Below are 52626 nucleotides of genomic sequence, written 5' to 3'. Positions count from 1 at the left end.
CCTAGCCCAATGGTTCTGGAGAAGATTTTTAAAAGATGCCATTAATTTTTCATTAATTCATAATTATCTCAACTTGGAAGAGGGCTTGGCCCTTCATTTGAACAAACTTGAATTCCCCTACACTCAATAATACGTTGTGTCAAGTTTGGTTGACATTGGCCCAGTGGTTCTGGAGAAGAAGATGAAAATGTGAAAAGTTTACGACAACAACAATGACAGACAATTGTCAAATTTTGATCAGAAAAGCTCACTTGAGCCTTTGGCTCAGATGAGTTAAAAATCATCGAACTGCGCGCGCTTTGAATATTGTCAGATTTCAATTATCTGTTTTAATTTGAGCATACATGTTTTCCGTCAAATTCTGTGTATTTTAAAATTTTTGTTAAAAGAAGTTGACGAATAAGTTTACATGTAGTCCTCTTGAAAAAAGTTTTCACGTATCACGGATGGGGCTATTTACTTTCAAAAGTAATTAAATTACAATTACTGTAATAAATTAATTTACAATTACTTTGAAAACAAGAGGCACGTGGGCCTTATAAGTCACCTGAGCATCATGAAACAACTTTCCAAGCATTGAAGTTGGTTACTGTTTTTAAACCAGAGGGCATGACATTCACAAATTTGAAAGAGGCACTAGTGCTAATCATAACTATACACTTAGCATGCTTAGTTAGGTAACTTAATACCCAAATGCAGAGAAGGGGAACAAAAATGCATTTCAACTAATCAGTAATATTCAGCCAAGTCATTATTACGCATTAGTGCCCAACCCAACAGGAAACACAATTTTTGAAAAGGCACCCTTAATACCACGGAGCAGATTTCAAAGCATTTATCCATTTTAGTATATAACTAGTGCCCCCCCCCTACAGTACCCCTGACCCAGGGGCCTTGCAATTTACAAATCTGCAAGGACCGTTGATCATTATAGCTATATAGGTAGTTCATCTGCTTCGTACCCAGGAGCAGAGGAGATTTTCGAAGAATTAATGCATTACAATATCTAATTTACATAGCTCTGCACAAACATTAGAACCCCTGACCCTGGGGTCATTAAATTCACAATTTTAGAAGAGGAACCCTTCATCATCATCATAACTATTTAGTTTGTTTATATTACCCATCAGCAAAGACGATTTTTCCAAATAATGCATTTTCACTGTATAATCAATACGGCCCCGCCCTTCCACTAGAAACCCTGACCCTAGGGCCATGAAATTCACAATTTAAGAAGAGGCACCCTTCTTCATAATTACATTTATGTAGTTTGATTGATTAATACCCAGTAGTAAAGAAGATTTAAAAAAAAAATCATGCAATTTCACTATATTATCAATAGGGCCCCATCCCAACACCAGAACCCTTGATCCTAGAGTCAAGAAAATCACAAATTTAGAAGAGGCCCCCTTCTTATCATAAATATTTAGTTTGTTTAATACCAAGCAGCAGAGTAGAAGATTTTTTCAAAGAAATAATGCATTTTCACTAAATAATCAATAGGGCCCGCCTTAACACCAGAACCCTTGACCCTAGAACCATGAAATTCACAATTTTAGAAGAGGCACCCTTCTTCATCGTAACTATATGTAGTTTTATTGTTTAATACCCAGTAGCAAAGAAGATTTTTAAAAAGTCCATGCATTTTCACTATACTATCAAAAGGGCCCCGTTCCAACACCAGAACCCCTGATCCTTGGGTCATGAAATTCACAAATTTAGAAGAGGCGCCCTGCTTATCATAACTATGTATTTAGTTTGTTTTTTCAAAGAAATAATGCATTTTCACTATATTATCATTAGGGCCCCGCCATAACAAGAGAACCTCTGACCCTAGGGCCATGAATCTCACAATTTTAGAAGAGGCACACTTCATCATCATAACTATGTAGTTTGTTTAATATCCAGCTGCAGAGATGATTTTAAGAGAACTCTTGCATTTTCACGATATAATCAATAGGGCCCAGAATCCCTGACCCAGGGGCCATGAAATTCACAATTTTGGAATAGGCAGCCTTGTTCAATATAACTATGCTACATTCTTTAACACCCAGAAGCAGATTTTCAAAAAAATAATGCTTTTTTCACTATATAATGTATACAGCCCCGCTCTAGCACTAGAACCCCTGATCCTTGGGCCATGAATTTCGCAATTTTGGTAGAAGACTTAATGCTCATTACATTCATGCCAACAGTTCAGGCGTCAAGAAGACTTTTTTAAGATTACATTAATTTAAGTGGTTTTCGCCCCACCCCTCAGGCCCCAGGGGGGCTGGACTGAGAAATTCACAAATTTTGTTCCCCTTCACCCAAATGCTAAATGCCAAATGCTAAAATTGGCAGAAACTGGTTCAGCGGTTTCAGAGAAGAAGCTGAAAATGTTCAAATGCTAACACACGACGACGGACGAAAACGGAATAGGTCACCTAAGCAAAGTTTCTGCTGGAATTCCATCTCCAGTGATCCCGTTATTAATGAATGACCCCGTTCCAGTTGATTCTGTTGTGCATTCCAAACCTGAGCTCAGTAGTTAGAGCGTTTGCTCCGCGATTGGAAGGTCGTGGGTTTGAATCTTGACCGCTACTAACCCATCGTCTCCAGCCACGGTCTGGAGTCCGCATATATAGCTTTCTCCTACAATGGGAGAGGATCGTACACTTTGGCCGTGGTTTGCAACGATGCTACTGACCCAAGTCGATACAAAATGGGTAGTATCTTCGCTATGCGCTCCGGACTCCGACTTAAAGTGACTTTATCTCGACATTTACATACATCGAAGACGTGCACGTGTTTTCAACTAATAATAATTTCCAATTAAACGTTGACACGATATATCCCAGTGAACTTAAGGTACATGTACTACAGATTTGACACATCTGTGTGATATTTGGATATATAACTAGAAAAACGTAAATGATAAGGTAACAATAAAGCTTTATGGTACATGTAAACTTGATGAACTGAACTTGTAAAGCCATATACCAATATCACCTGCATATTTTACATCTCTAAAGTGATTCAATACACAAGAACATGCATTACGTATGAACAATTTATAATGAAAGGTTAACTTTATTTTTAAAAAAAGATAATGACAAACAAGCTGGTGAACCAAGAATATCAACAGTCTCATTTAATGTGTTCGGTAGTCGATTGATTGACAGAATGTTGCTTAACGAGAATTTTTTTGCTCGTATGTAGACTCCACCACTGGCCGGTGGAGAGCTACAAATTTTGTCCTATGCTTGGCACTCGGGGCCATTGAGCAGTGAGGGATCTTTTTCGTGCCGACACCTACTCAGTACTGTGACACGGGACCTCGGTTTATAAGGTCTCATCCGAGGGACCGGTCTCTAGTCCCACTGTGGGATTCGAACCTGCGATGTAAGGATCGACTCCTTACCTTGCAACTCTAAAGCAGACGCTCCAACCAACCACTGCGCCACGCGGGCGACGTTCGATGATCGAGACGATGGCATTGTTAACAAATTAGTTATAACTTATGGTAAAGCCTATAAGGCCTTTTGCAAGAAGCAAGATTTAGTTTAAAATACTCAGAATATTCGTTCATTCTAACATCTTACAAGTTTGACTCTGTCCGATTTTTTAAAAATAGTTACATGTATTAAAACTGAAAAAAAAATAGTAAAGCGCACGTTCATCTGTAACAGTTCATTACACTGAACAATGACTAAGTGACCGGCTCTATTTATAGGGGCCTGCAGATGTAGCGAAAGCTAGAACAAATATGGCGGGCAATTGTTAAAAGAAGTTGTTGTGCATCCACCATACCCTCCATATATTGTTTTGATAATTTTGATTAATAAATTGTTTATGCTCCAGTGTGATTTTCATTGTACAACTGTATCTTCATTAAACAGAAAATTAAGGCAATGATGTGTAGTCCAGATGTACCTAATGTCCTATAATCTATTGCTCCGTTGAAGAGGCTTGGAAGAGCAGGTTGAACTTTTCCGCTTTTTGATCCTTAAGAAATACAACTTGTTGCGACCATGTGGTTCAACTATACTGAAAGGAAAAAGAAAAGCAGGGAAGCATAATATTCGAAAAAAAATTGACCACATGACCGAAAATTGGTCAGATGAGAAATTAAGTTGCTATGCACCAAAATCAGTGTACAGAATTACTCAACCGTAAAATGTATGACGTCACGTAGAGAAAATGCTAAAAAGCCCAAAACACGTGCAATTTGATGACGACGAGTTTGCCAACAAATCTTGTTGCACTTTTTGATGCACCAGAGGTATACACATTTTTTTTCAATATTTAGAGACGATATGAATTTCTTGCAATCTTGGTACAGTTTACGGAAGTTTCATGGGGTCTGGTTTTCGAACATTGCGTAATTAATGAAAAAGGCAACAACGGGTAACTAAGCAGTTTCTTGTAAATTTCCCCCATAAAATTTATCACCCGTTGTCTGAGAGGGCCTGGTATAATTTTCAATCAACCGTGACGATGACGTTAACGCGAAACAGAGTCATGTTGCGAGCGGGTTATTCGTCCTGCCATCTGTAAAATATCCACCTTCCTAGCACAAAAACCGTCTTTTACACAGAAGACTACTATAATAATTACATTTAAACGAAAAATTAAAGAAAACAATTCCGCAATTTGGTTTTTTGAGCCGGTCAACCTACTGTTGTGTTCCTCTCACTGGCGCATGCACGCGTCGTATGACTAATTTTTTGGCGTGGTTACACATGCCCAATATAGCCAGGGTTTGAAAGATAAACACTGACGAATTCCATGCAAAGGAGAAATTAGGCTCATGACAGATGTTTTTACGTTTTTGGGGTATCGTCATATGAGCTTCAATAACTCATGAATTAATAGACAAAATCAAAGGAGATTTTGGTTATATCTTTTTCAAAGATGATTTTAAAAGTTAGATAGGAATACTGAAAAAAACCAGAAGTCTCTGTCGAGACTGAAGCTCTACTGGCTCGTACTTATAGCAAAGGAAGAGAAAACTACTTAAGTAGTTGGGAATTGAAACTTTACAACAGCAATTAATAGAATAATGATCCTTGATTAAGTCTCTTTATGTTTTTAGTGTAGTCTACTTGCATGCCACATGATATCATAGTCAGACTTTAACTGTAGGAGGAGTAGCATTTTGAGAGTATAACAGAAATTTCTATTTTTAGTAACCACGGTAAGACCGTTCATTGAAATCAAAAACCGATACACAGAATTATGTATCTTTGTGTAGTCTATGTGTATGCCAAGTTATATTGAAAGCAGACCAAAACTGTAGGAGTAGCATTTTAAAAAAATTGTTTACAGACAGACAGACGGACGGATGCCGGACGCATTACTATCGCATAAGCTCTTCTGGTCTCTGACCAAAAGAGCTAAAAATTAAAGGAAAAATAAATTTAATTCACCGTATAAGTTTACCCTGCGTTTCTATTTCATTTCAGTATATTAATCCGGCCAATATAGACGGAAAGCTTTTAGGTTAAAATCTGTTGAATTTCACAGAGAAAACAAAAAAGATACGAGATACCTATTTTGACCATGATATAGGCGTTTCTCTAGAAGTTCTCTAGAACTGACTTGCCCGCATTTCATGATCAAGTGGAAAACATGATTTAATACGCAAGTTTCGAGATTATCTCTCCTGGTGCGCTCTTTTGTTAAGGAAGGGAGTTTCGTTGACGCGTAAACAGGCAAGTGGGACAGTTATTTATATTGGACACATTGCATCATCAATATACTGGTTTATCATACATGTAACTGCATGATTGTCAGGATGTACTTTTCAACTTGAAAATAACAGAATAAATGTAATGACGTCATATTTTTTTTACGAAAAAAGCATAACAAAAGAAAATATTAATCGAATTACGACTTTTCAGACGAGGACAGAGATATGGATTTCAATGAAATGCACATATAGGCCTATCTCGTCATTGAACTCGGCAATCTAAATGATACGCTGATTCTTTGCCTTACTATAGCTTGAAGGAGCCCACAAACTTTTTAGATAAGGCTTTACAGTGAAGGAAATCTTTTAATTGTTTTTATCAAGACTACGACTATGAATTTTTCAAAGCCAAAAACATCGTTCATTTATTTACGCACGTTTGTATACACAGCAACCTGTCTCACTTCCATGCTGATTTGGATACTCTTTGCGCCTCTATCGTAGGGGGTTACAATCTCGAAACTTCGCGTATTGGACTTGTTTAGCTGTGACACACTTGCATGATTGGATTAACTTGTAATTTACCAGTGACTTTGTGTTTCTGTTTACGTGAAATTCAAGAGTGTGATACTTTATACTACGGCATTATCAAGTGTTACTTGTTTAGTTAGTAGCTCCCAGTAATTACACAATGATACTTGTTTTACTATGCATGGATAATATAAATAGAACAAGCAAATTCAAAGAATTGTGGTCCCCCGCTTTCGGTTTCTTTGTGGATGAGATGTTATTTTTTATGACATATTGTGTCTAATATAAACATCCTATCATGTCATTTATTTAGAAATTATCATTGAAGTTAATTTTTCTGGAAGGATGAAAACCCTAATCCTGAACGTTAAAAAGTTATGGCCAAAGTAAAAAAAAGTTTTTTTAAAAGTAGGTCAACTCCAAGGTCAAGATCAAAAGGTCAAATTTATTTTTATTCAATGAAAGGTTTTCTCACAAGGATTACATATGTGATATGAAAGCCCTAGCCCTTACTGTTCAAAAGTTATGGTCAATGTTAAAGTTTTTTCATAAGTACGTAAATATTTAAGGTCAAGGTCAAAAGGTCAAAGTTGTTGATATCCAATGAAAGGACTTGCCACAAAGAATACATATATGAAATATAAAAGTCCTAGTATCAACCGTTAAAAAGTTGTGACCAAAGTTAAAGTTTTTTAAAAAAGTAGTTAAAACTCCAATGTCAAGGTCAAAGGGTCAAAGTTGTTGGTATCCAATGAAAGGTTTTCTCACAAGTATTACATATGTGAAGTACGAAAGCCTTAGTCCTCACTGTTCAAAAGATATGGTCAAGATTAAAGTTTTTTCATAAGTACGTATATCTCCAAGGTCAAGGTCAAAGGGTCAAGGTTGTTTGTATCCAATGAAATGTCTTGCCACAAGAAATACATATGTGAGATATAAAAGTCCTAGTATCTACTGTTAAAAAGTTGTGACCAAGGTTAAAGTTCTTTAAAAGTAGTTAAAACTCCGGGGTCAAGGTCAAAGGGTCAAAGTTATTGGTATCCAATGAAAGGTCTTTTCACAAGTATTACATATGTGAAATACGAAAGCCTTAGTCCTCACCGTTCAAAAGATATGGTCAAGGTTAAAGTTTTTCCATAAGTACGTAAATCTCCAAGGTCAAGGTCAAAAGGTCAAGGTTGTTGGTATCCGATGAAATGTCTTGCCACAAGGAAAACATATGTGAGATATAAATGTCCTAGTATCTACTGTTAAAAAGTTGTGACCAAAGTTAAAGTTTTTAAAAAGTAGTTAAAACTCCAGGGTCAAGGTCAAAGTAATTAGTATCCAATGAAAGGTCTTTTCACAAGTATTACATATGTGAAATACGAAAGCCTTAGTCCTCACCGTTCAAAAGATATGGTCAAGGTTAAAGTTTTTTAATAAGTACGTAAATCTCCAAGGTCAAGATCAGAAGGTCAAGGTTGTTGTTATCCAATGAAAGGTCTTGCCACAAACAATATATTTGTGAAATATGAAAGTCCTAGTACCTACTATTCAAAAGTTATGGCCAAAGTAAAAGTTTGGAATTTTTGTGTAAAAGTGGGTCAAACTCCAAGGTCAAGGTCAAAAGGTCAAATTTGGTGGTACCCAAAGAAAGGTCTTGTCTCAAGGAATACACATGTGAAATATGAAAGTCATAGCTCCACTAAATCAAAAGTTATTGGCAAGGTTAAAGTTTTTGTGACGGACAGACTGACAGACGGACAGACTGACAGACTGACGGACAGACGAATGAGATTTAATGTCCCCTCGCTTTCGCGAAAGCGGGGGACAAAAATAGGTATTACAGTTTTTAAAAAACCCTAGTAATAAATACAGTTTTTGCAGTGCAAACTTCTTAAGTGGAATCAGGTGCCATGGAGGAGTGAGGATCGATTCCCTCCCGATCGGGTACATCCGCCTTGTGCTGTTTGTCATGATCGGGAAATAAAAATATGTCATTTCAATGTTTTTGTTCCCGGTTATTTGTTTACAGTTTGTTTAAGTCCCTTTCGAGAATATTTTACCCATATGGAGACGCCACCAATTTCCGGTGGAGAGCTGCAAATTTTTGTTATATACTCTTACAGCCATTCAGCAGAGAAAAATCCTTTTCTTGCCAACTTCTACTTCGACATGGGACCTCGATTTTTTACAGTGTCATCAAAGGGACCGTTCTCCACGTTCCACACTGGGAACATTCATTGTGAAAATAATGGCATAACAATTGGTATGAAACATGAGTCAGCATTTGTCTAACTCATTGAACTGACCATTGAACTTATGAAGGATATGGAGATAACGAACAGTATTCAATCAAGTCCATAAAACAATACAAAATAAGAGCAGAGCTAACACGGACCTCCGAAACATCAGAGGTGGGATCAGGTGCCATGGAGGAGTAAGCATCCCCTGCCGACCGGTCACACTCGCCGTGTGCTCTTTGTCATGATCAGGTAATAACGGAAAAATCCGTCGCCAATTCAGTGTATTAATGATGAACTAACAATTAGTATGAACAACGTTAGTCAGCATTTGACTCAATGATAAATTGTTTTTGCTGACACGGTCATTGTATCGACCACAGAATTTACGAAATGATGACTTTAAACGGGACGGCTGATATTCTTGTTTCATCAACTTGCTTGTCAAGAATTTATCTCGTTTTAGAAATTGTTCATACGTAGAGCAAGCTCTTGCGTATCGAATCAACTGAGATATATACACTCCGTATGCAGGTGACGAAGGTATATTGCTGCATAAGTAAGGGAAGTTGACGATAGAAAAGTTAAATTCATCACGTTTATCATATAGCTTGGTTGTTAGATTACCATTAATGTCTTTTTCAAGTAAAATATCCAAGTATGAAACAGATGTGTCAGACTCTGTGGTATCTTTTATCTTTATCTCAAGCTCACCAGGATATATCGTATCGACGTAGGAATGGAAATCACCATTGTTAATTGACAATACACCGTCGATATATCTAAATGTCTAGTTGAAGGCCACAGCCAGTGTTTTCTTCTTTTCACGCTTAAGATTTCGCACAAATTCTGCTTCATATGAATACAAAAATAGGTCTGCTAATAACGGAGCGCATTTGGGAATTCCATTAGATTGTTGGCAGACCGTATTCAAAAACCACATAGATATTGTCAATCAGAAACTCAAGCATCTTTTTGATGTCAACTTCAGAGTTGTGTGTGCAATCAGAATGTGTTTTCACAAAATAATTTTGCAAATGACCAATGACCAGGTAAGTAAATTTACGAGTTCCATTTTTATTGAAAAAGCAGCTTTTAATGATATCAAAACGCCTGGACTTTAATTTAATGGTTGTGTATAAAGTTGAAAAGTCGTAAGTTTTTAAGCTGTTCATTTTGGTAAAATCGTGTGATTTCAAATTGCCCAAAAGTTCTTTGGAATTTTTGAGTATCCACATAAGGTTTCACACATTCTCTCTGTTTTCCCACGTGTAAACCCATAACTGCTTCCTCTGATATCATCCTCACACTCAAACTATATCTGTTTCTTCTCACATTTCTTACATTCTTTATATATACATTCCTTTGTGACAGGACTACATGGACTACTTGATGATAATTTGTGTTCTTTTAAACGATCCATCATATATTGCGTATTTGCATGCAGCTTGCAATAGCACGTATCTCTTTGGTCACATTTTGGATCAACAATCCAAAACGATTTCAATTGGCAGAATAAAGCATATGAACATTTCGCAGTTGTATATGTAGTGTAAAATGCTTTATGCAAATTTTGCAATGTGTTGTTTAAAATCCTCTTCTGCTTTTTGAATTTCTTTTTTGTAATAGTGTCATTTTTGCCTGGTAAAAGTCTTGTGTTCTCGTGTCTATAGGAATACTCTGAATTTTGCGTATATTTTTCTTCCAATGTCACGGTGTATAGACATACCGGGTCCTTTTCGTTGTAACGGATCTTTTAAGAGAAATTAACGGATACTTTCTGCTTCCAAAATAACAATGAAGTCCTCGACAAAAAGAGGACTCGTGTAGACAGAGGAAACGATTAAGTCTGTTAAATTATGTTTCTACTGAACAATAGGATGTTAATCTTCAACAGAAACATATTTATTGCGATGTATCCGTTGCTTTAGCTCAATTAACGTTTTAATTTGATCAAACTTGCCTTCACATGAACTCATTCGGCTTTAAGTAGAGAACGTACATTAAACTGGTGGTATCAAGACATAGATAAACGTAGATATTTTCTTGTAAATACAACAAACCTAACAATGCGTATGAAACATATGGAGATAACGAACAGTATTCAAGATCACAAATCCATAAAACACTACTACCAAAACATCAGAGGTGGGATCAGGTGTCATGAATCATAAAACAATGCGGAAATTCCAATAAAAAAGACACCCTCCTTTTCTTTAAGGCAACGACCCCCCCCCCCCCCCCCCCCCCGCATTTTGACATACGGACTTTCTGGCACCTGGTCTTTTCAGTTTTATTTCTTAAAGAAAAAATGAAGTTTGAATATACTAAAATTTTCTTTACAGTGAAAAGACGTTCGTAATGCTCCCAGAAAAAGAAAGAAAGGGAAGAGGAAAGGAAAAAAAATTCTCTTTAGCCAAACTTACGAGCAGACAGTCAAAGATTTCCAAGAATTGATACCAAGCATAGTTAATAGATTACAGAAAGATGGATTCCTGGCAGATTTTATAGGTCTACTAAGGCTTATCATAGATAGAAAATTGTCCTTCCAAAATAATTTCATTTCTACTTACGTTAGAGGTGGCAAAATGGTATTATCTTGAGTCTCCTCACCAGATGTTTAATTCGGAGGAGACAAAAATGTTTTGGAAAGTTTTATATCGTGTTTTCCACGACAAGGCACTAAGTTTTATGTCAGGAAAATCACATGACTCAGATGTAGGCCAAAAAGAGACAGCTATTAAGTATGGCTCCATGTATAAATCATGCAGAGGGTGATACATGGGGTGTTTCAGAATTTATTCAAACTTTGCATGTTGGTAGAGTATGCTGAGATACTCCAAACAAATTAATAATTTTTTTAAAACTCTGCCATTGGTATCCATGGCAACCAATAAACTGTTTTTGTCAAAAAATGGCTGAAATTTCCTCTAAAAACAGGCAAAATTATCAATATTAAAGATTAAATAAAAAGAAAACTAAACAATATAACACATTTATGTTTATTTTTTATTAAAATACAGCATAAGTAGTTACTTTTCATAACTAGTCAAAATATTTTTATTACCAGCAATGTGTTCTAATTTTAAGCTGAAAAGGGGAGATAATCCATATTGGCAAAAACTGTAAAATATCCATTTTTGAGGATTTTTTTTGAGGATTTTTATCTATCAAAAATTTCTAAAAACCCCACAGCTAAACTAAAAGGCCATGACAGTTTCATAGACACTATATTCCATAGCAAATAAAATAATCAAAACATTTTTATGCAATGATTATTAATTCCCCAAAATAACTGAGGATTTTTGTACAAAAAGTGGTAATTTCACCTTTTTTGTCACAGTCCAATATATACCATATATGTTTGCATGTAAAAAAGTAAAGAGCATTTCAAAACCATTTTTTTTTTATTTCCAATTCTAAATACAATTAAATTATTTACTTTTCATAATTAATCTAAATATTAATAATTTTAAGCTGAAGAGGGGAGATAATCCATGTTGACAAAAACCGAAAAATTATCAATTTTAAAAAGATTTTCAGCTAAAGCCAGCTAAATGATAAAAAGCCAAACAAAAAGGCTGTGCTTGTTTCATAGACACTATACCTTATGGCAAATAAAATAATAAAACATTTTTGTGATTATTAATTTCCATGTTCAATATAATTTTCTCAAAGTCCAAAAAACATTTTGCACTGGTGTAGAGGGATGTATGCATGCTCTGTTATGGTACATGTAATAGTTTCCATGTTCAATTTGGTCCCATTAGTCATTGTTTAATAACTAAAGTCTTGTATTATCTAAATCTAAACGTTAACACTCATATTGTCTATTACAGAACTAAAGCCAGAGTTTTACATTTAGTCATTACATTCAGCGAATGAATGAGTATCTGAAGAAAATTGTTGAGAGTTTTCAGAAGATGAGAGATGTCAGTGGGACTCCTAGGCATAAACCAAGTCAGCTAAATCATACTACAACAATATATAACGACAAAATTGATTGCTTTTAATATCCCAAAGAACATCAAAGAAATAGTGAAGAGTCTTACAGTATCTGATGAAAATTCAAGTCTTGCCCAGTATTATACCTGAGGGAAGTTTTGACCACTTATCCTGAAGTGATCTATGCATATAAAACTTCAGAAACATGACTCCACTATGCACTACTTCCAGTATGCTTCAAATCATTGTCCCCCGCTTGAAAAGTGGGGGATATTAATTTGGGTTTGTCCGTCCGTCCGTCCGTCTTTCTGTCTGTCTGTAACGCTTTCGTTTCCACACGATATCTCGAGAACCCTTTGAGCTTTTGCAATGAAATTTAGCGTAGCAACTCCCTATGGACTAAAGAAGACCCCTATTGATTTTGAGGTCAAAAGGTCAAAGGTCAAGGTCATAAATAAGCAAATTCTGTCTGTTAAAACACTTTCGTTTCCACACGATATCTCTAGAACCATTTGAGCTATTGCAATGAAATTTTACATAAGAACTCCCTGTGGCCTAAAGAAGACCCCTATTGATTTTGAGGTCAAAAGGTCAAAGTTCAAGGTCGTAAATTTTATACATTCTGTCTGTGTGTAACACTATCATTTCCGGGCGATATTTCAAGAAGATTTTGAGCTTATGCAATGTAATTTTATACCAAAACTCCCTAGGACGTCTCTCGCCCCTCTCAAAGTGCCCCGCCCCGTTTGTTTTATTAGTATTTATAGTATTACATGTCGCTATTTTTAGCGCAGGGGCATGAGGAGAGTTATTGCGTATAAAACAGGTTCTCGGCGGACTTTATGTTCTTATTGCATCTATTATAACTGTTTAATAAAGGCTAAATAAATCAAACACCATGGATTGTGTAAAATTTTGAGAATACCGAACATGAAAACATGAATATATACATGTATGTGACTTCAGTTCTGCATATGCTTCCCTCCGCGAAAAGCGACTCCGTGGTCTAGTGGTTATGTCTCTCGCTTCAAATGTGAGATGTCCCGGGATCGAATCTCGGTCGAACCTTTCTTTTTTTTTTTTTTAAATACTTTTTTTTTTTACTAAATGATAGTATTCAGCATGTGAAATGAAAAATTTATGAGGTTATAAAATCATCATTACAGTGTGATAAATATTCCATATAAAAAAATCTTCTATACACATAATAAAGAATAAGCAATCAAATCTTTATATGCATATTGACATACATGTATTTTATTTCCTTCAGTATACATGTATACATTTAATAATTCTACAAATTCAGTCAGGGGGAGCCGACTTTTTCCCTAAGCGGGGGACACGAATTCTCTGAATTAGCTTGTTTTTAAAAGCTTTTAATAAAGTACATTCTTAAATAAAATATGCATGTAAATGTAATAAGTGCATAAACAGTAATCGCATCTTTGTCACACATTTATATCAGTTGCAATTGTTGAATTTTACATATTTGACAGAAAAATTAAAGAAATCTATGTCAAAACTGACAATTATTATTTTTACGACTAAAGGATAACGCTTAATCGGATGACAGAAAAATTCACTGATAAGAGCATAGACCTTAAGCTTTGGGTCTTTGATGAGTGAAAAAAACTACAAATTGAGTATTGTACAGCTATGATTCTTGTGTAATAATTCACTTTCATTTAAGTATGTCATTGATCTACTTTTCCTGCTATTGGCTCCTTTGTATTTCACAGAAAATATCTCAATTGATCACACTATGACCAATATTTGCCCCTCCTCCCTTTCCCCCATTAATTTTGCAGATATATAGAATACTTTAAAACATAGCTACTGAATGCTTTTGTCCCCTCAGTAAATGACCATTTGACTTTTTTTTTGCTTTCAAGAATTTTTGGGCAATTTTCATTGAGAATGTATGGCTGTGCCCCCCCCCCTCCACCGAAATTGCATCCTACAGGCCTGTAATCAATTTGAAAATCTGAATGATAAGAACTCTTAGACTAATTATTTATAGCCTCATTGTACTTTCCTTGTCCACATTCTGCTGGTATTCCCCATTTCAAAAAGTGAGTTATCTCCCCTCGAAATCGGAACTCTTCTACACCAGCATAACTTCCGCGGACTATGCATTACGATAATCCAACAAAATAGTGATCAATTTACACACTGCATTTAAAAATTTTAAAAGAAGGAAACGGTTTGCAAATTTTTTTTTAGATAATTAGCGATTTTATATAGGATCTGTTAGCCCCCCCTTTTTTTTTTCTAGAAAGCCATTCGAATAAGCCAGGCACGTAGCATCGTCTTTAAAAGTGGGGGGGGGGGGCAGCCAGAGAATTTTTATTTTACTTACCTGGAAAAGCTGACAAGCAAAAAAAAAAAACCTTGCCCAAAGACGAAAAAAGCTACTTATTTCAGTACCAATTCCTTGGCATACAATACTATTTCCCTTATATAACTTTACCGTAGTGTAAACTGGGGGGGGACCTGTCTTTCAATGAACATTTTCAATAGTAAAAGTAATGTTGGGAATAAAAGTGGGGTAGGGGCTAGGCCCCCCGCCCCCCCCCCCCCGCCCCCTGTTGCTACGTGCCTGTTAGCTGGTAAACAACTTCATCAGAAATTTGCAATTTTATGTTACGTTATTGTCATTTTTTCTTAAAATCTTATAATCTACGGGATACATCTTATTTATGTCTAAAAAAGGATAATTTACAAAATACCTGTAAGTTTGTAATAAGCGTTGTGGTGAAACCGGGAAGATGAATTTAGCTGGAACTCAGAACTGACCATAAGAATGTTTCAAATCAACTTTCACGCGAATTTGATTGACAGGTGATGCACGAGGGTTTCATGCGTACAGAGAACGAATATGTAAATGGATTGAACAGTTGAACAGGTCGAGGAAACTATTTTCTGTGACGTCGGAATAAATTTGCATGTTAAGTGAGGAACCAACGTGACTTGCAATCGACCAATCGGATCAATGAGTTGTATTATGGTTTACTACAAAAATACTACACGTGTGTTTCTAAAAGGCCAATTTTTTAAATCGCGCTCGGAAAAACGTGATGCAATTTTCTAAGCATTTTACACACTTAATACAATATGAACATCATTATCAATTAATTCCATGCTCACATTTATATACAAATGATTAACAATGTTAAAAATTAGGGTTTTCTCATCTCCATTGTACAAGTTCGTTTGTTGACAGCTTTCCTCGTGCATGCTGTGCTGTCAGTGAAAAGTCAATTTCACGTGACTATTCCTTGGTCCAAAAACAATCAACTCTGAGGTGTGCTCACGTATTGTCAATGTTTCCAACGTATACAACTTCGAAATATATGCTACTCACGTTCTATGATCAATGTGCATGAGGGTTTATATAACAGGTAAATAAATAATAAAAAAAAAGTGCAATTTAAGATTTTTTTTTTTTTTTGGTTTATACAACGCAACTTTTAATTTCTAGTAACAAATAACTGAGCAACAACTAAGTTAACCAGTTACATGGCAAATTAACGAATATCGAGTTTTAAAAAACTTGCGTTTTATTTACTTGTGAAGACTTTGTGAGCGGTATTTCAAAGTACTATTTAACAAGGAAAACTGATTTTGTAAATGTGTGCATGGGGAATCTTAATTAGTACCTAATCTTCGTATTTTTCATAACACATTTCAAAAAAATTGTTAGCTGACGTTCCAGCCGTCATTTGAAATTGCGTCCTAAATTTCTCTGACCCACGTGTTTGTAGTAAAAATAAACATGTAGTAGACCATCATGTTTTTCGGCTCATTCACTGGATTGGACCATTGTTTGCTGTCAGCACCTCTGTGCGCAATCGCAACAATATCCATATAAGGTAGTTTCTTCGACCTGTTGAATATGAACCAAAGTTGTGGAAATTAAAATCATTAGAATTATTAATTGTGCATTCAGTATAATTACGGTATATATATATATTTTTTCACAGATGTACATGTATGTCAGTTACACGGGGTTTCATGAGTCTCTGTCTCTCTCTCTGATATTGTTTTTTACACACTCTCCAAAGAAAAAAGTAACTTATGAAAATAAATACTTACACTGAAAGGGTTTTAAAAACATAAATAACACTTTACGAGAATGTTTTCCGTATTAACGAGAAATACGCTCGGAAATTATTGTATCAATTTTGTGTTTCTGCTGTCAATTCTCTGATCTAAAACAAAATAAGTGTATTTTACTCGGGAATATACATATGCTTAGATCCTTCACTAAAACTTTGATTAAATGCAGCTCAGATTTTATACGACATATGTAACATGAATTCAGGTCAAAGCTATTTCTTCGTTACATAAACACATGAGATTAAATTATTCATTTAGAATTCCATCTAATACTATAAAGTGAATCAATTATTTTACAAATATAAATTTCTAGAAACACGGTTAATTCAAATGAAATAGGCCTTTAATTGTCACCAAATGTTTTCTTGTAAGTAAACTATATTACATGTATGACATACAATCGAGCAAAAACGCAGTTTCTTGATATCGGTCGCGGAAGACGAACTACTGCTATATATGCAGCAATTTCAGAGGTAAAACTGTAGATGGACATGTCATCAGTCTCCAAAAAATTCCTAGAGATGCAGAGAAGAAAATATGGCTGCAGCGGGCTAGATTAATTCGTAAAAACTTTATAACTATACAAATAATTCTTATATTTGTTCTGCACATTTTGTAAATAATGACGATCCGTCTGCAGAACACCCACTACCGAAAATGAAATTTTAGCTTTTGTTTAAAAAAAAATAGGCCTATTCGAATATGTATCAGCATTTTATCAGTAATCTGTTTCGGTTTTTTTGTAAGAGGGGGGTGGGGGTGGGGCTCACACAGCGCCTTATTATACTAGTATACAGATTAATACAAATCCAAAAAGAGTCTGAGTGAGCAATTTAAATAAAAATACGAATGAGTTAAGATTTCTTTTTATTCACAAACACAATAACAGTTTGTCATATGACAGAGGCATTATACCATGATCATGTTTACATCAAGAACGTCGGCGGAAGTGACTTTCTTTATAGCGCATGCGTATTAAACACAGTAAAAGAGTTCCCTTCAGGGGAAATAACTCACCTTTTTGAAATGGGGAATTAAAATTATACGAGTTCAATAATCAGATTATTGAGATATGATGTCTGTGAATGGTTTGTGTTCATGTATAAATGCATACATATTTTTGAAATTCTTCATTGCATGTCATTCAATTACTAATATTTGAAATAAAACTTGAGCTTTAATATACATAATAATAATTGCAAAATGGTGTTTTAAACACAAAGGAAATTTACTTTATGAATGACATATTGCAAGAAAAAGAATTATTGATACAAAAAATAAAAAAAAAAATATTTAGCTCGAATTTCCTCTGCACACCACATCTTTCATATTTTCTTCAAAAAATAAATATCAGCTAATTTTAATATTGAATTTGAGTTATCATTTGGTTATTTTTTCCATTTTGACCATTTTTAATTAAACATATTGTACTTCAGAGCATTCCGTTTCTGTAATCTGAAATCCGACTAAACGTCATCCTTCAATTCCTCAAAATATGAATAAGCATACCATTCTTCAGTTTACTTTGAATCTTGACCTTAGCTTTACGTTTTGATAGAATCAATAAATTAACTACTATTTATCGATTATTAACCTCCCCCCCCCGTCTTTTTTTCATTGAAAAGGGGGGAAGGGGTGGTTAAATTGAAATATCTGTGTTTTATTTTTACATCTTGACTACCTACATTTCATTTTAAAAATGGATAAGTAGCATGATTGATATACACTGAATTGAGTGTTGTCAAATTCAGCCACGAATGTGATTTTATACAGATAAAAAACGTGAAATGAAAAACTCATTTCAATGAATGGTTGCCATGGTAACCACTTCTATGTTGCTATACCCTCGTGAAATGATACATTTTCATTCATTTCTATCATTAAATTCTATCTTAAGATTGTTTTACTTAAAAATGTCCTCAAAAAAGGAAAAAAACAAACTCTACAAAATATACCATCTTCAATGTAAAACAGAGTTAACTTTTCTGTATTTAAGGAAATTCGGGATTAGAAGACATTTTCATTTTGATATTTCTTTTGAGTTAACTAAAAAAACACATGTTGGAAATCTATATGAAATGACAGACCATAGTATAGATATTTTGAATAAACAAGAAGTTTTAAAAACCTATCTTGGAATTTAAAGATAAATATAATTGAAATCGAGGGTAAAATGGGTTTTTCTGCATTTTGGAAAAAGCACGAAATTTGATATTTTTAGCCTCCTATCAGCTTGAAACACTTCAGACTAAAGATATAAATCCTAATCATTTTAATTATATAAGAATGCTTAAAATAAATTATATACTTAAAAGTGTTCATATTTTTCGTGTTTAAAGAAAATATGGGGGTTAAAAATGCTATATTTCATGAAATAAAACCTGTCAAAATGGCCTTATTTACGTTAGTTACGGTTGCCATGGCAACGGACACCCCGAAACATGAACGAAGTTGGTTTTCTCAGTTAGACACCTGAATACACTCTAAATACAAAAAATTACGTATTTCGGAGACATTCGTTTTAACGGCTCCCTTGGATTCTTTGGCTTTTACAGAGAATGACTCTTAATATTTATATTTTCTGCAATAACAATAGCATTTTGACTATTGAAACCTTGTTTGGGCAATATTAATGAATTGAATACCGTTAGTTATATGTGTGTACCTTAAGCATTTACCCCAACCATTTCAGTCTTGTAGTTTCAATTTTGCTCATTACCATTAAGTTTGACAATGGAATTGCAAAAATTCGAGGCTGTTCTCGCAAAAAGATTTTCAAAAACCTGAAGGTTTTACGACTGAATATTATCTTGTTATTATTGACAGTTTAAAGTCACCGACATTCTGCAATTCAAGTACTTTTACTGGGCAATGGCTCGAACAGCCTCCAAATTCTATAGGAATGAATAGCAACTTTTCGTCGTTAAGTCGGGATTTCTTCTTTGCCACTGATTCAGTCTTAGTGAACTGTTTAATAAAACATAGAGAAAAAATTAACGTTGATTACAATGCCTAATCAATAGTTGAAAAGGAAGACATATAATGGACAATTTGATTAAAGATCAGTCCGTTAATTTTCCGCCAATGTGTTATATAAGGACAGTGCAGGAACAGGAAGTGAAGGAATGTTTTCGTTTAGAAATCAAGAAGACATTAAAGAAGTCACGGAAGCATTGCAGTTGAATTCAGTAATCAGCTTGCTCCATCGACTTTTTATGTACTTCAGACTGATCTTTAAAAATCACTGTTAATCTCATTGATATATTGCCTGCCTAGAGCAAATAAAATCTCATTCTCTGTTGTCTTATTTGAGATCACCGTTCTTGCTCTTGTAATATACCAGTTTCAACATACTTGTTTTAATACCCCATTTTTGAAATCATGTTTTTATGCGATAGTAATGGTCAGGCGTCCGTCCGAAATTCCGTCTTCTGTCTGTAAACAATTTTTCAAAATGCTACTCCTCCTACAGTTTTGGTCTGATTTCAATATAACTTGGCATATAAGTAGACTACACTAAGATACATAATTCTGTGTATCGGACTTTGATTTTGATGAACGGTGTTGGCGTTGTTACTAAAAATAGAAATTTCTGTGAAATTCTTTCAAAATGCTACTCCTCCTACACTTTTGGTCTGATTTCAAGATAACTTGGCACACAAGTAGACTACACTAAGATACATAATTCTGTATATCGGTTTTTGATTTTGACGAACGGTGTTGGCATTGTTACTAAAAATAGAAATTTCTGTGAAATTCTTTCAAAATGCTACTCCTCCTACAGTTTTGATCTGATTTCAATATAACTTGGCACACAAGTAGACTACACTAAGATACATAATTCTGTTTACTGGTTTTTGATTTCGACGAATGGTCTTGGCATTGTCACTAAAAATAGAAATTTCTGTGAAATTCTTTCAAAATGCTACTCCTCCTACAGTTTTGGTCTGATTTCAATATAACTTGGCACACTAGTAGACTATACTAAGATACATAATTCTATATATCGATTTTTGATTTCGACGAATGGTGTAGGCGTTGTTACTAAAAATAGAAATTTCTATGAAATTCTTTCAAAATGCTACTCCTCCTACAGTTTTGATCTGATTTCAATATAACTAGGCACACAAGTAAACTACACTAAGATACATAATTCTCTATATCGGTTTTTGATTTCGACGAAGGGTGTAGACGATGTTACTAAAAATAGAAATTTCTGTGAAATTCTTTCAAAATGCTACTCCTCCTACAGTTTTGATCTGATTTCAATATAACTTGGCACACAAGTAAACTACACTAAGATACATAATTCTCTATATCGGTTTTTGATTTCGACGAAGGGTGTAGGCGATGTTACTAAAAATAGAAATTTCAGTGAAATTCTTTCAAAATGCTACTCCTCCTACAGTTTTGGTCTGATTTCAATATAACTTGGCACACAAGTAGACTACACTAAGGTACATAATTCTTTATATCTGTTTTTGACTTCAATGAACATTACTACCTTGGTTAATAAAGATAGCAATTTCTGTTACTCTCAAAATGCTACTTCAAATACAGTTTTAGTCTGATTATAATATAATGTGGCATGCAAGTAGACTACACTAAGAACATAAAGAAACTTACTCAAGGATCATTATTCTCTTTTTTGCTAGTGTAAAGTTTCAATTCCCAACTGCTTTAGTACTTTCCTCTTCCTTTGCTATAAGTACAAACCAGTAGAGCTTCAGTCTCGACAGAGACTTCTGGTTGAAATCATGTTTTTAGCTCTACTGGTCAGAGACCAGAAATTTCTGTGAAATACTTTTAAAATGCTAATCCTCCTACAGTTTTGGTCTGATTTCAATATAACTTGATACATAAGTAGACTACACTTAGATACATAATTCCATATATTCATTTTAGATTTCAATGAACAGTGTTGTCTTTGTTACTAAAAATAGAAATTTCTGTGAAATACTCTCAATATGCTACTCCTCCTACAGTTTTGGTCTGATTTCATTATAACATGGCACACAAGTAGACTACACTAAGATACATAATTCTGTATATCGATTTTTTATTTCGATGAATGGTGTTGCCTTTGTTTCTAAAAATAGAAATTTCTCTGAAATGCTTTAAAAATGCTACACCTACAGTTTTGGTCTGATTTCAATATAATTTGGCACATGAGTAGACTACACTAAGATACACAATTCTGTTTATCGATTTTTGATTTCGAGGAATGATGTTGCCATGGTTACTAAAATTGAAAAATACTCTAAAAGTTTATTAATAGCTACTCCTACAGCTGTAGTCTTATTGCAGTATCTTGCCACAAAAAGAGCTCAATCAAGCATCATTATTCTATTTATTGCTGTTGTAAAGTTTTAAGTCCCAACTGCTACTTTTGTCTTCATTTGTTATAAGTACAAACCAGTAGAGCTTCAGTCTCGACAGACACTTCTGGTTTCTCAATTAAAGTAGTCCTAGACTGTATTTAATGAACAAGAGGTCCTCGGGCCACATCGCTCCTTTAGGTAACTTAGACCACGCTATTCTTGACTAGATTTTCATGACATTTGTATTCATTTAATTGTGTTTCTTCAGGAAAAAAAAACTGTTTAATTTTCTGTTTAAAAAGACGAAAGAAACATTGCAGAAAAATAAGCACAGTCCACATACATGTACATGTATATATTACATAATTTTTGATATACATGTTCCAATAATAATTACATCTCTTTGTGATGAAGGATTTCTTCATGGAATGTGTAGGCTGAATTGAACAACTTTGTTAAACAGACAAGATTTAAAACAGAAAATTATCGATGTAAGAACAGAACATTTCCCCAATCCATTTACTAATTGGAAGATTTAGTCTGTGTTCCTTAATAGTAAATGCAACAATTCTCTGTGGTACTTAATGTCCTTGGATTACCCGGATCTGTATTAATATAATCTAATTTCGTCCATCTGTCATGTAAATTCTTGAAATATTTATATGAGTATAAACTATGAAGCAACAAGCAAATTCAAAGGATTAAGGTCACCCGCTTTCGGTGTTTTTTGTGGGTGAGATGTTATTTTTTTTATGACATGTGTCAAATTTGAACGCCCTATCATATGTCATTTAGAAATTATCATCGAAGTTGAATTTTTTAAGATCACCTGAGTAAACTCAGGTGACCTATTGCTATCTGTTTTCGACCGTCGTCGTTCGTTAACATTTGAACATTTTCAGCTTCTTCTCTGAAACCACTGAAGCAATTTCAACCAATTTTGACATATAGCATCTTTGGGTAAAGGGGAACAAAAATTGTGAATTTCATGGTCCTTGCCCCCCCCCCCCCCCGGGGCCTAGGGTGTGGGGCCAAAACCACTAAAATTAGTGCAATCTTTAAAAATCTTCTTCTTTACTCCTGGACATCAAGCAGTCACACTGTTGGCATGATTGTTATCAGCATTGAGTCCTCTACCAAAATTTTGTAATTCATGGCCCCAGGGTCAGGGGTTCTAGTGCTAGGGCGGGGCTCTATTGATTATATAGTGAAAATGCATTATTTCTTTGAAAATCTTCTTCTCTGCTCCTGGGTATCAAATAAACTAAGTACATAGTTATGATGAGCAAGAGTGCCTCTTCTAAAATTGTGAATTTTATGGCCCCAGGGTCAGGGGTTTTGGTGTTAGGGTGGGGCTCTATTGATTATATAGTGAAAATGCATTACTTCTTTGAAAATCTTCTTCTATGCTTCTGGGTATTAAATAAACTAAGTATATAGTTATGATGAGCAAGAGTGCCTCTTCTAAAATTGTGAATTTCATGGCCCCAGGATCAGAGATTCTTGTGTAAGGGCGGGGCTGTATTAATTATATAATGAAAATGCATTAGTTCTTTAAAAATATTCTTCTTTGCTTCTGGGTATGGATTAAAATAACTAAGTACATAGTTATGATGAGTAAGAGTGCCTCTTTTAAAATTGTGAATTTTAGGGCCCTAGGGTCAGGGGTTCTGGTGTTAGGGTGGGGCTTTATTGATTATATAGTGAAAAATGCATTAATTTTTTGAAAATCTTTTTCTGTGCTCCTAGGTATTAAATAAACTAACTAAGTAATAGTAATGATGAGCAAGAATAGCCTCTACCTAAATTTTATGGACCCAGGGTCAGGGGTTCTGGTGTTAGGGCGGGGTTCTATAATGATTATATAGTGGAAATGCATTATTTGAAAATCTTCTTCTCTTCTCCTTGGTAATAAGCAGATGAACTACTATACCTATATAGTTATGATGTGCAAAGGTTCTTCTTCCAGAATTGTGAATTTCCAGGCCCCTAGATCTGGGATACCATGGGGGGGGGGGGGGGGCTCTACTTTTATACTGAAAATGAATTGTTTGAAATCTGCTCCTTGGTATTAATCAAACATTTTTGATAAGGAAGTGTGCCATTTCAAAAATTTTGCGATGTGTGGACCTAGGGTCAGGGGTGCATGTGTGGTAGGGGCACTTCTGATTATTGCTGAATATTACTGATTAGTTGAAGTGAGTTTTTTGTTCTCCTACCCTGCCTATGGGTATTAAGGAGGCTAAGTAACCAAACTAAGCAATTACTAAGTTCATATTTGTGATTAGCAATAGTGCCAACCTCTTTCGAAATTGTGAATCCCATAGCATCTACCTTAAAACATGAACCAAATTCTATCATTTGAAAGTTGTTGCATGATTCTCAGGTGACCTTTAAGGCCCATGGGCCTCTTGTTTTTAAAATGAGGTCAATCCTGAAGGTCAAGGGGTCAGAAATCATAGCATGCTCGAAAATATCATGTTACAGGTAATGCACAAGTCAAATATGAAAACCTTATCTCTTCTCAATATAAGGAACAAGACGTGTTTGTGAAATGGATGACCCCGTATGGCAACATAGCGAAGATTTAACTTTTCTTAAATGCAAATTAAATATATAGGTACCCAAATTAGGGTATTCTCACAAGAAATATGATTGTGAAATATGAAAGCCCTAGCACCACATGTTCAAAAGTTATGGCCAAGGATAAGTTTTTAAAAGGTAGGCAAATCCAAGGTCAAAGGGTTAAAGATGTTGGTTTCGTAAGAAAGGTCTTGTCACAAGAACTGCATATGTGAAGTATTATGGCCAAGGTTCAAGTTTTTAAAAAGCAGGTAAAACTCCAAGGTCAAAGGGTCAAAGTTCTTGGTATCCAGTGAAAGGTCTTTCCACAAGGATCACATATGTGAAGTATGAAAGTCCTAGCCCTTACCCGTTAAAAAGTTATGACCATGGTTAAAATTTTTTTAGAAGTATGGAAATCTCCAAGGTCAGAAAGTCAAAGTTGTTGGTATCTACTAAAAGTTCTTGCAACAGAGAATACATATGCGAAATAAGCAAGTCCTAGTATCTACCCTTCAAAAGTCACGGCCAAAGTAAAAGTTTGGAATTTTTGTGTAAAAGTGGATCAAACTCCATGTCAAGGTCAAATTTGGTGGTACCCAAAGAAAGGTCTTGTCTTAAGAAATACACATGTGAAATATGAAAGCCATAGCTCCACTAAATCAAAAGTTATGGGCAAGGTTAAAGTTTTTGTGACGGACGGACAGACAGACTGTAATGTTCCCTCGCTTTCGCGAAAGCTGGGGACAACAAAGAGGGATGAAGATGTATAGCGCTTTCCTGGTATTTGACCTACAATGGTATAAATGGAAAGTATATAAGATTATTTGGCACATTGGCTTAGGAAACCAAATTCATGAAATAAAAATGCGGAAGTACTTCTTCGTACATGTACATGTTTATGTCTTTAGATTTACCCATACATGTAAGCTCATCATTTAGTTATTAATTGTAACTGTAACCAGGAGACATTCATTTATTGACAATTTTATTGACAAAATTAACTGTACATAAATCTTATTATGAGTAATGGCTTTTTAGAATTTTATGATTATGTCCAAGGCAAATAAATTTTTAATTTTATAACCATCGTGGAATTTGTTTACTATATCTGTTTATTTGACAATTCACTTACAATTCGAATTCAGCAGAAATCATATTCTATTATCGCTGTATGTCACCGGTAAATGTAAATTACAAAATCCAACGATTAAGTATTCCAATAAAACACTTAAAGAGAGTCATCGTCTTTTGAATAGCTTAATGACATCAGCTCGAACTTGATTGTTAACAATTCCATAAACGACAGGATTACTAGCATGGCCAAAAAAGAAAAGGTAGCGCAAAACAAGACTATGTGTAACGTTAAAAACATCCAACCAAAAGGGCGTCCATGTAACCACGTAGATCAAAGAACAAACAAAAAGCATAATAGAAGTTTTCCTTCTAACGTTTGGTTTGGCCTGACGATTTGGTCTGTGTTTCTTTTTAGCCGGAGTTTTTCTTAACTCGGGTAAATCGTGGCGGTCTTTCGTATTCCTCCTTGTATTTTTCTGATCAATACCTGAGTTATGTTCGCTCGATATTTCGTTGTTGTCGGGCTCTGTTGGTGTAAAGTTTACAATTTTTGAGGAGTTTGTTTCGACCGCGCTTCTTCGTTGTATTTTATCTCTTTTGGAACCCACCAAAGCTTCGTTTTCGACTATACATAAAACGACTTCGTTTTCAGTACCACTTAATTCTTTTGCTAGGTCCGTTGAATGATCTTTTCCCTCGTTAATTTTTCTTACGACATACTTACTAGGAGTAATTGGTCTGGACATTGAACGCCGCCGACGAAGAACACGTTTTAAGAGTCGTCTATAGATCAAAGCATATAACACAATAACGATTAGAATTCCAGACATGCAAAGTAACATAAGGAAACCCTGATAAATTGTAGTACCCAAGATGCCTATTTCAGATGTTGTGAACTGACAGTATTCATCGAGTATTCCCCTCGATTTACTTCTTGTTACGGAAAAAATAGCTGGAGCAGGTGCTGAAAATAGAAGAGCGACTATTGTCAAAGAAATCATAATTTTTCTTATCGCCTGCTGGTCAAGTTTCTTCCCCGGGTGACAGATAGCAACATATCTCTCAAAAGCAATGGCACAAAGAACAGAATTACTTGTAAGTGTTGCCAAGTGACGCACTATTTCCATCATTCGACAAATCACATCATTTTGAACACGATGAAGCTCATACAAGATTGAGTAAGGAATGATCACGACACAAATAAATAAATCCAATGCTGCCAAGGTTTTGATGAATATTTTCTGGTTATAAACCTCCTTTTGTCGCCTGTACACTGTAAAAATTATTATATTCCCTAGTCCTCCAAAAAAGATGTATACACCCGACATGATTAAGAACAATATCATGTCAACATTCATGATCCTGGCACTTCCTTTTTGTCTTCTGAGCGTATACATACATTTTGTCCGTTAACACAAAGTCAAAATCGATAACACATATTTTCAACCAAGAAACTTTTTGTGTTCTAATTAATATTTTCTTTTAATCGCTTGCACATTTCCCCCTTTTATGACTTAATCAAAGTCCATATAGAGACATCATGTAATGAACTAACAAATTAAAAAGCTACTGGAATATCCGGAAGTTCCGGGAACAAAAGTCAACTTCGCTTCATTCATTTTGCAATTTCTTAATCCTACATAGTTAAACAGTAAATATGGTGGGGAATATCCCATCTGTTTCAAGTGTATTGGTAAATCTGTCATCTAATCCCGCTCCATTAGTAACGATGGAATTTTTAAAGCATTATGTGCACGAGAAGGGAATATTGTCAATACGGACGAACCCGTGTTTCAGAGCGCATATATTGAAATGCAAATTGAAGCCTTCAACTCCCTTGCATAACTTTGGGAGGAGGATAGGTATCAATCACCTTGTACGCCCTTTTTGTGTAAGCTTAATTATAACCATTCGTACAAAGATTGTTTATGGATTAATTGTTACATGTCCAAACTTCAGAATCTTTTCATTTAATAGTAAAAATTGGAAGCCATTTCATTGCCCGGGGGGGGGGGGGGGGCACAGCCATATATTTTCAGGTGAGGCATTATTAACTATAAAAAAAATTTCCTCGGCAAGCAAAAATAATTCAATAAATAAATAACAAAGGTCATCAAATGTTTTCATTGAGGGGGCATGACCATATAATAATTATGTTTCTATTATACACTATATATCGGCAAAATTATTGGGATGTCACCACCCCACTCCCCTTTACTACCCTCAAATACTGAAATTTTACATGTATGTACGAAATTTGCTAATCAACCTGGTAAATTATTTAAGCAGGCATGTCTGAGATGTAGTAACAGACAAAGCTTTTTCAAGTTCTGTGAGTAGCTTGATGAAGCTGGCTTGGTCTTAGATCTAGTTCGATGCAGACAAGGCCCTTTCATGATTTTGTTAGGTAGCTTGATAAAGCTGACATGGTCTCAGATGTAGTATGATACAGGCAAAGACCTTTCAAGTTCTGTTAGTAACTTGATGAAGCTGGCATGGTCTTATATGAGTATGATACAGGCTTGACCATTTCAAATTCTGCAAGTAGCTTGATGAAACTGGTAGGCATGGTCTGAGATGTAGTATGTTGCAGGCAAAACCATTTCAGAATTCTTAAGTAGCTTCTTGAAGATGGAATGGTATAAGATGTTTATTGTGAAGACAATTCTTTTTTGTGATTTTCAAAATCTTTGATAAAGTTTGCATTTTTGGAATGTGGTTTTTAATTAGATCAAGTCGTTTACAAGTCCTGTAAGTATCTCTATGAAGCTTGAAAGGTCCAAGATGTAGTGTTATGCAGACAATACCCTTTTCGACATTGTAAGTTTTTTAGGTCACCTGAGTGACCTATTGCTATTTGCTTTCGTACGTCTCGTTCGTCGTTTTTAAACTTTTGAACATTTTTTCCTTCTTCTCTGGAACAATTGAACCAATTTCAACCAAATTTGGTATACAGCATCTATGGGTAATGGGTAACACAATTTTAGAATTTCATACCCCCCCCCCCCGGGGGCCTGAGGGGTTGGGCTAAAACCACGAAAATTAATGCAATCTTTGAAAATCTTCTTTACTCCTGGACATCAAGCTGTCAAACTGCTGGCATGATTGTAATAAGCATTGAGTCCTCTATCAAAATTATGAAACCCTGTCCCAGGGTCAGGAGTTCTGGCGCTAGGGCGGGGCTCTAATGATTATATAGTAAAAATGCATGAAGCCATTGAAAATCTTCTCTTCTCCTGCGTATTAAGGCAATGAACTAAGTCCATAGTTATGATGAAGAAGAGTGCCTCTTCTAAAATTGTGAATTTGCTCGCCCCTTGGTCAGGGGATCTGGTGTTAGGGTGGGTCTCGAATGATTATATAGTGAAAATGCATTAAGTCTTTGAAAATCTTCTCCTCTTCTCCTAGGTATTAAGCCGATGAACTATGTACATAGTTATGATGAGGAAGAGTGCTTCTTCCAAAAGTGTGAATTTCCTGGCCCCAGGATCAGGGGGTCTGGTGTTAGTGCGGGTCTCGAATGATTGTATAGTGAAAATGCATTAAGTCTTTGAAAATCTTTTTCTCTGCTCCTAGGTATTAAGTCGATGAACTATGTACATAGTTATGATGAGGAAGATAGCCTCTTTCAAAATTGTGAATTTCCTGGCCCATGGGTCAAGGGTTCTGGTGTTAGGGTGGGGCTCTAATGATTATATTATGAAAATGCATTACGTCTTTGAAAATTTTCTCCTCAACTCCTGGGTATATGGAAACTCGTTTTAAATACAAGTACAGAAACTTCAAATATACATATCCTGCAATTTGGTTTGAGATGTTGTATTATGCAGACATAATATAATTGAAATTTGCAATTGGCAAAGCGAAAGTTCTGTACGTACGTGTGTATCGATCAGTAAAGCGCTTTTAAATCGCAATCTGATTTTGAACTTTTTGGATCAAAAGTCTTTTCAGATATCTTTAGTCAGGGGAGACGGACTTCTTCCTGGAGTTTTGCAAAACTTTCATTGAAGCATATGTCTGAACACTTCCAAAGCTGCGTTTAAAATCAAGGTACGGACAAATCATGTCTGGTAAAAACCAAAGAGGAATAATGTTAATATTCTGGTAGGCGTAGTTCAGTTCATTTGTCCTATTGCTAATAACCAAGAGATGTTTAGAAAAGGTTTATAATATAGTGTTTGATCAGGCGAGTATATGATTATATTTAGATTTATTTAGTATTGTAAAAGTTATTCTTATGAATCTTGAAGTCACAGTCTTATACAAGAAACAAATAAGTTCTGTATGCACTTAAACCTATTCATTTGTATATTAAGTAATTTAATTGTTTATAGTCTTCGAATCGGGGTTCCGTCTCAACTGCAAATGGTGATATACATGAGTATATATTAAATTATGACTAACTGATAAGTTATGGCTATGGACTTAACCTCTGATCTGTGTTTATGCATGCTAAAACATCGACGTTGAAAGTCATATTTACGACTTTTTTGAATTGTGTATGAATGTTCCATCCATGATGGATACAATAGAACAGTGAAATGTGATTGAATCAAAGAAAAAGAGGAACAAAATCTAAGCAAAGAGATCTGGTTTGTTGAATATAGTGAGAGATCTTTCCAAGGAGCTTACCAATCAGTCTGAAAAGTAATATATGTGTATTAAACTTAATATTTCAACAGAGCATTGAACAAGGTAAATCTCAAAAATAAATGTCAGTTATGGTAATACATACACCATGGCTTTTCATTCTTACTCCTGGTATAACCCGGTTCTCAGTTCGAGAAGCAATACTCCAATGGCTAGGCGGTCTTATAGTTTGGAATTCTTTAAAGATAAAAAACCATTAAACCAAGGACCTCAAACTGGTGTTTTGTCAGGCCCGACGATAGAGTTCATCATCTCTGTAGCCCTTGAAGTCGTCAAAGTTAAGACGTTTTGATTTGGATGAAGCTGCATATTTCCGTAAGTCATTCAATAGCTTTGTGATTTGCGAAGCTTGCATGGTAAGGATCATTTCATTATAAATAGGGATATGACCTATAGCACCGGGCTTGTTTTTTTCTCTACAAAAAGCGTGTCGATTTCCGTTCCGATTAATGACATTAGGCCGAAAACATATAACAATTTGTTTTTACTAAATCTTTATTTCAGTGAGTATAGGTGAGACCCTTTCATTGATTTTCTGAGTTTGTTATCTTCAAATGTAATAATTGATATTTTCTTTACTTTTCATTGTACACAATGTTAATGTCTACCGTCTCTGAAATTCTATTCTTTATGTCAAGGCTATTTATCCGTGGATACAATAAAACATGCCATTAATGTGTCAAATTATATAGACCTAAATGAAATCCAAAAGAGTACATCTCCGCTAGCCAAGGGTTTCTGATACGCTACTCTTCTCATAAACCCTTGGCCTACGGTGTTCATAAAAATCGGGATTTTTTTCCAGAGTTGTGATTGGATTTCAGTACACACCTGTCGACCTATCATCATTTGTTTTTTGTAAATGACGATGTTTGCGTTCGGGATACTTCTTGACTCTTTAATCTCGCAATTGAAAAACGCAAGTAAACAACGATCCGTAAGATAACATGCAATTCTATGAATAGCTATGGTGTCATCCAATATCTTCTAAATATGTGATTAAGAATCTATATTGAAGCTTCCGATTTATACTACAAGTAATAAATAAACATTACTCAATTATTGCTTCTAAATTACTCTTGAAAAAAGTTTAATTTAATTTTTTTTAACATGCGTCTTTATTTCTGTCGATGACGCAATCTGAGCGTACCTGATAGATTCAAGATCACGTGACGAAAATAATCCCGTCTTTTGACTTCACCGTATGCCAAGGGTTTATGAGGAGAGTAGCGTATCAGAAACCCTTCGCTAGCGAAGATGAAAAGAGTACAGTTACTGATATCTGTAGCCAAAATCAGTGTGATTTAATTCTAAGGAAATTATACAATTGAAATTCACCACAGCTCAATGCTTCCAAGAATACCTTTATCGAGTAACACATAGTGAGTTATTCTTGTCCTCAGAGAAAGTGTGCTTATACTGAGGTTTGTTCCGCCTGACTGACAGCTGTACATTGGATTTTCACGATTTGATCTCTTTTATAGTGTTTCTTATATCAAGAATGGGCATACATAAAGGATAGATAACTGAAGTAAAATACACAAGTCTATATAAAAAAAATTAAAATAGTCTTTCAAGAGGTAAAAATTTAAAACTTCAAAAGTGTGGTACCAGGTGGATTTGAACCCCCGACTTTAAAAAAAAAAGTCTTCACGTTGTGAAAGTCAGCGCATATATCAACTAAGCTAGTCTGACTATAAGTATTCACCGTATAGTTATCAAAATCAGGTTTCCTTATTTTTTTGTAGTTTTTTTTTTTTTTTTTGAAATTCGACCCTAGGGCAGGGGTGCCCCTAAAAAAATCTTATCTTAAATTATTCCTCACATCCCAGCCTATTAAGATGTCACAATTTTATTTAGGGGCAGGCCTGCCCTGGAGGACTTCTTGGCCAAAATTCATGCAAAAATCAACTTTTTAACAGACAACATGGTGTTTCGGTCAACTTTGGAGGTTAATTGTAAGGTTGTAAATAATAAATTTTAGGTATAAAATACAAATTTGAAAAATTTAGATTTCTTTTGTCAAAGTAAATACATCCTTTGCATGGGCAGCGAGGTAAATTATTGACAAACAAGATGAAGAAACAAGAATTTCAGCAGTCTCGTTTAAAGTCATCACTTCGTAAGCTCTATGGTCGATACAATGACCTTGTCAGCAAATACAATTTATCATTGGGTCGAATGCTGACTGAAATTTTTCATACTAATTGTTAGTCCATTATTTTTACACCGAATTGACGCCGGATTTTTTTTCCCGTTATTTCCCGATCATGACAAGGAGCACACGGCGGGTATGACGGTCGGCAGGGGATACTCACTCTTCCATTGCACCTGATCCCACCTCTGATGATTTAGAGGTCCGTGTTTTCTCTGCTCATATTTTGTATTGTTTTATGGACTTCTGATCCTGAATACTGTTCGTAATCCCCATATGTTACATAGTAGAAGTCTTATTGTCCCCCGCTTTCGCGAAAGCGAGGGGACATTAAATCTCATTCGTCTGTCCGTCTGTCTGTCTGTCCGTCACTTAAACTTTAACCTTGCTCATAACTTTTGATTTAGTGGAGCTATGATTTTCATATTTCATATGTGTATTCCTTGTGACAAGACCTTTCTTTGGGTACCACCAAATTTGATCTTTTGCCCTTGACCTTGGAGTTTGACCCACTTTTACACAAAAATTCCAAACTTTTACTTTGGCCATAACTTTTGAATGGTAGGTACTAGGACTTTCATATTTCACATATGTATTCTTTGTTTGCAAGACCCTTTATTGGATACCAACAATTTTGACCTTTTGACCTTGACCTTGGAGATTTCCGTACTTATGAAAAAACTTTAACCTTGACCATAACTTTTGAACGGTAAGGGCTAGGACTTTCATACTTCATATATATAATTCTTGTGAGGAGACCTTTCATTGAATACCAAGAACTTTGCCCCTTGGACCTTGACCTTGGAGTTTGACCTACTTTTCAAAAACTTCAAAATCAGAAATCAAGATCAAAATTTTTCCGTTGTCTGTCGTCGATGTTGTCGTTGTAAACTTTTCACATTTTCATCTTCTTAAGAACCACTGGGCCCATTTCAACCAAAATTGCTACAAAGTATCCTTGGGTAAAGGGGATTAATGCCGTTCATGATCACGTTAGGTTTCAGGCAAGAGGAATGCACTGTGTAATTCAAAATGAATTGTCCGTCGTATCCTTTGAAGTTATGGGTGATGATGATGGCCTCGTCGTGTACTAATGTGGAATTCTTAGTACCTGTACATGTAGTGGGTTGTAATAACCACTCCATGAACTTCTTTAAGGTGTCTGGTCCTTGAAATAGATGCTGACGGGGTCCCATGTGTTGACAATGAGGACAGGGTTGTCTGGGTAGATCACCGCAATGTTGAAATGTGCCACACACAGATTGGGGATGTGAATGCCCGTTTCCTGAGTGCATTCGAAATCGAAATAAATGTAAAACTGTTGAGTTGAACGTAGCACCGATGATCGGCATCGACGATTTTCTTACAGATCTTACAATGTTTCTGTTCTCCGCATTTGTGATGAGGAAATACCGTAAATCTGGAAATTTTTACTGTAGATAAATTTTTAGCAAATTTGCGCGTGCATTGCATTCGCAAAAATATTTTTCTTAAAAATAAATCAACATGTGAAGATTTTTTTCTGTTTTTTTAACTCAGTGAACACACCTGTTTACACTAGTCTACTATATAACTACAAGTTAATTACACGTGCGTGTAAATTGCCCTCATTATATGCAATTATATCGTCCGATGATTTGACAAGCACTGAGGCGGTATGCCCCTTTTTAATTATTTTCATCAATTAATTTGCCAATTAAGAGAGAACTGTCATTTTATCTAACCGTGTATCAACACGGGCGATAACTCAAACTCATTGCATTTACTAGAAAGTTCAAAATGTAAACGCCGCGTGTAAATTTTAGGTGAGAAAAAAAGTTTGTTTTTTTTTCTTCATTTGGATTATACTTTAGGTCAAAAGGCATACACAACCTCTAAAATGTTTGTTATAATTGATTTAAAAATTATTTTCAGTGCAAATCCTTTTGTATTTTAAAAATTTATCAAAATTGTTTCGGTGCAATTTTGCAATATCTTGCCACGTTGTGAATATATATATTGGTGGTATTCTAACTGGGCATATTATTTGAAACATAACCTGATCTGAAAATCTTCAGTGATTTTTATTTTTAGAACCAGTGACAATTCGCAAAAATTTGAAGCATAAAAATTAATCAACAGCGTTTTGACCCGAATTCGCAAAAATAAATCGACGTAAAAATTTTCAGATTTACGGTAATTTCTTAGGTATCCAGGACTGACACTTCTCGCATAGCTCCATTAAATTGCAGACAGTAGTGGTGGTTTTCTTACTATGGGGTCTTAAATGATTTTCGTAGCAGGTTCTGTTCTTAAACATTCCCTGGCATTCCCGGCATCGAATCTTGATCCCTTCATCGGGACATCTAGGGTGTCCTAAACAAAAGGGACAGCGATGAGGACACTTGGAGCGATGGTCTGTGACATGACTGTACCCCACGTCGCAATCATCACAGTAATATTGGTTCCCCGTTACTCCCGGCATGGATATGATGGCATCGCAATGATGGTCGTCTAACAATATGTTCAAATAAGTTCCATTTCCCGAACCTTTGTAAATAGGTTCTAAACAGAGTTTAGTGGAAGTAGATTTGAACTGAAATATTTTCAGTCGATACTGAGGAGCTAATACCTGTTGTAATTTGGTCCACTCTGGGGCTCCACAAGCTTGAGTGATATCACACCCGGCCTGTTCCATGAGGGCTATGGCTTCTCGTTTCTGGTCTAAGGACTTAAAATCTCCTGACCTCATGCGTTTCCATCGTTTTTCCCATTCGGGGTCTGGATGTTCGGGTTTCTGACTGTGTAATCGAGTGACGACGATGGCTCTAGCCAAACAAAATTTATCCCAGGGATTGACGATCCGAACGATGGATTGTTTATTGTTCTTGAAAGTTTCTTTATTCACTTGTAGATGTTTGGTTCTGTTTCCACCACTCCCCTCGGGATTCTCGATATGAAACAGATCGAATTTCAGGGAGCCGTCGCCCAGTTTGAACTCCTTTTTGGATTGTTGCACGGCTTCTATTTTATTTAAAATGAGGTCTTCGTTTAAATCTTTACATTGCGTAAACTCGTACCAAATGTCTGAATCCAAAGATTGGTGACTTATGTTCAGGCGGAGGTAATCGTTAGGATTACACTGCATTTCAGATTTGAATTTTTGTAACATGTTTCTGAATAATCGCCGAAAGAAACTTGTGTTTTCTTCTTCTTCTGGAAATTCATTGAAATGGATGATATAATTATTTTGATGCGCTTTAAATTTTGGAGAGTGGGCTTCATCAGCTAGTTTAATCTGATAATCAGAAATCGGTTTAGGTGGTGAATCTAATTCTCTCTCGGTTCTTTTTCGTTTCAATAATCGTTGAGCCTGTAACTGTTTTTCTCTAGTAGAATCCATGTCTAACAGCTGATGGCTCTGAGGGTAAAATGAAACCAAAGTGGAAGAAAACCTGTATTTATACAGTGGATGACGTCACAATGCATAGGTAAGTTTATCGTATTTTTGCACACGGCACTTATAGATGATGCAACAGGTATATAAGAAAATGTAGGTAAAAGGTATATTTTTTGCACACGGTTCTTTACAGATGATGCAACAGGTATATAAGAAAACGCAGGTAAAAGGTATATTTTTTTTGCACACGTCCCTAAAATAAACCCATGCTATATATATAATTCAGAGCTGGACATGAAGGATCATTCTGTGTGAGTACTTGGAATTGGACACAGGTAAAAAATGGAGCAGACAAAAATATGACAGAGGAAAATACAAAGGAGACTGTTCCAGAAACACAAGATTTTATGGACGTAGATGAAGGAACCTTACGATGTCGTATACTAAATGAAATGGTTACTATCATGGAGGATTTAAAAGAAGTGATCAAAGAGATTCGTTATCTAGCAAGGGAGGCAGACCAGGAGAAAAAAAATGAAGAGTCCACCCACTACTCACAAGAGGAAACTACACCAGACTGTTGGTTATGCCGTATCCTAAATAAACAGAAAGAAGTGGTGAGAGAGATTAGTGATCTAGGAAGGGAAGCAGACCAGTTAGTGAAAGAAGTAGCCTACAACAAGGAGAAAAATAGAGGAGTGTCCACCCAGAACACACAAGAGGAAAGTACCCCTGATGAGTGATAAGGCCCAGAAGAAGAAAAAGAAAATGTAATTGTATTTTTCATTCTGAATAAAATTGCTGTGTTCTTGTTATTGTGTGTTCGTGTTCTTGTTTTCAGAAAATCCAGTTTGTTGTTGTCTTTCAGTAAAACCAGTTTGAACTGGTTAGGCTGGCTAGGCTGTCTGGACTGTGAATGAATGCGTGACGTCATAATGACATTCTTTTGAGTCGCTGCCATAAAAATCGTAGTACCAACGTATTGTATAATGTAAACACAGTGTAAGCGCTCCGTATTTAGGGGGATAGGTTAGGGGTTAGGGTTAGAGGGGTTAGGGTTAGGGCTAGGGGGTTAGGGCTAGGGGATTAGGGTTAGAGGATAGGGTTAAGGTTAGGGTTAGTTAGGGGTAGGGGGCTAGGGTTAAGGGATTAGGGTTAGGGTTAGAGGGCTAAGGGGCTAGGGTTAGAGGGGTTAGGACTGCACTCAGTTGACCCCTTATCCCCTCAGCCAATCAAAATTCACCATTTTTTGACCTCATTTGCATAAAAAGTGCACTCAGTTGAACTCGCCGGCTAGGCGCCTTATACTACTCTTAATACCAAGAGGTAGATCAGAGTAAGAAAGAGAAAATGCATTTCTATTTTATCAGTTTTGCACCCTATCCCACAGGAACCACTGACCCTGGGGCCACATCTTTCAAAATTTTGGAAATTTTATAAAAAATTTATTTCATCATGTTGTTGATTAATACTAAAGTGCAGATTTCAAAGTATTAAATTATTTTCAGTCAATGCCCCCCCCAAGTACCTCTATCCCAGGAGCCCGGAAATTAACAATTTTTGAAGAAGCAGCTTTCTTCGTCATAAATATGTATTAAGATCATTGACTTAATACCCAGGAGAAAAGGGAAAGATTTTCAAAGAATTCATGCATTTACACTATATAAATATTTGAGCCCCGCCCTTGCACAAGAAGCCCTTACCCAGGGGTACTGAAATTTTCACAAATCTCAAATAGGCATCCTTCCTCCTCATAACTATATACATAATTCATTGGTTTAATACCCAGGTGCAGAAAAGAAAAATTTTAAAGAATTTATGCACTTCATAATCAAAAGACCCCGACCCTAAGAACAGAACCCCCAGCCCAGGGACCATGAAATTCACAATTTTGGAAGAGGCAGCCTTATTCAACATAACTTTGTACTTGGTTAAATTAGTTAATACTCAGGAGCAGAGAAGAAGATTTTTAGGGGAAAAAATCATTTTCACTATCTAATTTTTATAGCTCCGCCCTAGCACTAGAATCCCTGACCCTGGGGCCATGAAATTCACAATTTTGGAAGAGGCAGCCTTATTCAACATAACTATGCACTTGGATCGTTTATTTAATGTCCAGGAACAGAGAAGAAGAATTTCAAAGAAATAATGCATTTTCACTGTATCAACTCTATAGCCCCGCCCTGCCACTAGAACCCCTGACCTGGGGCCATGAGATTCACAATTTTGAAAGAGGCAGCCTTATTCAACATTACTATGGACTTGGTTAGTTTACTTAATGCCCACGAACAGAGAAGAAGAATTTCAAAAAAATTATGCATTTTCACTATATAATCTATATAGCCCCGCCCTAGCACTAAAACCCCTGTCCCTGGGGCCATAAAATTCACAATTTTGGAAGAGGCAGTCATTTTCAAATCGACTATCACTTGGTTAGTTTATTTAATGCCCAGGAGCAAAAAAGAAGAATTTCAAAGAAATAATGCATTTTCACTATATACCTTACATGTATTAAGCCCCGCCCTTGTACTAGGGGGTGACCCCCTGATCCTGGGGCCATGAGTTTCACAATTTTGTTAGAGGACTCAATGTTGATTACAATTATACCAACAGTTTGACTGCTTGATGTCCAAGAGTGAAGAAGACGATTTTTAAAGATTGCACTAATCTTAGTGGTTTTGGCCCCACCCGCCGGCCCCAGGGGTGCAGGGACCATGAAATTCACAATTTTTTCTCCCCTTCACCCATAGATGCTATATGCTAAAATTGGTTCAGTGGTTTCAGAGAAGAAGCTGAAAATGTTCAAATGTTAACAAACGACGACGGACAAAAACGGATAGCAAGTTTATTCAGGTGACCTATAGACGGACAAACAAATAGTCCTCTGCCATTGAATACTAATCCTACGGATTTAGATCAGAGCAAAATTAAATACCGACAGATCTGAATCCAGACTCACATTCAGAATCACTACCTCATCCAGAGCGCGACAAATCACCTTGTTCTATGTCCTCTCGAGCGAGCAGAAAACTGCGACGAAAATTACTGTTCTGTTTGGTACGGAAAGACGCACGGATTAACAGGAAGTTGACATAGAATTTAAACAAAAATGAAATCTCATCATATAGCATGCTTCAACAAAGAATGAGCTAAAATTTCAAGCATCTGCGATGAATAGTTGCCGAGAAAAGTTTGACGAAAATTAATTATGTATGGTACAGACAGACGTACGGATACACCAGGAAGTGGACATCGAATTTGTACAAAAATACAAAAATGAATCCCACTATACGACATGCCCGAGCAAAGAATGTGCTAAAATTTCAAGCATCTGCAATGAGTTGTTCCTAAAATAACTGCAACAAAAATTTGCTATTTTTGTTACGGACAGACGAACGAATAAACAGGAAGTGGAATTGTACAAAAATGAATCCCACAATATGGCATGCCTCAGCAAAAAGTGTGCTAAAATTTCAAGCATCACCAATGAGTCTGAGTGTTGTCTACTTGTATGCAAAAGTTATATTGAAATCGAACCAAAACTGTAGGAGAAATAGCGATTTAAAGGAATTTCATAGCGATTTAAAGGAATTTCACACGTATATCCAAGTTTTAAGTAATTATGGCAACACCTTTATCGAAATCAGAAACCGAAGCATTTAAGTATGTATCTAAGGGTAGTGAGCAAAGTTTAATATTTTGAAATCAGACAAAAAATAAAGATATTTTAAAGAAATTTTCAATTTTTAAAAACCATGGCAACTCAGTTCATCGAAATCAAAAATACGATGCACTTAATTTCCTGAATGTATTTTAGTGCAGTCCACTTGTGTACAAACTTATATTGAAATCAGCCCATATGGGAGAAATGGTGTTCATGCTGCTCATTTACATATCGGCCATATTGGAGCTGTAATGGCGGCAGAATCCAAAAGGGTTTAAATAGAGAAGATATAAAAATCGCAAATTTTCATATTCTAACTATTTCGGATAAACTTCTTCCTCCAGTGATTCGATACTTCTTTATACCTTCTACCGGAAATAATAATGTTTAAGCCAAAGTGAAGTTTGAACCACCTTTTTGATTTGAAAAGTCGTAGCGAGAATACATTGCTTTATTGAAGGAAAGAGCACAAAATTAGTGTCTTCATCATTTTTGGGTATAAAATGTAAGTGTTTATCGCAATGTGACAGAGTTCTTCCGCGGATTAATAGTTGCAGACGAATTCTTTTCTCATTACGACCGCCTTTTTATGTCACCTGAGTAAACTATTGCTATCTGTTTTCGTCTCTCTTTTGTGTTTTTTATATATACAAAATACAGTTAACTCAGGTGACCTATTGCTATCGGATTTCGTCCGTCGTCGTGCGTCGTGTTTTAACATTTGAACATTTTCAGCTTCTTCTCTGCAACTGCTCAACCAATTTTGGCATAAAGCATTTATGGGTGATGGGGAACAAAATTTGTGAATTGCATGGTCCCTGGGGTGGGCCAAAACCACTTAAATTAATGCAATCTTTAAAAATCTTCTTTTCTCCTGGGTATCAAGCAGTCAAATTGTTGGCTAGTCCGAAAAATCTAACGTTTTCCTGGCTTTTTAGGATTTTAATATTTTACATGCCAGAAAAACGTCAGAACCGGCGCCATTACGAAAACTGGGAATTTCACTGTTTCCACCCAAAGTTGATTTTCTGTACTTGGGAACCAAATTTATGTTACGTTTTTCCCCTTTTTACTATGTTTTGGGTTAAAGTAACTGTGGGCCTCCCAAGTTTGTATATCAGATAGAAATTATAATACCAAATAACTTCTTATATAAAACTTTATTAAAATAAATTAATTTGTCAGGGATGGGTTATTGAGCTATAATAAATTATATAAACAAATTCTTTCCTAGAAATCAATAAGAATGGGATTTTAATATCCCATATAAAGTTTTTCCCAAATGTGGGAATACCCAAAAATATTTCTTTTCAATAACAAACTATTTAAAATAAATTTAAATAACCACAGGCATCAGTTCCCAATATCAATAAATTAATCTAATTAATTAATTAATTACCCATCTGCTTTGGGTTTCCATTATTTTTCACTAGCCGTCCTCGTCAGATTGAGGTACTGAGCAAAAAGCTGCAGATGACAGCTGTTTATATCGTATTACGTTGCTAGTGAAATGACGTACGATCCGCTCCCTTTTCCCGCAATTAGACCTGCACCGGAAGTTTATTGTGCTAAGCGATCTCGATGTATTTAAAAACAATGCGAGATTCGCGGGAATTGGAGTTATGTCAGTTGGAGGATCATATTAGGGTTTACAATGTCGGAATAACATAAAAAGTAGGTTATTTACATAAGTTACGATTTAGGGAACTGCCTCTTTGTGTGTCAATCTTTCGTATAAGATTATTTGTCATCTTACGTTCCACACTTATGGAGGAATTTCGGATTGACAACATGTCGATAACAAATGACATTAAACTATTAAATATCAAAATCATGAATCGTAACACTACCCCCCTTCCTAATAGGCATTCGTCCTCGAATGGGAACTATGTCAATCCATTGAAAGGAAAAGAAATCAGTGATGTCAAAGGTAAGTGTATTTTCATTAACTTGTCATGTTAATGATAAAAATTCATTACATATTTTACAATAAAACATTATTAACATATCATATTACAATTATAACAATTGACATCATATTCAACAACAACAAATATAAATAAAAATTAACAATATATCACATCTCAGAATATATCACAGTGCATATATATCACAACTTGGAATACATCACAGAGCATATCTATCACATCTCGGAATATATCACAGTGTTTATCTATCCCATTATTTTTCCTCTCATAGTGGCTGTGTCTGTCCCTTTTTCTCGACTGCTAACACTAATCCAGATAGACCATAGAATTTTCCTTCAACGTAAAGTTGACGCAACACTGTAAAGTCGGATGGTAGAATATTAGGGAACGCTTCTGGTGACCTTAGGTAGTCAAGCACGAAATCGAAGTAACGGGGATTCCTGTCAATAAAATAGGTTTCGTTCGATGGCTTGATTGGTGAATTTGGGTTGGTCATTGCTGCTAATAATGATGATGGGTCGCTCGCCAGTGTCCTGCTACTTGTTTCAAACTTTCTCCCCCCCCCCCCCCCATTCAGTATTACGCGGCCGTCTTGTTGCTCTTTGAGTATGTTAAGCTTTTAGTCGTCAGCTTCCATCTGGTTAGTCGGTGAATATGTAGGTATTTCATTAGATTCCTGAACTTCATAACTTTCTTCTTCTGGGGCATTGATAGAAAGGACATCTTTGATGGGATTTTCTGATTTCTTTGTAGATGAGGACGAGTCCGAATTTGAAGTTGAAGATGATGATGAGGAGGATGATGATGATACCGAAGACACGACTGACTTGGACTTGTAAGTTTTCTTTTCCTTTGGGTTAGAAGTAGCGGATGTGGTTGGCTTAGACTGAGGCTGGGGTTGTTCCACAGGTTTAGGACTTGGTACTGGACCAGGAGCTGGAATTCTCTGGTCATTGTCGCCTTTGTTGTCTACTTTTTGTTTCTTTGGGAGTACCACTGTGTCCATATAGATTGCTCTTTTTGCTCCTGGTGTCGGATTGAAGTTGGGAACGACTTCTTTCATGAAAGCCTCAACGAGAGTTGATCTCCTCCGCTGGAATTCAGCAAATTCTTTGCGCTCTTCTTCCCCATACTTCATGTTTGATTTCTTGAGAAGTTGGAGGTTGTATCCCTTACACCCGTGTTTTTGATCCTTTCGCCCCAACATATAGTGGCATATATCACATTGATATCCAAAGCCCGAATGTGTTGCAGTAAGGTGGCGCTCTGCATGAAATTGATTGGTGAATTCTCTTCCATTGCATAGAAGACATTTGAAGCGCTGGATCTGTGGAAGTATATATATTTTTTTCTTAGTTCCCTTGGAACCATGTCATAGCAATATTATGTGCAATAATAATATAGTACCAGTAAAATCATGTCAATCAAATTTTGAACTATATGTCAATCTATATACTGCATATATACTGTATTAGATACATATATACACACACCATAGAATAGAATTTTTATGCTTGAAACCATGTGGGAATATTTATCCCATTGTAGATTTTCAATCTATTATGGTGAATTACATCCCCTTTATGTCTATGGTGCTTTTGAATTCTGTAGAGAATGTCATTCATTTTCTCTTTGATTCTGAATGGTCCTGTCCAAGGTCTGGATTATTTTCGTTCTAAACCCAGATTTTGATTAGGATAGTATACCCATACTGCATCGTCTATTTTAAAGGGATTATGTTGGATTTTTAGGTCACCTGAGTCACTCAGGTGACCTATTGCTATCCGTTTTCGTCCGTCGTCGTGCGTCGTGTGTTAACATTTGAACATTTTCAGCTTCTTCTCTGCAACCACTGAACCAATTTCAACCAAACTTGGCACAAAGCATCTATGGGTAAAGGGGAACAAAAATTGTGAATTTCATGACCCCTGCCCCCCTGGGGCCTGAGGGGTGGGGCCAAAACCACTAAAATTAATGCAATCTTTAAAAATCTTCTTCTTTACTCCTGGACATCAAGCAGTCAAACTGTTTGCATGATTGTAATCAGCAATGAGTCCTCTACCAAAATTGTGAAATTCATGGCCCTGGGGTCAGGGGTTCTAGTGCTAGGGCGGGGCTAAATAAGTAGATAGTGAAAATGCATTATTTCTTTGAAAATCTTCTTCTCTGCTCCTGGGTATTAAATAAACCAACTAAGTACATAGTTATGATGAGCAAGAGTGCCTCTACCAAAATTGTGAATTTTATGGCCCCAGGGTCAGGGGTTCTGGTGTTAGGGCGGGGCTCTATTGATTATATAGTGAAAATACATGAATTCTTTGAAAATCTTCTTCTCTGCTCCTGGGTATTAAATAAACTGACTAAGTATGTAGTTATGATGAGCAAGAGAGCCTATACCAAAATTGTGAATTTTATGGCCCCAGGGTCAGGGGTTCTTGTTTTAGGGTGGGGCTCTAATGATTATATAGTGAAATGCATGAATTCTTTGAACATCTTATCCTTTGCTCTTGGTTAATATGCTAATGATCTAATTAAATATTTAAGGCCAGGAATTATTTTATTTTCAGTTTTACAAACCCTCCGCTCAAGGTTTTCAATTTTCAGGAAAAAATAAAACAATTTTTTTCTTTCCGATGTCAAATTTGAGTCGGGATCGAGATATCAGATTTACGAACACGCACTTCCGGTTTTAAGATGAAACGGCGGGTAAATAAAGCTAGATCTGAGAAGATAGCTTGGTTAAGTGTAAAATTCATCGATACGAGTGCCATTCAAATCGTTTCACCCGTTCAAAGGACAAATAGAATGCTGACGACTTTGTTGCACAATGACATGCTGGTGAGATAATTATGTATTCGTTTCAAAAGTATCTGTAAATTGTTTTCCTTTCCCAGGTTTTAAACTGCCCGTGGTAGTTATTGCATATTGCCAGCGACATTGTTTAGGTCTATGTTATAGCTTACAGTCTAAGCATCATTCTTCAGAAAAGGTTTACTTATGCATCAGATGTAATGAATAAAACTATGGGAGAAGTTAAGTCCATTTGAGGAAGAAATAAACAATAACCTGAAGAAATAAAAAAAATTCAACTATTAAAAGGCAAGAATCTACAAATATATACAGGCATGTAGTATCATTTGTATCAGCCAGAAAAATTATTTTACACTTAATTGAAAAAATGTTCACCCTACTCCCCAATAATCCCTGTCTGTTTTATGAAAGGAATTATAGTTTTAGGCATCAAGTAAATTTTAGAACAATGTCTACACATTCACCTAACACATATTTAAACAAGAGGCCCAGGGGCCACAGCGCTCACCTGAGCACATCGGGCTTGAATTTACTCCCCCCTTCCAGGCGTTCATCATTTGAACTAACTAGAATCTACACTACCTGAGGATGATTCCATATAAATACCCCGGGGTATCACTAATCATAGCTTTGAAGTACTTGAAAAGAAGATTTTAAAAGGTTTCCCTATATATCCCTACGTAAAACTTGGGTCGGCCATTTTGGCCCCACCCTATCCCCAGGGCCGGGGGTCATGATTTGAAAAACTTGAATCTACAATACCTGAGGATGATTCCACACGAGTTTCATCTTTCCTGGCCCAGTGGTTCTGGAGAAGAAGATTTTTAAAGATTTTTCCTATATATTCCTATGTAAAACTTGGGTCGGCCATTTTGACCCCATCCTTGCCCCGGGGGTCTTGATTTGAACAAAATTGAATCTACACTACCTAAGGATGATTCCACATGAGTTTCATCTTTCCTGGCCCAGTGGTTCTGGAGAAGAAGATTTTTAAAGATTTTTCCTATATATTCCTATGTAAAACTTGGATCGGCCATTTTGGCCCCATCCTTGCCCTAGGGGTCATGATTTGAACAAACTTCAATCTACACTACCTGAGGATGAATCCACATGAGTTTCATCTTTCCTGGCCCAGTGGTTCTTGAGAAGAAGACGTTTAAAGATTTTTCCTATATATTCCTATGTAAAACTTGGATCGGCCATTCTGGCCCCAACCTTGCCCCGGGGGTCATGATTTGAATAAACTTGAATCTACACTACCTAAGGATGATTCCACATGAATTTCATCTTTCCTGGCCCAGTGGTTCTGGAGAAGAAGATTTTTAAAGATTTTTCCTATATATTCCTATGTAAAACTTGGATTTTTTCATTTTGGCCCCATCCTTGCCCTAGGGGTCATGATTTGAACAAACTTCAATCTACACTACCTGAGGATGATTCCAAAAGAGTTTCATCTTTCCTGGCTCAGTGGTTCTGGAGAAGATGATTTTTAAAGATTTATCCTATATATTCCTATGAAAAAATTGGGTCGGCCATTTTGGCCCCAACCTTGCCCGGGGGTCATGATTTGAACAAACTTGAATCTACACTACCTGAGGATGATTCCACATGAGTTTCATCTTTTCTGTCCTAGTGGTTCTTGAGAAGAAGATTTTTTAAGATTTTTCTTATATATTCCTATGTAAAACTTGGGTCGGCCATTTTGGCCCCACCCTTGCCCCGGGGGTCATGATTTGAACAAACTTGAATCTAAACTACCTGAGGATGATTCCACAAGAATTTCATCTTTCCTGGCCCAGTGGTTCTGGAGAAGATTTTTAAAGATTTATCCTATATATTCCTATGTAAAACTTGGGTCGGCCATTTTGGCCCCACCCTTGCCCCGGGGGTCATGATTTGAACAAACTTGAATCTACACTACCTGAGGATGATTCCACATGAATTTCATCTTTCCTGGCCCAGTGGTTCTGGAGAAGAAGATTTTTAAAGATTTTTCCTATATATTCCTATGTAAAACTTGGATCGGCCATTTTGGCCCCATCCTTGCCCTAGGGGTCATGATTTGAACAAACTTCAATCTACACAACCTGAGGATGATTCCACACTCAGTTACATCTTTCCTGGCTCAGTGGTTCTGGAGAAGATGATTTTTAAAGATTTATCCTATATATTCCTATGAAAAAATTGGGTCGGCCATTTTGGCCCAAACCTTGCCCGGGGGTCATGATTTGAACAAACTTGAATCTACACTACCTGAGGATGATTCCACATGAGTTTCATCTTTTCTGTCCTAGTGGTTCTTGAGAAGAAGATTTTTTAAGATTTTTCTTATATATTCCTATGTAAAAGTTGGGTCGGCCATTTTGGCCCCACCCTTGCCCCGGGGGTCATGATTTGAACAAACTTGAATCTAAACTACCTGAGGATGATTCCACAAGAATTTCATCTTTCCTGGCCCAGTGGTTCTGGAGAAGATTTTTAAAGATTTATCCTATATATTCCTATGTAAAACTTGGGTCGGCCATTTTGGCCCCACCCTTGCCCCGGGGGTCATGATTTGAATAAACTTGAATCTACACTACATGAGGATGATTCCACATGAATTTCATCTTTCCTGGCCCAGTGGTTCTGGAGAAGAAGATTTTTAAAGATTTTTCCTATATATTCCTATATAAAACTTGGGTCGGCCATTTTGACCCCACCCTTGCCCCGGGGGTCATGATTTGAACAAACTTCAATCTACACTACCTGAGGATGATTCCACATGAGTTTCATCTTTCCTGGCCCAGGGGTTCTGGAGAAGAAGATTTTTTAAAAATGCCATAAATTTTTAACAAATTCATGATTATCTCCCCTTGGAAAAGGGCGTGGCCCTTCATTTGAACAAACTTTAATCCCCTTTACCCAAGGATACTTTGTGCCAAGTTTGGTTGAAATTGGCCCAGTGGTTCTTGAGAAGAAGATGAAAATGTGAAAAGTTTACAACGACAACGACGACGACAACGACGACAACGACAGACGACGGACAAATTTTGATCAGAAAAGCTCACTTGAGCCTTCGGCTCAGGTGAGCTAAAAATGAAGATATATTGAAAGACTTTTAAAGGATTAATTTTTAGCTCTACTGGTCAGAGACCAGAAGAGCTTATGCGATAGTAATGCGTCCGGCGTCCGTCCGTCTGTCCGTCTGTCTGTCTGTCTGTCCGTCTGTCCGTCTGTCTGTAAACAATTTTTCAAAATGCTACTCCTCCTACAGTTTTGGTCTAATTTCAATATAACTTGGCACACAAGTAGACTACACTAAGATACATAATTCTGTGTATCGGTTTTTGATTTCGATGAACGGTGTTGCCGTGGTTACTAAAAATAGAAATTTCTGTGAAATTCATTCAAAATGCTTCTCCTCCTACAGTTTTGGTCTGATTTCAATATAACTTGGCACACAAGTAGACCACACTAAGATACATATTTCTGTGTATCAATTTTTGATTTCAATGAATGGTGTTGCCGTGGTTACTAAAAATAGAAATTTCTGTGAAATTCTTTCAAAATGCTACTCCTCCTACAGTTTTGATCTGATTTCAGTATAAGTCGGCAAACAAGTAGAATACACTAAGATACATAATTCTGTATATCGGTTTTTGATTTCGATGAACGGTGTTGCCGTGGTTACTAAAAATAGAAAATTCTGTGAAATTCTTTCAAAATGCTACTCCTCCTACAGTTTTGGTCTGATTTCAGTATTACTTGGCACACAAGTAGAATACACTAAGTTACATAATTCTGTGTATCGGTTTTTGATTTCGATGAACAGTGTTGCCGTGGTTACTAAAAATAGAAATTTCTGTAAAATTCTTTCAAAATGCTACTCCTCCTACAGTTTTGGTCTGATTTCAGTATAACTTGGCACACAAGTAGACTACACTAAGATACATAATTCTGTGCATCGGTTTTTGATTTCGATGAAGGGTGTTGCCATGGTTACTAAAAAAAGAAATTTCTTTGAAATTCTTTCAAAATGCTACTTCTCCTACAGTTTTGGTCTGATTTCAGTATAAGTTGGCAAACAAGTAGACTACACTAAGATACATAATTCTGTGCATTGGTTTTTGATTTCAATGAATGGTGTTGCCGTGTTATAAAAATAGAAATATCTGTAAAATTGTTTCAAAATGCTACTCCTCCTACAGATTTGGTCTGATTTCAATATAACTTGGCACACAAGTAGAATACTCTAAGATACATAATTCTGTTTATTGAATTTTAATTTTGATGAACGGTGTTGCCGTGGTTACTAAAAATAGAAATGTCTGTAAAATTGTTTCAAAATGCCACTCCTCCTACAGTTTTGGTCTGATTTCAGTATAACTTGGCACACAAGTAGACTACACTAAGAACATAAAGAGACTTTATCAACGATCATTATTCTATTTAATGCTTTTTATAAAGTTTCTACTCCTCCTACAGATTTGGTCTGATTTCAATATAACTTGGCACACAAGTAGAATACTCTAAGATACATAATTCTGTTTATTGAATTTTAATTTTGATGAACGGTGTTGCCGTGGTTACTAAAAATAGAAATGTCTGTAAAATTGTTTCAAAATGCTACTCCTCCTACAGTTTTGGTCTGATTTCAGTATAACTTGGCACACAAGTAGACTACACTAAGAACATAAAGAGACTTTATCAACGATCATTATTCTATTTAATGCTTTTTATAAAGTTTCAAATCCCAGCTGCTTAAGTACTTTCTCTTCCTTTGCTATAAGTTCAAACCAGTAGAGCTTCAGTCTCGACAGAGACTTCTGGTTTAAAATATATTTTGACCAACATCACAAAATTTATATAACTGGCCAAACTGGCAGATGATGAAATAAGCAATTAAATGTTCTACTCTCCTATTTGTAAGCATTACGTGTCCAGTGGTAAGGAGCCTATTAGAATAGCATATGATAAAAAAAGAATGTTCAAATGTTAATAATTGATTTATCAAAAAAAAAATTTATTTCCTTCTCCTTCGGGACTTTTTTATTCTCATGTTCATAACTAAACCTACACATAAAAATAATGCTGGCCTTATAATGAAGAAAGGGGCCTCTTTCAAAATAGATAATTTCAGGGCCGCTGGGTCAGGGGTACCAGGGGGTACTTTGACTAAAAATAAATTAATGCTTTGAAATCTGCCCTTTGATAAGCAATGGTGCCTCTTTCAAAATTTGTGAATTTCTTGGCTTTTGGATTAAAACACGAACCAAATACAATCGCTGGAAAGTTGTTACATGATACTCAGGTGACCTATAAGGCCCGTGGGCCTCTCGTTGTATTAGACTCTCTTATCATACTCTGGGAATTTAATTTGATATTTTCTCTGGCGAAATTGTAAATTTTGTTCATTTTCTTTGATAAATTTTGTATATATTCTGAAATGTTGCATCTTTTAGGGTCAGGTCTCCCAAGTACTAGATCAATAGGGAGTGCAACTAGTCGACCAAAGACCATTTCATTTGGGCTCACCCCTGTGGATTCATGTACCGAGGATCTATACGCCAACATGAGTAGAGGTACTAACTCATCCCAATTTTTCTGAGTTTTATCAACAAAAGCTGACAACATATTTTCAATTGTACGATTAGCCCTTTCAATCATCCCGTCAGATTGGGGTCTGTAAGGTGAAGTTCGGGTCTTCTCTATTCCCAGTAATTTACACAGTTCTTGGAATATAGTAGACTCAAACATCTGACCTTGATCGGAGTGTAATTGCATTGGTACTCCAAAGATAGGTATTATATGTTGCAATAATTTTTGGGATATTGTAGTAGCCTTTTTATTTTTCATAGGGATGGCGTCAACCCAATTTGTAAAGTAGTCTCCTACAATTAGTAGGTATGAGTTTTTCTTATGGGTGATGGGAAGTGGTCCCAATATGTCTAATGCCCAACGTTCCATTGGTACCCCAACGTTAAATTTCCTATAATAGGAACAGAGTCCTAGGAAACTCCTCGCTTCCCTAACATTTTTGGGAATAGGCCAGTTTTTAACAGTGTCAATCTTTGATGGGTCAGTCAATATCCCATGTTCATTTATAATATGCCCAAGGAATGAAACTTCCTTTTGTAAAAATATACATTTCTTTGGACTCATTTTCAAATTAGCTTCTTTTAGTCGGGTGAAAACTTGTCTCAAGTTGTCAATGTGCTCTTCAAAAGCTTTTGAAAGAATAATGATATCGTCTAGATATACTAAGCAAATTTTCCATGACAAGTTAGATAAAACCTTTTCCATAAGTCTTTCAAATGTGGCGCCAGCATTGCAAAGTCCAAACGGCATGTTTAGGAATTGCCAATGACAACCCCCCGGAATTGAAAATGCAGTTTTGGGTTTATCCTCTGGCGCCATTTTTACCTGCCAGTACCCACTTTTTAAGTCAACTGTAGAAAACCATTTTGACCCAGATCGTGTCTATTCTGGGAATAGGATAACTGTCTTTAAATGTTATGTCATTTAGTTGTCTGTAATCGATACAGAACCGGATTGTCCCATTCTTTTTCTTAACAAGGACTATGGGAGAACTCCATGGACTGTCCGAGGATTCTATAATCTTTTTATCTAACATGTCATTGATTTCTTTTTGTGCTTCTTTGAATTTAGCTAGGGGTATTTGTCGGGGATGTTGCTTTATGGGTTTTGCATTTCCCGTATTTATAGTGTGTTCCACTAGTTCAGTCAGACCCATGTCAGAGGAATCTTTGGAAAAACTATTTTGAAATTCCTTAAGTAAGGCAATAAATGTTTCTTTTTGTTTGAATCCAAATAATTTGGGAGTTTTTCCACAATTTGTTCTAAATACTTTTGCAAATGAGTATCATTTTGGATGTCAATGTTCAAGGAATTGATGGAATGTGTACAAGATTCATACATTTCTTCAACTTTTTCAATACTGGCAACTACAGTCCCTTTATAGATCTTAATACTTTGATCTTTTAAATTGGTGTACCGTATCGGGATATTTTCCCCGGTATTAACCTTAACCAAAGTTTTGGGAATAAGCACTTCAGGCTTCTCAATAAATTTTGTCGTAGGCTCTACAATAGCCACTTCCCCAAGAAATAATGGGTTTTCCACTTTCCCATATGCTACTATCTCGCTATTAGGAGGTATTTCTATATCCTCAGAAATTGTTATTTTGCTAACTGGGATTTTCATTTCTTCTCTGCTAAAACAAGGGATCTCTGTACCCTTAATTTTCAATTTCTTTTTCTTAATCAAAATGTCACAAGTATTTGTTGCCATAAAATCTATCCCCAATATAAAATCATTAAGGATATCTGCCACCAACACGTTGTGGATAACAGTAACATTTCCCAAGCTAATACTTATTGGGATTTCCCCTTGAACCAAAATATTTTGCCCATTTGCCGATGTCAAATTGATAGAAGATGTTGTCAATTTATCTTTACCCAGCTCTTTAGCAACAATAGAACTTAGGTACCGTCACACTAGCCCCAGTATCTACTAACATGGGTATCACTTTGTTTTCTATTCATACATTCCATCATTTCCAACTCTCATAATGTCATTAATCATAATTTCTTTTGAATCACTCTTTATTGGAGTTTGAATGTCGTTTTCAATTTCAAATTTTTCATTGAGTCTGACTGAACTAGTCTTTTCAGTTAATTTTGTTTTATTTTCTAATGTCGTCTGGGGTCTACCCCATACCTCTGTCGACTTCCGACCCCTGAACCCGACGTGTGGTAGTTTGTTGGATTCCTATTGTGGGTGAAATTTTGTCGTGAACGATTGTCATTTTTATCCCGTCTATGATCGGGTCTATTTCCCATATAGGAAGGTCGATTTTGGGAATTATTGAAATGGGTTCCTTGTCCCTTATTGAACTTCACAAAATTTTGTATCTCTTTGGTAAGAGCTTGCAAGTCATCCCCTATAGCTTTCTTTATAGCCCCCACACTATCTGATTCTTTTTCTCGGGTAACATTTACATTGTTAATTGTGTGAGCCCTCTGGGCGTCAGGAAGTTTGTGAGTTTCGAATCTGATTGCCAATATTTCGGCTTCATTATTGCTGCAATATAGAAAATACACTAACACGGAATACATTCATGTACAGCAAAAATCCATACAGGTCGAGAAAACGCGTCAAACGCAGTGATAAAACATTTACCAGAATTTACTGCTATCGTTACAGGGATGTGCACATGTCGAAAGAATTATCCTATTTTACTTTTATTGAAAAATGCATCTCAGAAGTCATGTAATCCATTGCTAACTCAACAGTAAAAGATGCTTGGACACACGTGGCCCATGCCGATCATTTTATTTGGTCAGGGAAAATATCGAAGGTTGAAAGCTCAGTGGGGTTGATTGAAAAAAATGCAAGTAATTTTTTCAAAACTAAACATTACTCTTGTCTGTAAATGTTGCAAATAGAATTTGATTACATGGTTTAACTTCATTTAATTTATAATAAAGCATGCGTTATTACGAATCATTCACCTTTTGAAGATATTTTCCTGTGATAGGGGGGGGGGTGTAATAAAACATGCATATTAACAGTCTCAT

General features: G+C 35.9%; 3 protein-coding genes across 3 annotated transcripts; all 3 read right to left on the bottom strand.

The window, feature by feature from the left end:
- Positions 1-25416: 25416 nt before the first annotated feature.
- On the bottom strand, positions 25417-26826 carry LOC134236027 (neuropeptide Y receptor type 6-like). The gene has a single exon (XM_062718206.1). It carries the CDS (start codon positions 26810-26812, stop codon positions 25619-25621), a length of 1194 nt encoding a protein of 397 aa, XP_062574190.1. The 5' UTR covers positions 26813-26826; the 3' UTR covers positions 25417-25618.
- A 7606-nt stretch (positions 26827-34432) lies between these two features.
- Positions 34433-34993, bottom strand: LOC134236026 (uncharacterized). Its single transcript, XM_062718205.1, has one exon. It carries the CDS (start codon positions 34991-34993, stop codon positions 34433-34435), a length of 561 nt encoding a protein of 186 aa, XP_062574189.1.
- Positions 34994-41852: 6859 nt separating this feature from the next.
- On the bottom strand, positions 41853-42371 carry LOC134236025 (uncharacterized). Its single transcript, XM_062718204.1, has one exon. The coding sequence runs from the start codon at positions 42369-42371 to the stop codon at positions 41853-41855; it is 519 nt and encodes a 172-aa protein (XP_062574188.1).
- Between the last annotated feature and the right edge of the window lie 10255 nt (positions 42372-52626).

This window comes from Saccostrea cucullata, unplaced genomic scaffold, assembly GCF_032062105.1.
Source record: "Saccostrea cucullata isolate Sc308-1 unplaced genomic scaffold, CSIRO_AGI_Scuc_v1 ctg5358, whole genome shotgun sequence".
NCBI lineage: Eukaryota > Metazoa > Mollusca > Bivalvia > Ostreida > Ostreidae > Saccostrea > Saccostrea cuccullata.
Note: the sequence above shows the minus strand (reverse complement) of the source record. Positions and strands in the feature narration are given on the sequence as shown.

What these genes read in the sequence shown, in the direction of transcription:
- LOC134236026 (XM_062718205.1), bottom strand. Translation starts at nt 34,993, where the DNA reads ATGAGGTCAGGAGATTTTAAGTCCTTAGACCAGAAACGAGAAGCCATA.
- LOC134236027 (XM_062718206.1), bottom strand. Translation starts at nt 26,812, where the DNA reads ATGAATGTTGACATGATATTGTTCTTAATCATGTCGGGTGTATACATC.
- LOC134236025 (XM_062718204.1), bottom strand. Translation starts at nt 42,371, where the DNA reads ATGAAGTATGGGGAAGAAGAGCGCAAAGAATTTGCTGAATTCCAGCGG.